This window comes from Sceloporus undulatus, chromosome 4, assembly GCF_019175285.1.
Source record: "Sceloporus undulatus isolate JIND9_A2432 ecotype Alabama chromosome 4, SceUnd_v1.1, whole genome shotgun sequence".
Lineage (NCBI taxonomy): Eukaryota > Metazoa > Chordata > Lepidosauria > Squamata > Phrynosomatidae > Sceloporus > Sceloporus undulatus.
The window spans coordinates 12800956-12873044 of NC_056525.1; the positions used below are offsets into that span (position 1 = coordinate 12800956).

General features: G+C 41.8%; 2 protein-coding genes across 3 annotated transcripts in view; both read left to right on the forward strand.

Moving 5' to 3' along the window:
* The first annotated feature begins 6326 nt into the window (after nucleotides 1-6326).
* Nucleotides 6327-42373, forward strand: RBBP8NL (RBBP8 N-terminal like). Its single transcript, XM_042461430.1, has 13 exons — nucleotides 6327-6393; nucleotides 8011-8053; nucleotides 11631-11726; nucleotides 12191-12303; nucleotides 14555-14627; nucleotides 18303-18439; nucleotides 20849-20931; nucleotides 23613-23776; nucleotides 24895-25678; nucleotides 28783-28894; nucleotides 35546-35604; nucleotides 36791-36917; nucleotides 42243-42373. Exons 1-13 carry the CDS (start codon nucleotides 6327-6329, stop codon nucleotides 42371-42373), a joined length of 1989 nt encoding a protein of 662 aa, XP_042317364.1.
* Nucleotides 42374-61179: 18806 nt separating this feature from the next.
* CABLES2 (Cdk5 and Abl enzyme substrate 2) overlaps nucleotides 61180-72089 on the forward strand; it is a 59376-nt gene continuing 48466 nt past the window's right edge. For both annotated transcript variants that reach the window (XM_042463984.1, XM_042463985.1), the window contains exon 1: nucleotides 61180-61777. In XM_042463984.1, the coding sequence (XP_042319918.1) occupies nucleotides 61275-61777 (503 nt within the window). In that variant the 5' untranslated portion in view covers nucleotides 61180-61274. The remainder of the gene's footprint in view (nucleotides 61778-72089) is intronic.

Sequence of the window (72089 nt, forward strand, 5' to 3'; positions counted from 1 at the left end):
TTGGACCATAGTGTTGTGAGGCCCAGCATTCTCTGGTAAGGAAGGCTAAAGACCTTGTAAAACTACAAATCCCAAGGTGGCAAGGCAGAGAATTGCATTGCCCTCCAGAAGTTGTTGAACAGCAGCTCCTAGCATGCATCAGCATTGGCAATACTAGCTAGGACTTCTAGGAGTTGCAGTTTAACAAATTCTGGAGGGTTATAGAATGCCCACTCGTGCTCTTCAGAATACAACGGGTTATGATCAATCCAGCCCAGCATCCTCAGTCTACATGAAAATAGGAATGCAGTAGTGCCAACACCATATCCTCCAACTCTTCTGTTTCAACAGGGACAGTTCCAGTTAATCCTCTATAATTCCATATTTTCAGTTGCTTTTAGAACGTCCCAGTTTCTCCATCCTCTTTTCATTTTCCTCCTTTGTGCACCACTTACTTCCATTGCTGCAAACATTTCAAAAGTAGTTTGCACTCAGCTCAACAAAGAGGAGAAGAGAGTATGAAATCTTGCCTTTCCCAGTAGGTTCAGGCAAAAGCAAATAGCTGCAGCTTGTCTGTTCTTCCTCATTAATAACTTTTGCAATCTTGACCACCCTCTGATGTTGTGTAGCCACATCTATCAGAGTTTACATTTGTGAAATGCTGGAAGGAATGCAGCACCCTGCAACCATGATCTAGTTTACGAGTGACTCTGAGATATAGGCGCCACATGGAAGATTAGGAAGACTAACATCCGCCAGCATCATCTGAGCATTCTTGGGATATATCCCAGCCCAAAGCTGTCCTGGCCTGACCCTAACTGTGCATGTGAAAAATCAGACAAGAATCTGAGAGCACCGTGATAATAGGGGCACCATGCTGAAGCGTGAGAAACAGTTTTCTCATGTTTTGAAAAATGCACACCAGTTATGGACTCTGGGCTTTCAGTCTAGAGATGCTTCATAAATATTCCATTTGGATTTATTTATCTCATGCATTGTATGTAGACCTTACAGGAAAGGATGGGGGAGAGAGATGCACATCCCATAGAAGTGGCCAATGAATTTCACTAAAGCTCTTCTGTAATTGGAGCTGAAATGAGCTGACCTCATTACACTGACAAATGGAAACCAAGATCCTACAAACACATGGATCTCTGCACTCACAGTTCCACCTTCCCACAGCTCAGCAGCTATCAAGTCCTGGTTGCATACTGGTGTTGCATACTGGAAAGCAAGTGAAAAGGGGGTGATGTGATTCATAAAGAAGTATCTGATCACAGGTGGGAAGGGGGTTCTTTTCCTTCCCCCAGGAGCTTTGAGCAGTTAGATCTTCATGGTCTGAAACACTTCCCATCTCTTCCTTTTCCATCTGTTAAGAAGAAGAAGAAGCCACCCCTTTCAGAGCTTGAAAGCTGCCATCCCAGGGAGCTCTTTTGACAGACCACAAGGAGTGTTCAAATCCCATCTTGGCCACATAAACCCACTGAGTGACCTTGGGCAATGGCAAACTCCCTCTGAACAAATCTTGCCAAGAAAACTCTGTGATAGGGTTGCCTTAGAGTCGCCATAAATTGGAAATGACTTGAAAGCACACAACATCAACAACAATGAGGACAAGAGAACAGCATATTCTTCAACTATCCTGATTTGGCAGAGACAATCCCAATTTATTCCTTGCCATCTCACTTTTTCCAAAGGCTTGCTGGAAAAGAAAGGCCTTAACCTTCTACCAAAAGGAAACAAAGACCCTTCCTAACTTCCCTAGGCGGGAGTTCCAAAGTATGGCAGCAACCACAGAGAAGTCCTTCTCCAATGTTGCCACCAACCATGCCTGTGAATGAGTCTGGTGAGAGACAGAACTGCCTTCCATGCTGATCTTAAAGTTTGGGCAGGCTCCTATGAGAAGATAAATTCCTTCATATTCTCCAGTGTTAGCGGGCTCAGCTCCAAGCAAGATGAATGGGATGTGTGCAGATCTCCAGTTCAACTAAGAAAATACCAGCTTGCTACAATATGCAAGATGTGATTGATTTGTTGCTGAAACTTACAAAGAGTCTCCAGGGATTTCAGAAGTTATTCAGACAGTAAAAATAATCCAGGTAGAGTCTGGGTTGAATCTTTCTTGATCACATATATTTTGAATGCATTTGATTAAGTATTTGAGAGGGCTACCCTCCCCCCCCCCACTTAACTGGGATAATTGATGTCAGGTTTTTTTCCTGAGTTTTTCTAAAAGATTCATATTCTTGGCTGTGTGAATAACCAATGCAAATAGACCCAGGATAAAACTCTGCACACCTTGAACCTGTTTCATTCACATCATCATCTCTATCTTTATTTGAGTGCTGACAAGTGTGAGCAACCGAACTCACAGAGATGCACATAAATGCAGTTCCTTAGTGTGAGCAATGTGTGAGTAAGATTATTTGCATAGTCACACTAAAAACAACAACATGTGAATGACCCCTAACTGGTACTGATTACATATTACAAGATGGCTCAGGGCATCCACACTTCATAGTTATAACAGTTTAATAGCACTTTATATACCAAATCTCCATTCTTGGATTTGTAGTTTTGTAAGACAAGTCACATCCCCTCAGCCTCGGGGGAAGGCAATGGCAAACCTCTGAACAAATCTGGCCAAGAAAACCCCATGAAACCCCTAGGGTCACCATAAGTTGGAAACAACTTGAAGGCACAAAACAACAACAACAACAACAACAACAAAACACAAGAAAGATGTTGAAAACTTTCTATTGTATCCCTTGAGCAATAAAACTTTCTTGTAGGGAATTCTAAGAACCTTTATGGAACTACAAATTACAGGAATCCAAAAGATGGAGCTGTGACAGTTAAAGTGGTATCAAAGTGCTGTAACTATGCAATGTGGATACATACTCAAAATATATCACCCCACCTCTTCATCTCCATATGCTTATGTTGGGTTCTTTTTTCTTAATGTGACTCCAGTATAACAAAAGAGAGGGCTCGGGCTCTGTCACTTTAGGTTTTCACTTATTCTCTACAAAAACAGGAGTTGGCACAGGATTTCTTTTTAAAACAGTTTGCTTTTTAATAGTCTCCATTAGAGGGGAAGATCCATTTGAAGTTAGACAGTTAGCAAGACAAGAGCCTGGCTTTTTTTCCTGAAGTGTCATATTGCACCCTTCTGACACCCTCCTTCTAAATAATGCTTAAGACAAAGGCCAACTCAATTAAGAACCTTATTATTTGCCTCATGCCCAGAACTCATAAATTCTCTTTATTTGCATGATCATTCTATAAAGTGGAAGAGAGTTGACCCATTATCGCTCAGGAGAGGTTGAAAGTATGCACTGATCTCATCAGTGCAATTCATTTCCAGAGATAATTTGTTTCTCTTCCATCTTATGATCCTGTTATGCTGGTTTAGAGAAAAGGATATGCATCAGGGAAAATAGAAAGAATGAATAAAAGGAACTGCATTTGAGAATTTCTTGATATCATTAAAGAAAACACTTGCCTGTTTGTTTCCTTGGTGTTTTATAAAAACAGTGATCCCCTTTTTGTTCACAAGCTTACCAGATTTCCTTTTCAAATACTATCATTTTTCAGTTTGTGTGCATGTGCCTTCTAGTTGCCTGTCAACGTATGGCAACCCCATGAATTAGGCAAAGAATACTCAGAGATACTTTTGCCAGTTCCTTCCTCTGAAATGTCGTGTACGGCACCTGGTATTCATAGGCTGTCACCCATGCAAGTATTAACTAGGACTGACCCTGTTAACTTTTAAGATCAGCTAGGCCTTTAAGGTATTTAAGCTTTGTTGTTAACTCCACTTGAGTCAACCCTGACTCATGGTGACTCTGTGGATGAAATATCTCCAAGATAGATCACTTGTCCTCCACTGCTCTGCTCAGGTCTTGCAAATGCATGCCTGTGACCTCTCCAATTGACTTCTCCATACATCTAGCGTGCAGCCTTTCTTTCTTCTGCCCTCTACCATTCCTGCCATTATTGTCTTTTCTAATGAGTCATGTTTTTTCATGATGTGGCCAAAGTATGACAGCCTCAGTTTGGTCATCTTGGTTCCAGGGATCTGTTGATCTGTTCAAGGGCCCATTTGTTTGTCTTTTTGGCTGTCCATGGTATCCTCAGCACTTTTCTCCAGGACCACATCTCAAATGCATTGATTTTCTGATCTGCTTTCTTCACTGTCCAGCTCTCGCATCCATAAATGGTGATGGGGAATAAGTGGTTTGTATGATTCTAATTTTAGTGCTTAGTTGTATATCTTTACTCCTTACGATCTTTTCTGGTTCTTTCATAGCTGCCTTCCCCATTTCTAATCTTCAGATTTCTTCTTCTGCAGTCTCTGTTCTGATCAATATTTGATCCACGGTCAGAGCTCGGCAAAGTTTATTTTTGAACTACAATTCCCAGAACAATGGTTATACTGGCTAGAGGATTCTGGGAACTGTGTTCCAAAAAGTAACTATTGGAAGCTCTGACCAGGCCCAATGTTTGTTCTTTCAGTTTTTTGGCTTGAATATGTCCCAGATCATGAGAGTCATTGTATCTGTGTAGCAACCAGCTATCAAATTACTTCTCTGTCTAATGTTACACAGCAATTTAATTCAGAAGTGAAGAAGCTCAGGGAAATACCTGTCCAAAATATCACAAAGATGAGCCCTTTAGCAAGATCAATACATCTCTGAGTTTTGCAAAATTTTGAATAATTCTGAAGGGGGTGGGGATTAAGAAACATACTGGACCTAGTGATGCATGTCTCACCTTTAGAGAACCAGCAGTATTTTGAAGGAGGGGTTACAGCCACAGGTATTAATGCAATTTGAGCTTCCTGGAAAGCTATGTCCTCATAAAAACCTTTCCCATTGAACTCTGCCACTGGTTCTGAATAGAACTGGCAAAGCGTCCGATTAATGACACCTTTGGAAAATCACCAAGGAAATAAAACACCACTGAAGGGTCATGATTAAGGGCAGGTGTGTTTAAAGGGCATTTGTGCAAATGCAATAATGGCTTATGACAAGTGGGTGGCTTAAAACATAATCCTTCTTCCTCCACTAGCCCCGAACAATATATGTCAGGCTTGTAAAGATCCCTTTTCCTATTCATTTTTGGTGAACAAAAATCTTTCTTGAGGAAACCAGTCAATAAGTCTTTTTTTAGTAAAATCGATACCTGAATTTTGTCCATGGAAAAGATTTTATCCCCCTATCGATCACTCTTTGATTGTAAAGAATTTGGATGTGCATATGTTTGGATTGGATTAAGACCATACATTTTCTGATTTTAATTTTAGTCTGATTCTTTACTCGTTTGAATGGTTTTGTCAAAACAGGAACATGGGCTATCAATGATCCTATACATTAAAAAATTTTAAATACAGTGGTACCCCGGGATACGAATGCGCCGCCTTACGAAATTTCCGGGTTACGAAAAAAATCCATTTAAAAAAACTGTTCCGGGTTACGAAGGTTATTTCGGGTTACGAAAAAAAATTTGGTGCTTTTCGGCGCTATTTCACACGAAATCGCGGCTTTTCCCCATTAGCGCCTATGGGTTTTTCGGCTTGCGAAGTATTTCGGGTTACGAAAGCGGCGGCGGAACAAATTAATTTCGTAACCCGGGGTACCACTGTAGTCATAAAAGAAGGTCACTTAAAATATGCATTGTAAATTGTTTCTATAATGCTATGGATAGCAAGACCAAGGAACTGTACATTAGGATTATTAACTATGTAGGAAAAACAAAACAAAACAGCCCAGCTATTCTTTTGATCTTGAGACAACTGTAAAGTTGTTTTTAAAATTTAGGGCTTGCTGGCTGAAATTTTTTATTTCATTCCATTTTCATTTTGCAAAACAGAACTTTATTGGAGTTTAAGCAATATTATTGCCTGGATTATTCACTGGATAATGATGCTTTAATTGTGATGTGTGTGAAAATCTTAATCACAATCATGCAATTTTCACAGAATAATCACTGTTTAAACCTGCCGATTTCCCCCCAATTTCGTCCCCCCATGTGACAAAGTCCAAAGTTTATGTTCATTGAACCATCAGAAAGCAAAAGTGTCCCTATGTCTGCCACAAATGGGTTCCCATGACTGAGAGGATATTTGAACCCTGATCTACCAGAGTCGAACACTCAAACTACTAAATCATTCTGGCCCTCATGTATGAGGGTATCACAGTGTTAAAAACAGTACACACTTCCTAGACCAATATTACTCACTACACTTATCATTCCACTTTTATACTACAGACTGAACGGTGGAGGGAAAAACTGACCAAGGAGGTTTATCTCACACACACACCCCATGTGAAAACAGACCGAATATGGCTGCAGAAAATTTTGCAGAATTCTTGAACAAACTCAGGGAAATCCACGAGAAAGAAGTACATGGTAAGACCAAATCTGAAATCTGCAATGTTTAAATGCTGGCTTCCATTAACAGACTTTTCAAGAATAACAATTGACCATAAGAACTGAGCTCAGTACAGGAAATAGACATGCTCAAAGCTAACATGACAGCAGTATAGGATTCAGCCTTTCCCAATCTGGTGCCCTCCAGAACTATTAGGCCATGTCCACATAGGCCAAATGCCGCATCCTCCTCCCATCCTCATGCCAAGTTCTGGTGCGATATATCCAGATGATATATCGCACCAGTTCAGCAGTTCAGTTCAGCAGCAAACCCATCATATATCCCCCCACCACCACCACCTTACACTGATTTTTTAAAACTCATCTTTAACTTTGGTTCTTCCGGAGCCTTCCAAAGCACTGGCGGGCAGCTGTTTACAACATGTCCCACTTTGCCACTTGCCACCACCACCACCACCAAAGCAATCATGGCTGGGCATATTGCTTTTAGTCTCAGAAGGAACAACCCATGGTGGTGGTAGCAGGCAGCACAGTGGGATGTGTGTGTGAACAGCTACCCGCCATTGCTCTGGAGTGCCCAGATAACCCTAGGAATATTGGAGCATCTTAAGGGACAGAATATTCCAGGCTGCTCCCAGAATATTCTGGTCCATGGAGACACCACCTCTGTCTACAATTCCCATCAGGCTTATCTTTTATAACTGATAATCAGGGGAATTGTAAGCCAAAACATCTCAAGGGCACCAGATTGGGGAAGACTCTGCACTGAAACACCCCAGAGTCCATTGTCAGAAACAAGATATTTTAAATAAAGAAATATTAAATTATCACAATTTTGATCTCTCATCTCTCCAAATAGGTATAATGTACATCCCTTAACATTTTAGTATCATTACAGCCTTATAAAACAGATTTAGGCTGATTGGTACAAAGTTACCTATCAGGCTTTCTGCATTCTTGGTGCATAACTAATTCTTAGTGTCTTCATTATTCCACTTGATTCACAAAGATTGCAGAAATAGCCACTGTGTCTTCCCATTGCACAATAGGACAATAAGCAGACACAATGGTAGATACACATTTGGTTTCTCAATGCTGGTAATCAGCAGACAGGCAGTGTATCACCTGCACCATGTAGCTGTATGGCTGTAGAGTTACATTGCATAAGTGTAGCTCAGTTTGTATTAGTAAGTCATTTTGCAGTTATGATTTTCAACTGAAAATACCATTTGGCAACCTCAATTAAAGCTACTTTATCTTAAATTATGAGAAAAGAAAGCCAAAAAGGAGCCAGAGAGAAGCAGCTTTCTTCTTGCCTCTCCATGCGCTGTTGTAGCACTTCCGTTCTCCTTCCCAAGAGAGACAATCGTAAAAGCATGCCTTTTGTTAAACTGACTTTTCCAGCATAGCAAAAGGAATGCTTCTACAATGATCTCCTCTGAGAACAGAACTGAGGTGGTTCGATAGCATGTAGAGAGGCAAGGAAAAAGCCACTATTCTCCGGCTCTGATTCAGCTTTTTTTTCTAATGCGATAAGGCTCTTTGGAAGTATCACTTACCTGTTAGGGAATCAGGCAACATGGGGAAATGATCCACAATCTCTAAACTGAAACATTTTTAAAAAAATTCTTTCAGCTCTGCAAACCCAGCTGAATGAACTAACCAGTGAAAGATCTCGGTGAGTAAAGCAGATATTTTATCACATGCTGGTTGAACTTAGATTGTTTTAGAAAATGAGGGCTGGTCTATTCATTCATAAAGTGCCAGGACAATTGACATGGGAGGACAGAAGCTGCCCGAGGTTGACTGAAGACATTTTGCTACCTGAGGCTAGAGTTGCCATATCCCGCCCCCCCGGTGGGACAATCCCGCTTTTTTACCAGGTGGGGGCGCCCCGTGCCAGTTTCTTCCTGGACCCGGGATTGCCCCAGGTCCACTGCCTCCGCTGGTGGTGGCGGCAGCTGCGCTGGCCGTTGCACACGGCTGCTCCTGCGGCCTTTGTGCTGTTTTGTATGCAGCACTCCGCCGCTGCCGCCTGTTACCCTGCGCGCGCTTGCAGGGCCGCACGCAGGGCTAAATAGGAGGAGTTTCTCCTCCTGGGGCTGGCTGGCCAATGGCTGCTGGCAGGGGGCGGTCTGTTAGAGCTCCAGTCTGTCCCCATTGGCCAGCCAGCCTCAAGAGGAGGAGCTCCTCCTGTGGTCCCCACATGGGCCGGCCCAGGCCCAGTGAGGCAGCAGCGACCAGCGGGGGAGGAGGAGGAGGAAGAGGAGGAGGAGGAGGAGGAGGAAGAAGGAGGAGAAGGGAGGGAGGAGGAAGAGGAAGGAAGAGGAGGAGGAAGGAGGAGGAAAGAGTAGCAGGAGGAGGAAGAGGAGGAGAAAGAAGAAGAAGAGTAGCGGGAGGAGGAGGAAGAGGAGGAGGTAGCAGGAGGAGGAAGAGCGAGGAAGAGCGAGGAAGGAAGGAGGAGGAAGGAGGAGGAGAAGGAGGAGGGAAGAGGAGGAGGAGGAGGAGGAGGGAGCAGGAGGAGGAAGAGGAGGAGGAGGAGGAAGAAGAGGAGGAGGAGTAGCAGGAGGAGGAGGAGGATTTCCATTCCATTTGTACAGGTCTGCTTTGTTTTAACAATGATAGTGGTGATGATGATGATGATGATATCAGTCAATTTCTGAGGCATGCACTCACTTTTTCTGAAGGTGAGACAGTGTGACTTTCCAAAGTGCATTTCTGTGTATTTTCGGTGCTTTTAATGCTAAAAGATCTGCTTTAACAATGATGATGATGATAATGATGATGATGGTGATATTGATATCAGCCAGCTTCAGAGGTATGGCCAATGTAAGTTGCTGTGATTTTTACAAACTCATGCGCAGTGAAAGAAAACCAAAGTACCTTGACCAAGTACACACTTCTGAGAAGTATAGTTGCTGCAAGACCTGAAACCGAGGGCAAATCCACTTCTTGTTAAACCACCTTGACATGTTCAATATGCATAGCCATGTGAACCCATGTTCAGTGTGAAACTCAAAGAGTTTGGTTATGCAATAAGCCTCTGAAATATGCAAGAGGCAATGTTAAAATAAAGCCATGTTCAATGCCCAAATGTGCTGTTTGGAATGGGGGGAGAGGGGGTTGGCCAGAAAGGGAAGTACATTTCTGTCATCTGTGTAGGAATAAAGCCAAAATGTCCTCCATTTTGATCATGCCTAAGAAACATGCATTTATATTAACATTTTTTAAAAACCATCCAATTTTTTCGCATGTCCTCCATTTTTAAAAAATTTGTCCTACATTTGTCCTACATTTGTCCCGGTTTGGAGGTCCTGACTTATGGCAACCCTACCTGAGGCAAAGATGGTACCTTCTTTCAATTCTCTTTATAGAAGATGACCTGACTAGCAGCTGAAATTTACTTTCTCACAGGACTTGGCAGAGGGCTAGCCCAGGGGGCACAGGAGACAACACATGAACCAGAAATCTCTGTCATACAACTTTTGCAACCCACCCTCTGTGACATGTAGCATATGCCTCACTGATGTGGCTCATACTGAAACTGCCACCAAACCTACAATCCTGACTGGATCTAAATTAGCTCCTACTATTCCTATCACTGTAAGACACGCTTTTCCAGTGACTCTTTTCTAAGCATTTTTTTCCAGCCTAGATGTCCTGTCAACCTTTACTAGGCTGTCTGTTAAGAGTAACTATCTACACATGGTCAAAAAAGAGGACACCAGTTTATATAATATTTGCATGTATGTAAAAGTGTATGTGCTAACTTATATGCTTAGTAATTGTAACAATGCTCAGATAGAAATGTAATACATTTCACCATAATTAACGAGCATGACTGGGGCGCCAACTGTGCATGACCAACTTGAAAGTCCAATTCTTCCTCCTCATAGTCCTTTATCATAAAGCCAGACTTGTGCTTGGTAGCCCTTGAAACAGAGGACAGCTTCAGGGATGCTGGAACTGTTTTTAAGATGTAGGAAGGGGGCTGGAAATTGCCAGGAAAGTCATTGATTCATTTTACCTACTTCAGGGTACATTTAAAAAAAAAAAAACCAGGATGTGTGACATTAAAATAACAGCAATGAACTGAGGCAAAAAAACAAACAAAAAAGCAATGAGAAAATAAATGAAATATTTCAAAATGTAAATAAAAAACTGAAAAATCGGTTAGAGCCTGTTAAGAGGATGCAAAAGCGCCTATGCGGTCCCCTATCACATCCATCCTCCACTACACTATTTTAAAAGCAAAATCTTTGGAGATATATGTCCGATGATATAGAAACAACCACTTAATGTTCTCAAAGAAAATACAAAAACATGTATCTCCACTAAGCTTGAGGTGTAGAGAATCAGGTAAGGAGGTATCTTGCTTCAAACATCGGGAGAAGGGCAAATTACTTTTACCATTCATTTTCATTCTGTCATTGAAAGATTGTTCCAAGCACAATGTCTGCTTAGAAGTCCCTTTCAAATGTTCGTCATAACTTACTCCCAAGCAAATGTGCAAAGGATAGATGTATGTCACCTAGAAAGCTTCAACTACAATCAGTGCATTAATTTTGAGTGTGTGTGTGTGCGTGTGTGCACTTGATCATTTAGTTCTTATTACATGCCCTCCAACATATGGAAACCAGGACACATGTGGCCAAGCAATATCAGACTGTCCCAAGATGGCAAAAGTAATGAATAAAGAACAGCACAAAGGCTGGGAAGGACTGCAGCAGTTGGCTTTTGCCTGAACCTAGCAGGAAAGGGAAGCTTCCATCCCACCTCTCCTTTCCCCCCAGCTGACTTAGCTGGATGCAAACTACTATTGCACTTTGAACTCAATTTGCAACAACTGAAGTAAGCTAAAGACCAAGTGAGATAGTAGGAGGGGGAAAAACTGGGATGATAAGAGTATTAATTAGGACTGCTGCTAAATATGGACATTTGGAGAGTATTTTATCAGTTCCTAATGAGATTCAACAGCATTGCAATTTCCATGGTACAGTTTGCCTGATCATTTCAGAATGGGCTCAGCCCCCCACCACCCCCGTCTACAGGGAATTGACTCCCTCTTTGCTCTCCCTGTATTGGGGCCCATGAACATCTGCAAGTAAAGAATTGCCCTCTGTAAAGTAGAATTTAGCCTACTCTATTCTTTGCCTAAGTTAATAATAGTGTATATGAGAAGTAAGGTCTCTGGTTGGAGGTAGCAGTATTTGACCAGCCTTCTCATTCTGCCTCTTGTTCTCACTCTAAATTAGAGAGACCCAGAGAATTGAAGAGCTGTTTGCTAAAAACCACCAACTCCGAGAACAGCAGAAGGCCCTTAAAGAAAATGTGAAAGTGTTGGAAAACAGGTAAATGGATTTCTATGCTCTCCAGCTAGTCCTACTAAACCTTTTCTTCTTCCCATCAGGTCCACCATCACCTATTCCTGATCGCTATCAGGGATGCTGGAGAAATGAAAATCTTTGAGAATTCCAGTACAGACCAACCTGATCTGTACCTCCTGAAATGTAATGGGTGGATCGGAACTGAGATATATGTCAGTGTGCTGACTTTAACCCTTGACAATCTGACAAAATATGTCAAGCTGGCTTCTGAAACCTGTCACAGACCTTGGGTTTCTCCTGATTAATTGGGACTGTCATTGCCAAACTGAGGCGTTTGGGGAGTATAGCATGCATGTTGTTCTTTTGGCAACATAGGCAATAATACTCACAACCTAAACATCAGATATAGATGGAAGGACTCTGTGAGGGTGTTTCTGTATGGCCTTATTGGGCTAAACATATTCCGTTTGTCTTGATCTACTTTTAAGGTTGCGAGCTGGCCTCTGCGACAGGTGTCAAGTGACCCAAGAACTTGCCAAGAAAAAGCAACATGAGTTTGGAAAAGCCCATTTCCAAAGTCTTCAACACATCTTCATCCTCAGTGAGTACAACAGACTCTTTTCAAGCCTCTAGCAGCCAGACATTGATGCTCACAGTAGTCATTTAAAAAAAGTGAGAAATTTTATGCTTGAAAAAAAGCTTGAATTTAGCAAGAATTATGCAATGTTATGATACCAAACATTCAGTATTTGTTTTCCTTTCCTCTTGTCTCAAACTGGCATGTTCACGGAACATAGTAAACAGGAGACTAATAATAAGAAAGATAAAGGAAAGGAATGAAATGGATTAAAACATAGAGAAACTGGAGAGAGGAAGGTCTGAGGGAGAGAGCAGAGAGCTTGCAAATAATTGTTTCCTTGGACTTACTGGCCATGCTGGCTGGGAGATTCTGGGGGTTATGGTCTAAATAAAGGAAATTATCCAAACTCTGAGGAGGGGAATACAGAAGCATTCAAACCAGGTGATTTTCACCAAAATGGAAATCTACTGACTTTCACCATAGCCATGTGTCCCCTGCGTTATAAAAAAAAAAACAATTTTCCATTTTAAGGTCTGTCCAAATCCAGTTTAAAATTAACTGCAAGAAGAGAGAGCAGCGGGAAGCTTGACTTTCCTGTCCATCAGCATTTAATACTTAGACAGCAGACTGAGCAGATGAGTTTCATTGGTCACAGTCTTCCTCTCTTTAGGCAAATTTTCCATTCTGGCTGTGTATTCCTTTATCCAGAATTCCAAAATCTAAAATACTCCAAAGTTGTCCACATGGGTGTCTGAGACAGTAACACCTTTGCTTTCTGATGGTTCAGTGTACACAAACTTTATTTCATACACAAAATTATTTAAAAATATTGTGTATCAAATTATCTTCAGACAATGTGTATAAGGTGAATATGAAATATAGGCTATGTCTGCACTTCAGAACTAATGCAGTTTGACACTCCTCCTGGGATCTGTAGTGTGTTTTGGCACCAGAGCTCTCTGACAGAGAAGGCTAAACATCTCACAAAAATACAAATCCCAGAATTCCATAGCACTGAGCCATGACAGCTAAAGTGGTGTCAAACTGTATTACAGTGGGTCCTTGTTATCCACTGGGGTTTGGTTCCAGGACCCCCATGGATAACAAAATCCGTGGATGCTCAAGTCCCACTAAATACAATGACACAGCAAAATGGTTTCCCTTGTATAAAATGGAAAATCAAGGCTTTCTATTTGGAATGTATACCTTTTGTTTTGTTTTGTTTTGAATATTTTCAAGCTGTGGATGCTTGAATCTGTGGATAAAAAAAACCATGGGTAAGGAAGGCTGACTGTATTTCTGCAGAGCAGATAAGACCATTAATAAATGTTCATTTTCAACAAATGAAAAAAAAAAAGACGCGGGTCCCATCTCCAATATATCTCATCTGTTGTTTATTGTTAATTGGTCATGAGTCGTCCCCAGTTCATGTCTCATTATGCATATCCAAGTACTGTATTCCAAAATCTGAAATACCGTGGACCCTTTGTTATACACTGGGGTTTAGTTCCAAGATCCCCCGTGAATAACAAAATCCATGGATACTCAAGTCCCATTAAATATAATGACATAGCAAAATGGTGTCCCTTATAAAAAAAAATGGAAAATCAAGGTTTGATATTTGAAATTTATACTTTTTTTGAAAATCTTCAAACTGTGGATGCTTGAATCCGTGTATAAAAAATCCGTGTATAAGAAGGGCTGGCTGTAATCTAAAATACTTCTGGTCCCAACCATTTCAGATAAGGAGACTTAACATGTAGAAGACAGTCATTACCAAGGGTAGACAATGATGGTGTTCCTGATGTTTTGCCTTACCAATCTCAGCAGCCCAAACAGGATAACCAGCATAACCAGGAGTGAGAGTTTATGGGAGCTGTAGCCCAGAATCATTGGCAGGCCATAATTGCCTACCACAGGTATAGTCCAAGGAAACACAGGAGCCTTACAATACAGGTTTGGTCAGTTTCTGGCAGAAGATATGCCCATCTAAGGAATAAAAGCTCCTTATATACAAGATTGTCCTCTGAAGTAGACTTTTCCTCTGATCATACTACACAATCATTGCACCTTTGGTAACTTAGATCTCACTTGGGATTAAAACAGTGTATAAACTAAAAAAATAAAAGAAATAACCTGAAATTCTTTTGAGCTGGCTTTAATGAGGGTCAGCCTGGTATTTAGTCTATGGTGTATGAAACACACATTTTCATCACCACCTATACTGTATCTGTCATTTAACTAAGCATGTGCTTTCTTCTCTTTGTCACAGCTAATGAAATGAATAAGCTGAGAGAGGAGAACAAGAGCCTGAAGGAAGAACTGAAGATGCTCGGTGGAACTGAGTATGTTCTTCTAATTTTTATTTATTACTTGGTGTTTCCAATTTTTCCTAGTCAAATCCAATATTGCAGACCTTTTGAAAACAGCATATCCCCCAACTGTCCCAATTTAGCAGGGTCAAATTAATTCAAATTAATCTTCTATCATCCCACTTTTCCAGCTGCTTTTAAAATGTCCCAGTTTCTCTCCATTTCTCCCACTTTCCTCCTTTATCCTCAGCTTATTTCAGTTGCTGCAAACTGGGTTCAAACTGCAAAAATAGAGAGGAAATGGTAGACTCTTGTCCTTCCTTGTAGACTCAGGCAAAAGCAAACTGCTGCAGCTTCTCTTAGCTTGTGTGTTTTTCCCCATTTATATCTTTTGACATCTTCACCACACTCTGATGTTGCTTAGTCACAAGTGTACCACATTTCATCTGTGAAATGTTGGAGGGTAGGAAATATCAGATGGGCCACCACCAAATTCCTTTTCTTGATGGATTTGGTACTTTGGCACTTGGTAGACAAAAGGGAAAGGCATTACCTCATCCCCTCAGCTTTGTTCCAGGAAACTACGGCCCCATAGAGACAGGCCAAAATAAAGCTGCTTCGGGTCACTTTGGAGGTATGCTGTTTAAATGATGCATGCATACTAAGAGTCCAGATGCTGGGCCAAAGCCACGATCCAGTACTAAGAACTGGAGTGCAGCTTTGGTGCAACCTCTGGCCTCTTAGGATGCATGCATCATTTAAACAGCATACCTCCAAAGTGACCCGAAGCAGCTTTATTTTGGCCTGTCTCTATGGAGCCTACATCTTCAGATAAAAGCCCTCAAAAAAGAGTTGCAGTCCTGCCAGTTCAAGCTAAGATCAGTTCAAGAAAGCCAGAGAACTGCTAAATTTCTTCACAATTAATTTCAAGAGAAGTGAGACCTGCGTCTCACTGGACAACACCAGATATCTCAGCTGCACCATTTCAGAATACATGCCTGAGCTCATGTAGCTGAGGTCTCTTTCATAATTACATACATTCATTTTCCAAGATAGATTACAACCTGATGAAAAAAAAGTTAAAGCATTTTATTTATTTATTTATTTATTTATTTATTTATGGGACCCAGGGAAGGCTAGCATTACAAGTTAAAACCATGTGCAGTAAAAGCAATAGATAATACAAAAGTTCAAAAGCAATTTAAATAAACAATCATATTAAAAACATTAACACAGTTTTAAAATCAGTTAAAACATAACAGTGAGAAGCAATATAGCAATTAAAAGATCTTTTGCAACCATATTAAAAGCACAAACATAGATTAAAAGGCAGTTAAAACATAACAACAATAAATACTGCACACCCCAATTGAAAGATCTTCTGCAATGTACAGTTCACAGTCAAAGGCCTGGGTAAATAAGGTCTTTACCTACCTGCAGAAAGAGAGGAGAGAGAGGCCAGCCTTCAGTGGGAGGCAACATATTATTATTATTATTATTATTATTATTATTATTATTATTATTATTATTATTATTATTATTACCCATCTGTCCCCATGGATCAAGGCGGGGAACAACAATTAAAAAGTGATATCAATTAAAACACACATCAAATAAGGACAAATAAGATATGCACTTGTTAAAACTATCCACATTTAAAATTCATCATTTAAAACGCACAATTTAGAAATCCTCTAGATAGGCCTGCCAGAGGAGATTAGTCTTCAGTGCTGTTTTAAATTTGGACAGTGTATTCAGCTGCTGAATCTCTTCTAGCAGGTCATTCCATAGTCTTGGGGTGGCTGAAGAAAAAGTCCTCTGGCAGACTGTTGCCAACCTAGTCCTGTCTAATTGGAGTAAATGTTCGCCAGAGGACCTGATTGCATGGGGCAGATTATATGGGAGGAGGGAATCCTGAAGGCTGCCTCCCATGTCTTCCCCAACCAAACCTGTGGCAGTGATGGGACTTACAAGACTATCACACAGAGGAGGCAAGCATCAATAAAACACAATTAAAATGTGGTAATAGCATGGTTGGGAGCAAGATTATCACACCCTCGTGTGCTTCTCCCATTCACATCCTAGTGTAAACTGTAATAGACACATCACTGGTTAATAACAGAAATTCCCGTTATTACCCAATGATGCGTCCATTACAGTTTACACATGGGACACGAACAGAAGAAGTGCACAGTGGTGTGATAATCTTTCCCCCAATCATGCTATTACCACATTTTAATCATGTTTTAATGACGCTTGTTGCATCCCATGTGAAAATGTCCTTAGAGAAAACCATTCACTGAGGATCTTAAAACTGAGAGCCTCACACACAAAACAAGCTATCACTTTAAAACACCAGCAATTTAAAAAGTATAAAATCATTCAAAAATATAAAATATAAAAATACAGCAAGCCATGCCCTCCATAACAAGACCCTTATGCAAGCAATCAATAATCAAATGCTTGTTTAAATAAAAAGGGTCTTTACCTGCTAGTAAAGGGAGAATAGAGATGTAGCTATTTTTAATCTTATTTCATAGATTGCAAAAGAGTGCTGAGAATTATAAAAGACTTTGCCATTTTAAATTCAAGGGGAAAAGAAGAAGAAAGTGAGCAACATATAAAGCATCAAAACAAGCCCAGCAGCATGGGAAGGGAAAGCTCAGCCTGCCTATATAAAAGAGGGCAATCCAACAGGTTTAACTTGGCATGCAAGCTCTGCCTGCTTCATTTTCCTCTTCTAAACAACAATTAAAAAGGCAGGGGCCCTCCTTTGGTTTGCATCTGGCCTGAAGATCAACAGCTGCTCAGTTATAACACAGTAGAGAGCCAGTGTGGTGTAATGGTTTGAGTGTTGGACTAGGATGCTGGGAGACCAAGGTTCAAATCCACACTCGACCATGGAAACCCACTGGGTGACCTTGGACAAGTCACACTCTCACAGCCTCTTTGGATGGTAAGGGCAAATCCCCTCTGAACAAATTCTGCCAAGAAAACCCTATGATAGGGTTACCTTAGCGTTGCTATCAGTCAGAAAAGACATGAAGGCACACAACAACAGCAACAATAACAAAGGAAATATTTCAGATTCCTACATTTGCTGTTGTTATTTGTCATCAAGTCAATTTTGACTCAGGGTAGCCTTATGAATGAGAGACTTCCCAGTCACCCTGGTATCTACAGCCTTGCTCAGGTCTTGTAAACTCAGGCCCATAGTATCCCTGTTTGAGTTTATCCACCTGTAGTACTCTCCTCTTCTTTTGCTACTATCTGTTACTTTACCAAGCATCATGGTCTTTTCAAGTGAGTGATGTCTTCTCATGATATGTCCAAAATACACAAGTCTCAGTTAAGCCATTGTGATTTCAGGCTTAATTAGCTCTTGGACCCACTGATTTGTCTTTTTAGCAGGCTATGGTTTCTGGAGCATCACGTTACATATTGTCCCCCTGTTAGCTTTCTTCACTACATTATTATCCTACATTACTCTCTTAATCCCAATTAAAAATTAATCAGCCAGCATTTTTACTGTATTTATTTTTAGGAGTCTTTATTTAGGATTTATATTATGTTTTACTGTTTATTCTTTGGGGCTATTGTTACTGCAATGGAAAGGTGCTGTTACTTTTTAATGATCAACTTTTGCTACTTACTCCTCCACTTCTCATTTCTTCTTTCTATTTATTCTTTTCCTTTGTGTTGCAACAGGGACAGACCAAAAGCTCTCAAAGGGCTACTCAGAGAGGGAAACTCCACCCCAGAATCACCTCTTCCTTTGCTGTCCATGCGGACCAGAAAATCCAGCACTGAGAAAACACCGAACCAAGAAGCAGAAGACAAGTATGGTGAGCCACTCAGCTGTCCACTGAGAGGAGCCTTGTTCTGACACTAGATCCAGTTTGATCTATAGATCTATAGTTTTCCCATCAGAATCTCCAGGACAACAGGAAAACGCTCTCTGATTGGGACCTGACCAGAATTCCATAGCTTCCAAACTCCCTGATTTGGCAGGAGCAGTCTACTCCTGATTGATCCTCTGTGTCCCTTTTCTCAAACTGCTTCCAAAATGTCCTAGTTTCTATTTCCTCCCTCCCACTTTCCCCTTTTGTTTATTTCATTTGCTGCAAACTGAGCTCAAAGTGTAAAAGTAACAGAAATCATGCAGTTGAGCAGCATCAAACTGCATGATTTCTGCAGAGCATATTCACCCTGAGTGCAAACTAGTAGTAATAGTAGTACAGTCTGCCCTTGCCTTACGCAGGGGATCCATTCCCCACTTAAGGCAAAAAGTGTGTATGCTCAAGCCCCATTAGGTATAATGGGGCTCGTGCACGCCATGCAGTGCCATTCTCCTGATCCCCCAGCGGCTTCTGCGTAAGCTGGAAGCTGCCTATAATGAGCCCGCGTATGGTGCAGGCTCACTGTACCAGTAGTCTGAAGATGCCAGCCACAGATGCAGGCGAAACAGCAGGAATAAATTCTTCCAGAACACAGCCACATAGCCTGAAAAACCCACAAAAAACTAGTTGAAGTTTTGTGAGATATTTAGCCTTCTCCGTCAGAGAATTCTGGTGTGCCAACAAACTACAAATTGCATTGAGCTGCTATGGAATCTTGCAATTTGTAGTTTGTTGGAGCACCTGAGCTCTCTGACAGAGAAGGCTAAATATTTCACAGAACTACAAATCCTAGAATTCCATAGCACTGAGCCATGGCAGTTAAAATGTTGTCAAACTAAATTAATTCTGCAGTCCAACCTGATGGACACACAAGTCACTTGGGACCATTTTGGACTACACAGTTGTAGAGCTAGTATTCCACTTTAACTGCCATGGCTACATCCTGTGAAATTCTGGGATGTGCAGTTTGGGTGCCACCCTGTCACATGTCTTACCACCCTGAGAGGCTAGCTTGGCAGCAATATGAGACAGGACCTTCTCTGTAGCAGCATCTTAGTTGTCAAACTCACTCCTAAGGAGAGTTAAGTCTGTCTCCATCCTTACTGAGCTTTGGTCAGGTGGCCAAGACTATTGTTCCACAAGGCCTTTGGTTCTGCAAATCACAGTTTTAGGGTGGTGGTCCTTGTTTTTAATCAGTTCCCCAAGATTGTTTGGCTTTTTTAAAAAAAAAATTGATCTCTTTCACACTACACAATTATAATGACTACATTTGAACTGCCATGGCTATGAAATCCTGGGTTTTGTAGTTTTGGTGAGGCATTAGAATTGCTCTGTGGCTGAGAATTTGGATGTCATTATGGCAATTAGAGTGGAACCATAGTGTTATCATTACATGGTGTGAAGGGCTCCTTGATACAGTTTTCCCTATTATTTCAAGATGCATCACATTTCTGTTTCAGTCCCAATAATATTTCTCACTTTTAATCTATTAACATACATTTATGCAAATGTCTAAACTCACATATGTAAATCTACATCCTCTCTTGGTAACACATGTCTGGCCACAGCAGACCCAACCTATAATTTAAAAGTCCTCCAGAGAAACTATGGACATCTCTCATGTTTATACAGAAAAATGCCACTTGGTGTGGGTGGGAAAGAGGTCTGCTTCTCATAGGTGAGGGTTGGCAAGTGGGGGGGTTGGACTACAAGTCCCATGGGTTTCTCAGATCTACAGTCCAGCATAGTAATTTGGCTAGGGCTCATACTTCAACTATTCCAAAAGATATGTCAGGACACTGTTAGAATTAGACTTTTGGACTCATCCTACAAAGATCCTCTGATGTTATTATTCCAAAACAGCATTCTTTGAGCTGGGTCACTGCAGGTGTCTTGGTCAACAACTCCCATCAATCCCAAATAACATTGGGGATTGGAAAAAATGAAAAGAAAGGTGAGAGTTGTAGTCAAAAGCCTCTGTTGTGGGAATTTCAGTTGAAAAGTGATGTAAGTAGAAAAAGATTATCATCCCATCTCACCTTCCAGAGTCATAATCTAATTCTCTATATTCTCCCTGTGGCTACTTTTATTTTATTTTTTAATGTGTCAGGTCATCTAAATGTGTACACAGATCTTCTGTGTCACTTATCAGTTATAGAGCTTTGAAAAGTTACTTTTTGGACTACAATTATCCAACATGTACACTTTTGTGGCTTGCAGGTGTTAAGACTGAAATCCTTGATTGTCTCAAATCCTTTATACCTAGGAAAAGGTTTAGATGAGCATGAAGTATAGAAATCTGAACATGCATTACTTTAAATATATGACAGTGGCACCTATCTTTCCTATTTCTAGATCAGTCCCTTGGACAGAGAAGTTCTCCAGGTATGAGGATCTCTCCTAACACGATTCTCCATGGAGATCATGTTTTTGAGATGGTAAGCTAACCCTATTTGGTTCATTCTTGGATTTATCTTAACTGTATGGTTAATAGCAGTATGCTACCACTTTAACTACCAAATCTCCATCCTACAGAATTTTACGATTTGTATGATATGCATAGAGTGATTACTCTGCTAGAGAGCACTACTGCCCTCCCCTGGATTAAAACAATATTGCCCTATAGGAAATGAGTCTAAAAATGTCACCAAACTGAAAATCCTAGCAGTCCGTAGAAAGGAGCCATGGGGCCCGTACAGACAGGCCAAAATAAAGCTGCTTCAGGTCACTTTGGAGGTGTGCTATTTAAATGATGTGTGCACCCTAAGATGCCAGAATCCATGCCAAAGCCATGCTCCAGTCTGGACCACACATTTGGAATAGCTTCTGGCCACTTAGGACACATGCGCCATTTAGACAGCATACCTCCAAAGTGATCTAAAGCAATTTCATTTTGGCCTGTCTGTACAGATCCATGAGCATTAAAATTGGATCACATTTCTGTATCTGTGTAGATGAGTTACATTTAATATCTGTCTTTCCTATCAAAATTTATTCTTGACCTTATGTTGAGAGCTTACCTGGATAAGAGGTAAATAGGTAGGTATCAGAAAGAAACATGCAAGAATAAAGACCCCAATTAATTGTACTATGGTCACACTTTCCAATATACTTTGGACAATTTCTCTAAATCAGGAGTGGGGAACCTTTGGCTTTCCCTACCTTTGGGTTTCAGCTCCCACATTCCCTTTGCATTGGCCAAGCTGGGTGGGGCTGAAAGGAATTGAAATCAAAGACATCTAGAAGGGCAATAAACAAGTAGAATCCCTGTTGTCAAATGGCTAGAGTTTAGGACTAGGTCTCAATCCATGATCTGTCATGGACACTAGCCTTTTAGAAACATGAACATACAATAATCAAATATGTGCAAATATTTCTACACTCGTCACTCCACATTTGCGGCTTTGCCTTTTGTGGCTTTGATTATTCACAGATTTTATTAACATGTTCTCTCTAGGAATATCTAGATCCTCCAACACAACTCTCTACCAAAAGTCACAATGAAGGACCTAGACATTCCTAGAGAGAACACTCCACAAGGCATTTGTAGCTCCTCCAGCACAATTCTATGGTCAATGTCTGGCAGATGTTGACTACAAAGTTGCACTGGAGAAGCTAGAGATTCCTAGAGAGTTGTTCTAGGTAAAAACGTAATGTTTTTGTTATTTGCGTTTTTTCCACATTCACAGTGGTCCTGTGCCCCTAACCCCAGCGAATGGGAAGAGACGAGTGTATTTCTGCTTTTTACATCACACAATCTTTTTTTTTTCTTTTAGTATTACTCTTCATCCTCTTTCACTCTACAGAATTATAGCACTTAGATACCACTTTAACTGTCATGGTGCATCCTAATGATTCCTGGGGTCTGTAGTTTTGTAAGGTGTGATATAATGATTTGAGCACTGGACTATTTTTCTGCAGACCAGGGTTTGAATCCCTGCTCAGCCATGGAAACTCACTGGGTGATCTTGGGCAAGTCACACTCCCTCATCTTCAGAGGAAGGCAAAGGCAAACCCCACTGAACAAATCTGGGCAAGAAAACACTGTGATAGGTTCACCTTAGGGTTGTCATAAGTCAGAAATGACTTGAAGGCATAAATAACAACAATGGGGCACTACAGCTCACTGGTTGAGAATTCTAAATAACTCACAAAACTGACATGATTTCATAGGATAAAGCCATGGCAGTTAAAATGGATTCAGATCACTATAAATATGTAGTGTGGAAGAGAATTAGGCGCGTTACAGACCGCCCAAAACGGGCAGTCTCGCACCGCTGCCAGTTGCTGCGTCCGGGAACCGCAGCAGCCAAACCATGCAGTTCCCAGGCGCAGCCAGAAAGAAGCACCAAAATGGTCTTCTTTCTGGGCCCCGGAAGTGGCACCGCGAGGCGCTAGTCACGCACTCGCATCACTTCTGCCGCGTGACGTCCGGACGCTATGCGTCTGTGACGTCAAAATGGCGCCCCCATGTGGACGGGTGCCTCCATTTTGTACGGACTCAGTCCGTACTAGGTTTGAGGGGCATCAGGAAGTGACGCCCCTTTTCAACCCTACCACCCCCCTTCCTAACCCTAGCATGCCCCTTTGGTGCATCTGTAATGCGCCTTAGTTGCACTAGACATCTAAGTGCTACAAAAAAATCTATAAATGTTCAGAGAGCTGGTTTAGGTGCCTTTGCAGGATCTTTTCCACTGATACTCAACTGAGAGGATTTTGAACTACTATTCCCATAATCTCCCCATTGGATAATAAGATGACTTGGTCAGATAAGAATTGCAGGCCAAACCCATTCACAAGGCTAAGGGTCTCCACCTCTGTGTAAGATTTCCATGTCAAATGTCTGTGAAATCTCTGATCAGATATGTGAGGAATCTCTAATCAGAGTCCAAAACATGCTAATAGTCCTGGCAGACTTGTTGGTATTATTTTCTGTCAAGTTGACTTCATCTTATGGGAATCCTAGGAATAGGAAACCTCCATGAGTCCTGGTCATCAACTGAGTTGCTCAGGTGCTTGCAAACTCAGGGTCATGGCTTGCTTGAATGAATGAATCCACCTGTAGCATGAAATAATGAAATGGAGCATTCTCTTCTTCCTATCTCTCCTCTTTTATTAGAGTTCTCAGAAGATAGCAAATCAGTTGCATGGAACAATTGCATTAGTGAAACCTGGCTCAAGATCCTGCCTGCAGGAAAGAGATGGACCAGGATATACCACCCCACCCCATGCGAATGAAACTCCACCATCCCCTCAGCCTGATCAAAGTCCCAGCTTTGAAGCGTGAGTGAGAACATCTCAGGAACAGCCTGGTTGTCTGACTGATTTCCTCAAAAGGCACATCTGGAAACAGAATCAGACAGTATTTGGGCATAACGGGAGATCAGCTAATGTAATCCCAAGAATAGATAGGCTGCAAGGGATTGCCACCTTCAGGAACAAGTGCTGTCTCTTCCTTGATTCATCAACTTTTGTTTAAAAGCAGGTATACAAAATTTTGAGACCCTTTGCTTTTGGCCCAGTTTGATAGGATCAATCCTCATTATCCCACTTTTCAAATGTTTATGAAATGTCCTAGTTCCCTCTCCCTGCAGCATTCATTATGTAATTTGAGGCCATGTTTCTATGTATCAAAGATGGCAGGAGGGTGGTTGCAATCTGTTTTGGGCACAACCAGTGCCTGCTTTTTCTGCTCTTAGTAGAACATAAAATACAGGATGTGGGGTTGTGACAGCCCAAAGACAAAGGTATATACAACATACCTGAGCCCTGGGCCCTCTTCTGGCCTCCAAACCATAGTAATTTGGACCACCTCCATCCTTTATTGGCTCTCAGAGCCAGTGTGATTTGAACATTGTACTAGGTCTCTAAAGACCAGGGTTAGAATCCACATTTGGCCACGTAAACCCACTGGTTGACCTTGGAGAAGTTACTCTCTCTCAGCCTCAGAGGAAGGCAAAGGCAAACCTCCTCTGACCAAATTTTGCCAAGAAAATCCCATTATAGGGCTGCCTTAGGATCACCGTAAGTCAGAAATGACTTGAAGGAACACAACAACAAACATATAGCTCTCTGACAGGTCTCCTAATAGACCTGCAGTAAGATTTCTTTTAGTGCCTGAGAAGAGGCGCAAAGTCTGGAGAAAATTTGGCCTGCAAGGGATAATGCATAGTTGCTTCACACTGTGCTACAAAATAAAACACAGAATCAAGATTGGAGGTTGTGGTGGAGCACTTAGGTAGTAGTATCACCACCTCTGCGTTTCTTGGCCTAAATAAGAAATGTTGACAAAGATGGGGAAAGGGTCCCCCAAATGGAATACATACTAAGCCATTTGATACTGTGACTTTTGATAGATATTTGAATGACGGAGATAATAGGGGTTTTTTTTTTCTTTTTAGTTATTTAAGAGCCAGCAAACCAGACTACCAGGAAATTGCTTCCTCTTATGAGACTCTGAAGTTTGCTAGCAGAAAAGAGCAACTCTGCCTCCTCAACCAACATTTTGCCCTGCGCCATCTTGGACTCCGGAATAATTCCACCAGCAAAGAGGGTGGTTTCCCACACCACTTACTAATGGCCAGGGATGTAGGAGGCAAAACAAGTTCTCAGGATGAATGGGAGGACCAGGCCACCATCTTGGAACTCCCTGGTGCTGTAGTGTACATGAAGGACCGTCATTTGGAGAACAGACTCCAGTTCCTTAATCATCAAGAGAAACTCCACTATTTATTGGCCCAACAGCAGCAGCAAGAATGTAAAGTTAAAATGGAGGACAGTTTAGAGAGCACCCAATGTCGATTATCTTCCCCATTGGCAAGAGTTGGCAAAGAATTAAAAAAGGAGAGACCCTATTTGGAAGATTCTACTAATGGGACACTTGGGAGATTCCTCTTGATCAATAGGGAAGAACTGGAGCATGCAGAAAAGGCAGAGGCCATGAGGGAATATCTCACTGAAGCACCTCTAGACCTATCCGATTCTAGGAGAGGAAGAGAGAACCTCAAGCTGACCAGTTTGCAACAGAAATTCACAGATCATGAGGCTGGAAGCAAAGGCCGGAATGAAGAGTCTTTTCTCCAGAAATCTTGTGTGTCCAGCTGGCTTCAGGAGGTTAAGCAGCTCCATGGAAGCAAAGAGTCAGAGCAATGCACCACGAAAGCCCAGGACATTGTGGCCTCTCCAGTAAGAAAATCTCTTTCTGTCTGTTTGTCTAGCTATCTGTCCCCAGAAGTTCTTGTGTTTCTTTTCCAGCACCTTCCTATACACACACACACACACACAGAGAGAGAGAGAGAGAGAGAGAGAGAGATTGAGATTGCTTTCTTATGTTTTTAAATGACACTTCAGTTATGTCTGCTAGTGTGTTGGCCTGCCTGACAACTCTATTCAGAATTAATTTAATGACTTTGCACCATTTACATGGCTGTTTGCCAGCAAACGTATCCTTACCAGGCAGTCTGGGCTCCTTTTTATTACACACTCTATCAATGGCCATATCTGTGCAAACAAGGTCCACTACAAGCCTTTGGTCCACTACAGTAATCCCCAAACTTTGGTCTCACATGTGTTTTGGACTTCAGTTCTCAGAAATCCCAGCCAGCTTGGCCAACAGTCAGAAATTCTGGGAGCTGAAGTCCAAAACATCTAGGGGACTGCACTAGACAGTATGGCCTACAAGTAGTAGCCCATTCAGCATGACAGATAATAAGGGATTGTATAAATTGCAGTCTAAAATATTAGGTGGTCTCAATATTCCCCACCTGTACATTAGCTACAAATGGCTTGTACAATTTTTTCCATTTGCTACCAATGAAGTAGTAGTAGAAGTAGTAGTAATATCCCACATTTATTCCAATTTTGGGACTCAAGGCAGCTTTTTCCCCTTCAAACAGTATTTCTAAAGAGTCGAGCCAACATATTCACCACTGGAGTCTGTGTTATATGAGGCTGTAATGGGAGAGGGAAATTGTCCAAAATCAGATGGAGGTAGAGCTTTTCAAAAGGAATTTTCACTGGGGGAATAACTTCAAAAGGGCACTTTAAAATAATATAGAAGGTCATTTTTAATCTTCATGTTAAATAATTAAACATGCATTTATTTAAATAGAGAAATATCATTAATCTTTTTTTCTTTCTCCCAGCAAGCCTAGGGACTCATTGAGGTAAAAGTTAATATCATCGTTTAATATGGTGAGCCCTATTTGAGAGTCAATAAAGTCACATCTTTCTCTTCATTACATCTCAGAGACAACATACAGAGGTCATGACTTCAGGCATAATATCTCCCCATCTTCTGCTCCCCCCCCCCCTTTTTTTTTTTTAACATTTTGCTTGATGAAGAGATAGAAAGAACTCAAACCTTGCACAGATTTTTTTTTATCTCTTTGGTTGGCCCAGCAAATACTGCCACAATATGTATTACCTTATATACTTGACTATAAGTCGACCTCATGTATAAATCAAGGGCAAGTTTTGGGGTCAAAATTTTGGATTTTGAGATGACCCATGGATTAGTCGAGGATAAAATCTAGGGGCATGTAACAAAGGAAAAGTGACTCCAGGACAGATTATATTTTTGCCTTACACCAGGGGATGGTTTCTTTTTAAGAATAAGTGTTAACGTACAGTACTTAGAGTACCTATATTGGCCTGTGCATAAGTCAACTCAGGTCTTTTGGGTCAATTATTTGACTAAAATTTCTAGACGTATACATGAATATATACAGTATGTCTTTTTAATAGTAAATGATGGTTGTACTGGCTGGGAAGGATAGAGTAAATACTGAGAGATTCAGCTCAACACATCTGGGGAGTTTGGGCTAGAATTTATTTTTAATTAATTAATCAATTAGTATCCCACTTTTCTCCTGGTGTGGGACCCAAGGTGATGCACAACACCTTGAAAGACATGATACAATTTTTAAAACTCTTGAAATACAAGTTAAAATATATTTAAACTAACTACAGTTGGCTCTTCTTATACAGAGATTTTTTTATACATGGATTCAAGCATACACAGTTTGAAAATGTTAAAAAAAAAGTATACATTTCAAATAACAAACCTTGATTTTCCATTTTTATAAAGGACACCATTTAGCTATGTCATTATATTTAATGGGACTTGAGTATACATGGATTTTGTTATATATGGGGGATCTTGGAACCAAATCCCAGCATATAACAAGGGTCCACTGTAATTTACAAACACAAAAGAGCAGAGAGAGGGCCAACCAGACCTTCTGTGGAAGGGAATTCCACAACTTGGGAGCAGCCAAGGCGAAGGCTCTCCCCCAAGTCTTCACTAACCACACCTGTGAAGGTAGTAGGAGTGCCTGGATACATTCCAGCTGCTCCTGAGTACCTGTGGAAAGAGAAGAAAGCATCTCACTCTTCTGAGGGGTGGTGTAAAAGCTGCTATATCTTCCACAGATGTGTAGTATAAGGACAAGCTCGGGCACAGCCCTGCAGCCAATAAGTGGCCAAGGATAGAACTTCCCCAGGAATGGATCTCTTGCTGCTCATGAGCAACCAGGGAAGAATAAGCAGCAGCCTTTTCCCTCTGAGTATCAAAATAAAATTATTGGTGGATGTTTATGTCCCACCACAGTCCAATGGAACTTTGGCCACACTCAGTGTCTAGTAGTGATATAACATTTAAGTAAAAAATGAACTCAGAACTTCTTATGCAAAAAATATATGCTCCATCACATCAATTACTGTCTCCCTCCATCTCTTCTGTAAAATAGGAATGGACTCACAGTGTGAGGTATTGCATGCCAGTTGAACATCACTGGGGTCAATCCTCCAGCTGTCCCAGTTTGGCAGGGACAGTCCAATTGATCCTCTGCTTTCTTGCTTTTTTTCAGCTGCTTTTAAAATGTCCTAGTTTCTATTTCCCCTTTTGTCCTTGACTGACTTCAACTGCTGCAAACTGAATTCAAAGTGCAAAAGCAGTTTTTACCAGTTAACACAGCAGGTTGGACAGAAGAGAAGGTGTTTGGAATCTTAGCCTTTCCAGCTCAAGCAAAAGTAAACTGCTGCAGCCTCTGCTAGCCTGTGTATTTTTCCTGATAATAACCTCTGCATCATGACCACGCTTCTGGTGTGGCTTGGGCACACGTATCCTGGTTTTCATCTGTGAAAAGTTAGAGGGTATGTCAGTAACAACCCTAAGATTCTGTTGCTTGGAGGCATGAGAGTAGCATCAAACTGATATAATTGTGTAGCGTAAATCCACTCCTTATACAAGCATTTCCATTCACATCATCAATTTGTAATTTTTGCAGAACTCTTTACCTCAAGAACTTCCTATTTGCAAGTCAGACTCGTGTGATGTCCAGGCCGATTCAGAGACAGAGATGCCTTTTGGAGCAGGGAACGAAGAAACAGACCAACCAGGTAAAATGGAATAAGAGCTAGAGCTGCCAGAAAAACAATGCTAGGTAAAGAGTGGCTTTGAACTTTGCAAACTATAGGACTGCTTTTGGATAGCAGTTCTGTGCTGGGTAGGTCAGATTAAGCATATATTAAGGCAGCCACTGTTGTGTAGAGATTAGAGTGTTGAACTATGACTTGGGAGCTGCAGCTTCAAATCATTGCAGATCCATAAAAATCATTATTTTCTCAGTCTAACCTACACACAGGATGACTGTTGTGAGGATGAAAGCACAGATGTTGCAAGCTGCTTTGAGTTCATTGGAAGAAATGTGAGATATAAAGGTATCAAGAAAATAACAAACCAGATGTAACACAAGAGGTATCCCAAACATAAACCTTCTGGTATCAGTTATTAACAACAGAAGGGGGAATGGCGTGTGGGGAAATGGAGTTTAATCCTTTAAGCCATTTTGTTTTTTCCAGTTGAATTATGGTTTCCCTCAAATCTTTTCTATAGGGAAAAAAGGAATCAAATGGATCCCTGTACTTTCCCCTGTATAACATTAAATAACAAAGCCAGAATCATGTAATCATCCATGCGACAGTATTTCCGATTTCCATGTGTGGTTGTGAAAGCTGGTCAGTAAAGGTAGTTGACAGGGGGGGGGGAGATAATCCACCCATTTGAAAGGTGATGCTGGAGGAGAGTTTGATGGATACCATGGACTAGCAAACATGCAGATAAATGGATCAGAGAACAAATCCAGCCTTAACTCTTCCTAGAGGCTATCAACATTTGGACACATCATGAAATAACATGGCTTATTGGAAAATAATGGTGAGAAAAGTGGGAGATAGTAGGAAAAGTAGGAGACTTCATTTCAAGTGGGTTGACTCAGTGAATTAAGCCACATACTGAGTTTGCGAAACTTGAGTAAGTCTATTGATGACTAGAGCTTATGTCATGGATAAGGTGACTGTAAGTTAGCTGACTTGATGGTAAATAACAGTAAATATCTCTTCTGCTAGGCCACTAACAGTTTTAGGATGAGGGAAGGAGGAAATGAATTTGGAAGAATTCATTGGTCCCAATTCAATTCTAGGCACTTCTCCAGTTAGGTATTAGACTGGCAAGTTTGCAAAAAGAACTCACAGCTCTTTAACTAAGAGGTTAGTGATTAACATATTCTCTGGATCAGTTTGTACCAACTTGAGACTTGTGTGGCAGTTTAAATACTAAAAGACTTTAACGGGATGCCTGCCCCTGAACATCTTACATCACAATAAATTTGTTAGTCCAAGATGTCATGGGGATAGGACTCTCTTTTATATTTGCTGCTGTAACAGACTGACCCAGCAAGAACAGTACACAGCACACAAATGTTGTGTGATAAACATCAGGCATTTCTTGGTTTTCTCTAGTTTAACTCTCATTTAAATCCTGTTTGCCCTCTAATGTGATAAAGCAGTAAGTTGAATAAACCTCTTTTAAACCAAATCACATTTCAGAATTTCAGTACATTTCCACACAATCCTGACTAATCCAAACAGCTGTAGTAGCTTCCCAGGAGAAGTCTCTGTTATCCAACTCTTTCAGCCCTCATACCAGGACAACTGTACGCCATAAATCCCTTGAAGTTTAAACAGACTTTAATTAGAGCAGACACGAGATCTTTTGTACTTAACAAACCCACCATAAATTATGCCACCATCACCCCAAAATGCAAAATAAATAAATAAATAAATAAAAACCTGAAAAAATAAACAGAATTAGATGTCCCCTTCCTGATGTTTCTTGAGTTTGGTGAGGGAGCTGGAGAATGGGTAACAGGACTGCAGTAAAGTAGAAAATCAGAGGTTTTGAGAAGAACAAGAAATTTGATTGGGGGCTTTGGGGAGGTCTGGCAGACTCAAAAAGTCCCGGGGAAGGTCTCCTGTGGCCCCAGAGCCACTTTGCCTATCTCTAGTACAAGCCATTCAGGTGGAAAACTATAAATTTCAACATTAGCCTGTGGCCATAGGTTGGAATCCTGTCAAACTCTCAGTCATGTGTAATTTCCCAAAGCATTTGGATATTTCTTTCTGGTGCTAAACATCTGCATTCAGCTCTTTGTTGAAGTTCTTTGTGAATTCAAGCATGAATGTTCATGCACAATTAATCATACGTTCAATTGCACACTTGAGCTGGCATCCTGTTAGCAACATATGTGTCCATAAGTTAACTCTACACTTGCATACAGTATGTTTGTTTTTGATCACTGCAGAGGTTGGTATTCACATCTTCACAGTAATGAAAGTACCCCCATACCTGTCATATTGCTGCTGAAGGCCCTGCACCCAGAATCATTCATTCCTGGAGAAGTATAGATGGAAGGGATCACAGAAGCATCTGGATATATCTCCATGGCCAGGTGTGAAATTATTAATTCAGCCTCTGAGACCTTTGAAAGATCCTGAGGACCTCAGCAATCACGTTGCATGTGGCTATGAGGACATAGCCAGTTGATTCTGCAAGTGACCATCATCACTCTGTTCTCCTCCAGGCACAAATGGCCAAGCAGGGGTCGGCAACCCTCCACCCGCGGGCCGTATGCGGCCCATGGAGGCGGCAGGACGGCCCCAGCCCGTCCTGGCACTGCCACCGCCGCCAGGCCTCTCCTCCTCCTCCTCCTCCTCCTCCCTCCTGGGCAGCGCGCAGGGCTAGGACGGAGGAGCTCGTCCCCTTTGGCCAGCCAGCCATTGGCCAGCTGGCCAAAGGGGATGGGCTCCTCTTGAGCGCACCACCCGGGAGGAGGAGGAGGAGGAGGATTTCCACGGGCTCCTTCTCGGCCCATAAGCCCCCAGGCCTCTCTCTCTTTGGAGGGAGGCCTGGGGCCGCATGGACCGAGAAGGAGCCTGTGGAAGTGGCCTGCCGCCTCCGCGGGCTCCCCCCACGGCCCTTGCGGCCCCAGGCCCCTCTCTCCAGAGGGAGGCCTGGGGCCGCATGGGCCGCGAAGGGGCCCGTGGAAGCGGCCTGCCACCTCCTGGGCTCCTCCACGACCCTTGGAGCCCTTTCAGCCGAAACGAAGAGCGAAAGGGAAGGGCCTGGGACGGGTGCCCAAGCCCTTCCCTTCGGCCTCCCTCCCCTTGTGCTGAAAGGGCCCCTTGGAACCCGTTCGGCCGATGGAAGGGACAGAGGAGGAGAGGGCGGGCACACGCCTCCTCCTCCCCGCGGGGCTTCAGTGGAAGCTCTGCTCCTGGCATGTGGCTCCGCCTCTGGAGGGTGGAAGCTCCACCCCCCCAGCTTCAGCCCCCAAGTTGTCTTGAGGGACAGCAACCCGGCCCCCAGCTCAAAAAGGTTGCCTACCCCTGGGCCAAGGGTAGGGGCTTCAGCAGCAATATGATAGGGGTTGGTCAATGGCTCAGCATAGCATAGTTCTGCATGTGGAACTACTAGGCTACACTGAGCTAAGCAGGACTGCAGCCTTTGTGACTTTATTCAATTGCACAGCATTGCCATTCAACATAAGCATTGCCTAGTACCATCAGTATAGAACGCCACTACACAATCCTAATGTAGTATCTTGTCATATACATCTACAGTGAGCCATAGATTATTTGCCCATCTAGACCAGTGCTATCTACTTTGACTGGCCATAGTTCTGAAGCATCTCAAGTTATCACTAAAGGTGCCACAGATTTAACTTGAGACTTTCTGCATCAGAAGCATATGCTGTATTACTCAGCTAAATATGTTTAATACAGAGTTGTACAGTGTGAATGATCCAGCTAGAAACCAAATACTTTTCTAACTTCTTTACTTTAAATTCCTGTTTTTCTTATAAGAACTAGAAACCTTTCTCCTACACACTTTTTGTTTTGAGCTCTTTAGCAAAATGGCTTTTTACACATATGGAGAAAAATATGTTTCCTCTATAAATAGAAAAGTCACTTCATTATACTAGTTTTACTGGCTAAGCTGGAAAGGAGAGCTAGTATTGCTGAGTTGATAATTGTATACATTAGAACATTTTGGGAACACCTAGTCTAGATCAAAGAATTAAGATTTTGCATTGCTGGGAGATGCATTTTTAAAAAGGTACTGTTCGTATTTTGATTTGCATATGAGGAGATTTAATCAAGCCAGAAGTATCTTTCCACTGGTTACTCTCTGGGTGTGTGTGGAGGGGGAACATGAAGATTTTATGTAGCTGTTTCCTTGTAATATTGACAAAGCTCAGAAAATAGCCTTGAATTTCCTGGTGCACTTTGGTCCATTAGGCACTTTCTGACTTCCAGATGGCTCCACACGTAAAAAATGGAAGGCCTCTTATGTAGACCAGATCCAGGTATACACAGACCCTATTCCAGTTCCTGAGTCTATATTATAATTGCATTCATGGCAACTTTCTTGTCCATGCTGGTTTCTGTAATATGCAGCACTTAGTTCCAAGTCCTATTCAAAGAATTCCTTCCTGGAACTTCTTTGCTGGATAAACTGGTCTCAGCCTTTGCCTCAGGCTGGAAAGGTCCCTCCCTAATGCTGAAAAGTGCCAGGATCTATGTCATCCCTCTTGCCAACTCTCCTTTCAAGCTGAAACTAGATATTTACATGGAATAAGTTTAGGATAAACCTGTTTTTCATACAACAAATGGGATTTACTCAGAGATGTGCTGCAGCCACCACACTTAAACCCAGGGTTCCTTTGCAATGACCAATCACATAACAAAGTACCGTATGCTAAATATAAAAAGAATAAACGAGGAAATGCATAAATGAGAAAACCCTTTGGGTCCCAGTCTTGGGAGGAAAGCGCAATTTGGGCGACAGCTCTTCTAAACAGATGCTAAAGGTATAGCCTTAGCTGGCCATTGGATAAGAATTATCTTCAGCTTTGCGCCTGCTTTCTATCTTGGCCAGAGATAATGAAAATTACTATGATTTTTCCCATTTTTTTAATCATCAATATCAATCTCAGCCTACCACTATCACTCTCACCTAAGCTAGGGGACAGCACATTACCAGTAGATATTTCTCTCTCACTCTCACACACCTCACTCAGTTTAATATCACTGTCATGATCTAACATTTGGGCCTATCTGCACTTAACACCAAAGCCCACTGAACATGTGAGTGCACTAACTTTTCTGATCCCCATGCCTAGTTGGTTCACATACAGACTGTATTCATACAGCTATAGCCCTTCTCAATGACAAGAAAGAAACTGTTCTGTCATTTTGCTTAGCACTGTAACTAGACCCAATGCCAGTAGTGCTCCCCAATACATTCTCATCAGATTTTTTTTATTTGGGATACCTGGTGCCATGAAAACTCCAGGACAGATGCCTCTACCTTCAGTCCATAACCAAAGAAAATAATTGGAAAGTTGTTCCAAAAACATTTAGGTTCAAAGCAGACTTCAGAAATAATCCAGTTTGAGACTGCTTTTAATTGCCCTGGCTCAATGCTAGGGAATCCTGGGAATTGTAGTTTATTATGGCACCAGAACTCTCTGCCAGAGAAGGCTAAATGTCTCACACAACTACAGTTCCCAGAATCCCCTAATATTGAGCCAGGGCAGTTAAAGCAGTCTCAAACTAGATTATTTCTGGAGTGTGTTTTTGACCTTGGTAACAGCTAAATTCACACCGTGATCAAAGTTATCATCAATAGACCAGGACTTAGTTAGGACTGTGACTCCCAGAATCCTCTAGCCAACCAAGTCAGTGGCCATTCTGACTGGATGATTCTGAGAGTTGTAACCCAAGATCCCAGCACTGGTGCTGGAGAAGAGTGCTGAGGATACCTTGGACAGTCAAAAAGACAAACAAATGGGTCCTTGAACAGATCAAGGCTGAACTCTCTCTGGAAGCCACCACAATCAAATTGAGGCTGCTGTACTTTGGTCACATCATCAGAAGGCACAACTCATTAGAAAAGACAATAATGCTAAGAAAGGCAGAAGGAGAGGAGGACCGCAGGCCAGATGGGCCATCAGTTAGGGAAGTCATTGGCCTTGAATCTACAAGAACTAAGCAGAGCAGTGGAAAACTGGGGGCTTGGAAATGTTTCACGCACAGGGTTTCCATGAGTTGAGATCAACAGGAGGGCAGCTAACAACAACAATGAAGTCTTTAAAAGTACCTTTTCCAGATTCTTCAACTGACTGATTTAAACAAGGAAGTTGACCCTGACTGCAAGTTGACAGAAAAGATCAGACCAAAGGGCTGGTCCAGCATTCTGTTCATACAGTGGTCAATGGAAAGTAGTCTATGGAAAGCTCCTCAGCAGAACACAAGAGGAACTTCACCCTCTTTATCTTGTTCCCCAGCAACTGATATATGAGAGCATATAATTTGCCACAGAATCAAAACCATCATGTGAGGTTGATGTTAGAGACATTCTGCTCAAAGCCGTTCAAGATCCTGTGGATCCTCTAATGCAGTGGTCCCCAACACTGGTCCTCCATTTGTTTGGGATTTCAGCTCCCAAATTTTGCCAACAGTCATGAATTATGGGAGCTGAAGCCCAAAACATCTGGAGAACCAAAGGTTAGGAACCACTGCATGGGTCCAGTGGGTCTGGCTTTGTTTTTTGCACAGTGGACTAGCTCCTGAATTCTCAGGGACAATTGTGGTGCAAGCTAATGTTCTGCATTCATCTTATGTATTGTCTGCCTTTGTTTTCTTTAGTTGATGGAGACTATGAGTCAGTGAAGGAGGAATCAGAGTCCGACATATCAGAAAGTGAGGTCTGTTTCCTTTTCTGAATAATTCCTTCCAGTGCCAAAACAAGGGGAAACCAAATACAGATCATCAGGGGTCTAGAAGTGGGCCTATGTTGCATGTGTTTTTATATTTCTTGACAATATCATTGTTTGCCTATTGGTTTTGATGTTCAGTGTATAAGTAGTGAATTTCAAAGATAATAGTAATGACATACAAAATGTGAAATTTGTTTGTTTTGTTTATTAAAATGTTTATATTCTGCCCTTTATCCAAACATGCCAATTCCTGCTGACCCAGTGTAGGCCATTTACCTCCAAGACAAGGGGTATATAATTCTGCTTTTCTCTGAAATTTCTCCCCAAATGGAAACAGGATGTGATGTTGCATCACTTCCCACTATCGTTTTGAGAGAAATTTGAGAGCCCTGGTGGCGCAGTGGTTAAATGCCTGTACTGCAGCCATTCACTCAAAACCACAAGGTTGTGAGTTCAAGACCAGCAAAAAGGCCCAAGCTCGACTCAGGCTTGCATCCTTCCGAGGTCGCTAAAATGAGTACCCAGACTGTTGGGGGCAAATTAGCATACTTGCTAATTAGCTTACTTGCTGTTCACCGCTATGATCTTTGGAATAGCGGTATATAAATAAATAAATAAATAAATAAACAAAAACAAAAACAAACTTAAGAGGGAAGTAGTAGTATTTTAGTGATCACATAGGGTTTTGGGATACCCTGTATTTTGGAGATCATACGGGGTTTTGGGATACTTTGGCCATGGTTATTTTGCTCATTTTCACAAATTTGGAGGGCTTTCTGCTTGGGGTTTTTTTTTGAGGGGGGGGGTTGTTAGCCCATGTATCTCACCATTTTTAAAAATTAAAAAGTGGGAGGCATTTAAGGGTTTTGAAGGATGGGTGTGGACTTCAGGAACCACAGAAGTGGAGTCCAGGAGCTGTATATGGCCCATCAGCAACGCTGATGCTACAACTGGCTCATGACAGCCTGAAAGTACCTCTTCTTTTTGCATGGAGAATACAGAAAGATGAAAATAACATTTTCTGAGCAGATGTGATTTGTCTAATAAAAGCTGATTTGAGTGTAGAAGGTGAGCACTGATTTTACTGAGGTTGGGATGTATGCAAACATTACAGGGCACTTATCTTGCCTATTTTCAGAATCCTGTCTGAATGAACTTTCCCTAATTTGCATAGATGACAGGTGTTTGTGAAGATGAAAGCCTCCAAGGAGCTTCCATTAAAGAAGAACACTGCTGCATAACTGAAGACAACCAGAGGTCACAAAGGAAGAGGAAAAGGGGACCAGAATCATGGACAAAAGGTATAAGCTCAAAGTTCAGAAGAGCAGACTTTTGTAACCAGAAAATATTTGAAATGAATTAGGAAGTACTGTGACTGCTTACTGAGCCTGGATGCCTGTAAATCCTAATAAAACCCAATGGAAGGTTGCAATTTTGTTTTGTTTTTAAAGATGTTGCTCCCCCAGTACTTATGGATTGAATTCCAGGCCCTAGTACAATGATGGCAAACCTTTTAGGGGCTGAGTGCCCAAACTAAAAGGTCATCTGGCTGAGGGAATGTGACTTTTCCTAGGTCACCCAGTGGATCTCCAAGGTCAAGCAGGGACTCAAATCCTGCTCTCCAGAGTTGTAGTCCAGTGCTCAGACCACTTTACCATGCTGGTTTATGCATAATCCCATAATCCTTAACAATAATCTCTTAACACATCTTTGAGTTAGGACTGTACTGTGAATCTCTACTCTGCTTTATCAGATGCAATTCTGCCTACAGATTGTTCCATTGACAGATATCTGAGCTGAGCAAGACACCAAGGGCATATATGTCTGTCCCTGGTTTACCACTCCACCAAATGCATCTGAGGAAGTAGACAAAAGCTCATGCTACCAATTTCTTTCTTTAGTTAATCTCAAAGATGTTACAGGATTTCTCTACATACCAATTCTACAGACTAACACAACTATATCATTGAATTCTATCATTAGAGGAAATCATTGTCTTACTGCGAGTGTTGGAATTGAAGTTTAGTAAATACTAGATTGAGTATCCCAGAGTTAATCCTGCAAACTCCTCTGGCTAGTTAATGAGTCCCCTGGGCCAGAGCACACTCCTTCCCCGAGGGCAAGACCACTTGATGATGATGTTATTCTGTAGTTCTGTTGGGAAGAATCAAACAAAGGAAATTGAACTGCACAGGTGTGACCCTTCTTTTGTCCTAATATATATTAGAATAGTACAGGTTTGAGCCTCTTCTATCCAGAATTCCAAAATCTGAAATATTCCAAAACCCAAACATTTATATGGGTATTAACACCTTTGCTCTTTGATGGCTCAACACACACAACTTTGTTTCATGCAAAAAAAAATATTTAAAAGATTATCTATAAAATTTCTTCCAGGCATATATAAAACTTAAATGAATGTTGTGTTTAGGCTTCAGTCCCATCTGCAAGACAACTCATTATGTACATATATGCAAATACAGGTACTGTATTCCAAAATATGTCTGGTCCCAAGCATTTTGGATAAGAGAGACTCAGCCTGTATAAGCCATTCGCTAAATGGGAAGTTAACTTCTCAGATCTGTTCCTAGCTGCAAGTATATCCTTGTATGGCCAGGCTAGATCATAAATTGTCTAGTAAGGCCTATCAAACACAAAATAAACTATCTTATGCCACTGGACAGCTGTTAACATTCGACATGATGCTGATAAAAATTCTAGTACCTATTTGCCTGGTGACGGGGGCCCCAACTATTAATATCGGTGAATGCAGATGATCTTCGCTGGCCATCAACTTGATTAGTAAAAATTGCTTTCCAAATATTTTCTGCTTAGCTTTTTTGATACTTTTTAAAAAGCTCTTATGGGATTTTATTAACCTTTCTTCCTGTCTGCCAAACTTTGACAAATTGACAAGGAGTTGGTTCATTTAAAAAAGAAACAATGAGTGGGATTAGGTCTATTTTACCTTGCACGATTCAGACATACTCGCTCCTGCGAACTCAATTCCACTGCGTAAATGTTTGTCCAGAGTGATATAGTTTGGACACGATAAGGCACGTACCTGCACCTTAGGTCAGGTTGGGCATTCTGCAAATGGTTAGCCAGAGCCAACCATTTGGGAAGAGGAGGGACTTCACAACACTTAAGGTGAGTAGGTGTAGTAGATACACAACTCCATGTTTGCTTAGCCTTGCCTAAGAAATGTTGACTGACAGAACAGTCCAAATACTCTCTGCTAGTGCTATTGACTTGCAGGGAAAGCATTTTCACACACGCAGTGTTTATTTTTTAAGTCAGGCCCTGTAGAGGTGGCAATCTCCTAACAATGGAATGAGTTGTACTGGTATTTCCTACAGGTGTGACTAAGCAGGAAATTGATAAGGTTGGGCATTAAAAGCACCCTTGCTTGTTAACAGTTTAAACACTTCTCTGTCTCCAAAGCACTATGCCTGGCTCTATTTGTGTAGCCAAAAAAATAAACGAGAGGCCATGTTGACCAACTGCAATACGTGTGTGATGGAAAATACTGTTGCTAATGCTTAAGAGGATGGCTTCTTTAACCAGCTTCTGTTCATGTCAACAGAGCTTGGAAAAGTTACTGTTGGGGACTTTTTTGACTCCTGATAAGAACAGTCATGCTAAATCAGACTAGAAGTCTATCTAATCCAGCATTCTGTTCGAACTATGGTCAATCAAGTGCCTATGGAAAGTCTACAAGCTGAGACATGGTTACAGCTACACTCTCTATGTCACATTTCCCAACAACAACAACAATAATAATAATATCCTGTCTCTCTAACAGGATCAAGGCAGCTTACAACAGTGATAAAATACATACAATATAAAATTAAATCCCATTATTCCCTCCCTCCTAAAACAACATCATATTGATTCTTACATAACAACATAAAACAAATAAAATGCCATTTAAATTGTTAAAAACAGTCAGAGACAGAGAGAGACGGGTGTCTTGGGTATTCTGTATGATGGTCTGTATCAGTGGGGGATTTAGTTGATTACTCAGAGAAGGCCTGAGCAATCTACTTAGTCCCCCACTGATACAAACCATCATGATATATAGTCATACTGCCTTTGATACCTGAGGTATCATATAGCCTTCTTCACTCCTAGCTATTGATGGGCCCATCATCCATGAATGTACACATGACGTTCAACCTTCTGTCTATGCCTTCAGTTACCTTTTACCTCTTCCTTATTAGGAGGCCCCTTGTCAATGACACCTGCCCAGCATCCACCCCTTATATACTTTCACTAAATGTATAAGAGCTAGGGTCCCAAGTGTCTTCCTCTTATAAATTTAATATTTTCTGTAGTATGTTTTTATGTACCTATATGGTTTAGAATTCACATAGGCAGAGGCTTCTGCTGTAACAAATAAGCATTGACTTTATTGAACAATATGTAGCAAGAATGTAACTTAGGTAGAACAGTTCCCAGTTAGTATGTTACAGAAATATTACAGTTGCAAGCCTTTCACAGTTTCCTCTTTACAATCTCCAATACTCTTTCTCTCCCACTCAGGAGCTTATCACACAGATTTAGGGAGCTGGGTATGTTTAGCCTGGAGAAGAGACAGTTAAAAGGTGATACAATAGCGCTGTTTAAGTATTTGAAGGGGTACCACATTCAAGATGGAACAAGCTTGTTTTCTGCTACCCCAGAGACTAGAACACAGAACAATGGGTGCAAACTCTAGGAAAAGAGATTCCAGCTCAACATTAGGAGGAACTCCCTGACAGTAAGAGCAGTAGAACACACCCTCAGATAGTAGTGGAATCTCCTTCTTTGGAAGTCTTTAAACAAAGGCTAGATGGCCATCTGTTGGGGAAGCTTTGATTGTAAGTTCCTGCATGTCAGAAGGGGTTGGACTGGATGGTCCTTGTGGTCTCTTCCAACTCTAGGATTCTATAATTTAACCCAACTGTACCCTGCCCTGGTGGCGCAGTGGTTAAATGCCTGTACTGCAGCCACTCATTCAAACCCACAAGGTTGCGAGTTCAAGACCAGCAAAAGGACTCAAGCTTGACTCAGGCTTGCATCCTTCCGAGGTGGCTAAAATGAGTACCCAGATTGTTGGGGGCAAATTAGCTTACAGTTGTAAACTGCTTAGACCCTGCTTAGGCAGTAAGAAGCAGTATATAAATGAAGCTTGTTTTTAATGGGATGCAGCCAGAACACAGGATGTAGGAGGGAATTATTGCACACAATTCACTGCCAGTTCTGCCAGCCGAGTGCACCCCAGTTCCCAGGCACACCTCAGAAGCTGCTGTTCAATGTCAGAAAGCTCCTGGCTTTGAAAAGCTGCTTCCAAAGTGCGCCTGGGAGCCAGGGTGCAACCGGGCTGTACTTGCCCAGCGGAATTGGTGGCAATAATTCCCGCCTTCATCCCACATCCTGGCTGCATCCCATTAGGATACAGGTGGGTTAAATGTACGAGTATCCTTCTCTCAACTCCATTCCCTTCACCTCCTTTCAACTCTTTTAAACTCTCTTAACCTTCCCCCTCAACTGACACTCTCCACTGCACTCAGCTTAACTGCACTGAACTCCCCTGAACAGACCTCCACTGGACTTAACTCAACTCAACTGACTTCCCAGTCTCTCATTCTGCCTTCACTGTCATCCAGAACCAGGATTGACTGTCAGGAACCCAAGTCTGCCCAGTGACTTCATCACAGGACACAATCCCCCTTTAAAGCCATCCAACTTGATTGAGAGCCATCCAGGGTGACCAGAGTCCACCTTTTCCAGAACATGTCCTATATTTCAACCTTTTGTCCCGGAGGAATTTCAAAATGTTCTCCATTTTGGGCATGACTAAGAAGCATGACTTTACATTTATATTAATGTTTTAGCTATTATTTGGTAATATCCTACATTTTTCCTGAATGTCATCACATTTTGCTGTGCCTTGTCCTCCTTTGCAATTAGGATCTGGTTACCCTGGAGCCATACAAATATATTGTGGCTGTGAGTTCCACAATTTAATGATGCAATGTGTGAGGCAGTTCTTTTTATCTGTCTTGAATCTCCTACCCTACTGCTTCTGTGGATGACCTCAGGTTTTAGTATTACACGTGTGAAAAGTTTCTTCCTACCTACTTTCTTGTGTATAACTTTAGATGTTTCTGTTGTATCTTCCCATACCCAACTTTTGTCTAACATTAACAAATAGCAACATCAGAGTGTGGTCAAGATGGCTAAAATTATTAATGAAGAAGAACACACAAGGTAGGAAAGGCTGCAGCAGCTTGGTTTTGCCTGAGCCTACAGGAAGGGCAAGACTCTGCTCCTCTACTCCTTGTTAAGTTTACTTAGTGCAAACTACTCTTGCATTCACCTTGCAGCAAGTGAAGCAAGCTGAGGACCAATTACTGGATGGAACACTCTATAGTTAATAGTTTTGTGGGGCCATTAGTGATCATGGCAATAGTGCTATGATCATAAACACATATATCAAAGAGTTGCAAAGGCATAATTCTAGTTTACATATTCATAGCTGCCCAACTGTATGCCAGTAAGTATCTGAGGTTCCAAGAATGGAGTGCCATGGCACTATTATCCCAGAATGCTAATGCCTGTGTTTATTTTTCCCTTCACAGCTCACAAGAAGTCAGTGGGAAGGAGACAAAATGGCAAAGCAACTGAGGTCCCAGCTGGTGTACACAAAGCCACAAAGGAAATGCCAAACCACAGCCCTGTTTTCCAACACAATGATAATGAAGAAACATAGCTTGTATCTGACCTCTACACCTGAAGCTGTTGTCAGATATTTCTGGCTTAGTGACAAAATGACTCCAGATTTTCTCACGCATAGTAACACAGATAAACAACCTTCTCTGTCTCACAGAATTACCCAGCAGCATTGTTTTAAACCCTGGCTCATGAATGAATTCATGTGGACTAGTAACTCACTGGTGCTCTGAAGAGCTTTAAGAAATTCTCAAGTTCTCTCAAAATATGGGCAATGAGACTTGAATGGTTCAGTGGCTTCCTCCACTCTACCATTCTCATTCTTCTTGCTCAGTTACAGATCCTGCCAGTTCACTGGCATTTTAATAGCAATTTTGGCAGAACAATTTATTGTGAACATACAAATTGATACGAAGAGCTAGGGGCACAGAACCTCATCATGATCTAAGTGGAAGATAATGCTCTCAATGGCTTCCAGTCATTAGGGTTATTACTGATGATGGAGGCTTTAGAGTACTGAGAACCAGTTACTGGGAAACATGAGTTGGAGTGTTCTTTTGTGTTCATATTTTCCCTATGGTCTTCCCAAAGGTGTCTGGTTGACCGCTGAGCCAACAGAATGCTAGCTGGCTAGGGCCCATCCTGGTGCATTGTATGTTCTTTTAATTGTTGCATTAAATGACCAAGCACACCTATTGAATGCAGAAAGCCCCAGGTTCAATCCCTGTCATCTGTCTATCCAAAAAGTACCATGTTGCAGGTGATCATGGCAAAGACTCTTTTCTGCCTGAGGACCTGGGAAACTGCAGCTAATCGAAGTAAATAATACTAGACTAGGTGGATAAAGAGACCTGAACTTCAGAAGCCTAAAGTGTTATGCAGAATTCTAAATTTATATATACAGGGCATATGGTGGCTGAGAGAGGGGGGTAATTCCATATAGTGAGGCAAGAGGAAAATGAAATGCATGCAGAGAATACTGCCAGTTACTGTATAATAATTATCTGATATAACTTCATGCATCTGAAGAAGCGGACTAGAGATTAACAGTGCAGTCCTGAATCAAATATGTGTCTGGGGTTATGCACAAATCTCAGTGACCTGAAAACAGAGCAATTTGCAGGCATAACTGCTCTGCTGGCTTAGCTCTGCATGCAGAAGAGTTAAATAAAATAAAAAAGCAACAGAAGAAGGGATGGGGCAAGGAAGTTGCTGTTACACTAGATTTCAAACTTCCTCCAGCATAGAATCACAGCCACAAGGGCAGCATAAAATTAGACCAAGAAAAGAGTGGTCCTACATAATTTCTAACTTCTCCAGGCTGGAAAAGGTTTGGATTCAGTGCAACATCATCTGGACTAAGGATAGTTTAGCTATCCCTTTAGCCCTTTTGTCATTTAGGATCGTGATCTAATACGGTTACCCCTCTGTGTGCAAATAATAAGCATAAAACCACAATAACATCCAAATTACAATAAAATAGCATCATTTAAAAGTACAATTCAGGACAATAAAAACATCATCTAACATGCAGTATTACAGCCAAAAGTAGGATTTTCTTTAGTTTCTTCATAGAAGATCGGGTGGGTAAGCCCACCGGAAGAGATCTGTCTTTAGTGCCTTCTTAAATAATTATGGGAAAGTTGTTTGAACATTATATAATTGGTGAAACCTACTAAAGGGGTAGAAATCAGTACTACCCAAGAACACCTGAACTAACTCACCCATGTCCACTTACCTTGAGGTCAATAAATAAAAATGCATTGTGGGCTAAAATAATACTCTGGGATTTGATATACTATGATGTAAAGAATGCGTAATACTGCCAAGTACCTAGTTGACGTCTGTGTGTCTGTCAGAGCCATAGCTCCAGAAGCATCAAAACCAGAGCTCTGAAGTTTGACATACGTTGTAAGGGGATCCTAGGGGTGGGCACCAGGAGGCTATGTGGTTTCTTAAACATGACCATGAACTTTAATTGTCTGTATGTTTCAAGCCTGATGTACCACATTAAGTCACTAGGTGGCAAACTTCTCTAATCAACTGATAGGTTTACATTTGATATAATCTCTTTCACAATACACTTTGATACTGAGATTTGTGGTTTCATGAATTAAAATTCTCTGTTAGGATGCTCTCATGCTTCATCAAACTACAAATCCCAGGATTTCCAGGGATGCAATCTTTGCAAGTAAATGTTGGTATCAAAATGCTATTGTGTAGTGTGGAAGAGACCATAACTGGAAGCTGTTGAGAGCACTCCAACAGACAGTGTTATAGAGCTGTCCCCTCTGTTGCTGTGAGCCTAATCCTCCCCTCAGTTTAAGGGTGGCCAACCCCCTCCCACACACAACTATAGGGACATACCATGATCAGAAGTGTAACTAGAGGTGTTATCATGCATGATTTTACTCATTTACTTAGACAGGGTAGGCGTGATGTTTTCAGCTCTAACAGCTGTGTAATTTTGCTTGAAGTCTTTGGTGTTTCAAACTGAATGTTATTTCAACCTGTGTTGTGCAGGGTACTTTCACTAATTGTATATAAATGTTACATTGATTGAATCTCCCAAATAGTTTTAAATCTGTCTCTTTAAAAAGTGGTGCTTTGGAAAGAAAAATAGGAGTGCTCTACCTATACCTTTCGTACAGAAATTAGTTCAAAGCCTGTATCTAAATTCTGATCTTTTCTAATAGTATACTCAGGATTGTCAATCTATAGCCCTGGACTGGGGAACCATAGCCAACCATACATTTGAACATCCACAGCACAACACTTACATGTGCAATTCTCAAAACTGTGAGTATCAATCAAGTATTTATGGTTACGATTTAGAACAAGGCTGAGGAAACTACAGCCAACAAGTCACTTTCTGCTTATTGTTGTTGTTGTGTGCCTTCAAATCATTTCCAACTTTTGGAAAACCTATCACAGGGTTTTCTTGGCAAGCATACCCTGCAACATTTCACAAATGAAAGCTGGGATACATGTCGCCAAACAACACTAGAGCATGGTAGAGATGGTAAACATCATTAATTAGGAAGAACATACAAGCTAAGAGAGACTGCAATAGTTTGCTTTTGCATGAGCCTATTGGGAATGGCAATATTCCACTGCTGCTTCTCCTATTCCCCCATTGCTGAGTGGAGTGCAAACTATTTTTGCACTTTGAACTCAGTTTGTACTAAATGAAGTCAGCTGCAGAAGAAAGGGAAAAGTGGAAGGAGAGAGAGATGGTGACATTTTAGATGCAGTTGATAAGTGGGACAACACATGGTTAATTGGGACTGCCCTGACAAATCACAACAGTTGCAGGGTATGTTCCTCTTGCAATGGCCTCTCTTAGGCCTACAATGATCCAGAGATGGTGAAAAGCATGGCAGAATTGCTCCCCATTCCCTATGGAGATGTTGTGGGGGTATTTGAGAGGGAAATTTCCAGGAGATGCAGCCTTCCATCGTCTCTTGTTGGGGCAGCTTGCCCTCTGACAGTTATCCATTCCTGATGTAGATGATGGAACAACTTGGTTTCTGCTGCTTCAGAGGGTAGGACTTGAACCAACAGATTCAATTGATAAGAAAGGAGGTTGGACTAAACATTAGGAAGAGCTTCCAGAAATAAAGACCTGTTTTACTTTCTAAGATGGAGTCTATTTGGCTGGAGACTTCTATGCAAAGCCTGGATGGTCTTCTATGTGGGATGCTTTGGCTGTGGATTTTCTGCACTGGCAAGGGGCTTGGTTAGATCAGGGATGGGGCCTATGAAAGCTTCCTTTGCAACCCCCAACACCTCCACATATACACAGGACCACATAATCCTGGAAATCTCAACTAGATAATTCAAAGATTCTATGATCTGAGCACCATTTCTTATGTATGTCTGGTAACGTATGACACATTACTTAATTGGTAAGGAGAGAGGACAGAGGCAAATGAGATGATAGACAAGGAAGCAGATGTTCTCTGGAAAACACCAATGAAGAAGTTGCCAAACTATTAACAATTATTCTTGGCAGCCATAAGAGGGCGGTTTATGTCCCGTCCTTCAACCAGGTCCCAGTGCGATCAATGCCTACATCTTATCTGTCTTTCAAGATGGAGTGGGTTGAATTCACTTTTTTTGGTCAACCATCACCACAAGGAAGAAAGTTCCCCTCTCTTGAGCCCTTCCTCCTTCCAGCATAAAAGGACAGAAATATCTGTGCCACATATTTTTCTAGTGTCTCATTTTTTGCTGCTTGAAACAAAGTCCAAAATGTCTCCTCCCCTCAGTTCCTCATACAGAAGCTGTCTGCAATGTCAGTTGAACCCTGATAACAAGATACAGTCTTCCACCAAAGATGAGTGGTTGGCCGTGGCTCTGATATCAGTGGCGTTGTGAATCCATTCCTGATTTTAAATGAAGCCTTTAAGTGAGCTATCTGAGATGCAGATCCTATTTAGGAACAGGGTTGCAGAACTCCTTTAAAGCCCAGATGAAAACCTGGTATGGATTCACTTCCCCATTGACATGGGAACCACCAGTATAGCAGGGCCAGCCTTACCATAAGGCAAAGTGAGATGGGCATCTCAAGCAGCAAACTTTGAATATTATAAAAGAGCAGCAAATTCTCTTATTTACTTTGAAGTTATTATTACTATATTTTACTGCCATATATAGCCACAAGGTTTTCAACCTCCTGCTGCTAAATAACTGGGTCTCTTTTGCGGACTTTGCAACTTAGCTTGGATGTATTTTGTTTCTTCTGCCTTGGGCAAAAAAGTGTCTAAGACTAGCTCTGAGCAGAGTTGGTTTAGGGGCTCAGGAGAGGCTGAGGAGCAGTCAGGAGGAATGGTTGGGGGCTGCCACTGCATCTCCTGCCCCAACATTGGCCACCTGAAGCAACTGCCTGCCTCTCTTTTTCCTAATGGAAGCGCTGACCCTAAAGCTAATAATAATAATAATAATAATAATAATAATAATAATAAATTGTTTATTTATGTTTCCCGCCTCCCCCAGTTGGATCAAAGTGGGATCACAGCCTAAAATACATCCAAAACAATTAATAAAACATAACAATAAAAAAATTTAGCTGGAAAACCAACTCTATCATTAATAGCAACAGTAATAAGATTACAAAACAATCATCGTCAGAGGAGTGGAGCAGTATCTCTTATATAAGGCCAGGTGAGTATGACTGCCGGAAGAGATCTGTCTTAATTGCCCTCTTGAAAGCATCCAACAAGGTCATAAGACAGATCTCCTCCAGGAGGCTATTCCACAATTTTGTAGCAGCAGCTGTAAAAGTTTTTTGGGAAGTTGTTACTAATCTAGTTGTTTGAGGTTCTAATAAATACTTCCCGGATGTTCTGAGTGTGCGGGGCAGATTATACAGGGAGAGGCATTCCCGCAAGTAACTCAGGCCCAAGCCATATAGGGCTTTAAAGGTAATAACCAACACACTGTACTTATGTCCACTCAGTATAAGTTGAGTCTCCCTTGTCCGAAATTCCAAATACTCCAGAATCCAAGAGTATGCACTTAGGTAGCTGAGATAGTGACACGTTTGCTTTCTGATTGTTCAGTGTACACAGACTTTGTTTCATCCATAAAATTATTTAAGATATCATGTATGACATTAATTTCAGGCTATGTTTATAAGATGTATACAAAGCATAAATGAATTTTGTGTTCAGACTTGGGTCTCATCTTCAAGATATCTCATTATGTATATGAAAATATTCAAAAATCCAAAAAAAAAAAATCCAAAGTCCAAAACATTTCTGGTCCCAAACATTTTGAATAAGAGAGGCTCAGATTGTAACTGGTGATTCCTCCTGCCCCATTTCTAAATATTTGATTCATAGATAATAGCCATGTTAGTCTGTAGAACTAGAGAGATTTTGTAGCCCCTTTGAGACATGAACTTTCATAGACTTCAGTCTACTTCCACAGATGCTTTTGGCCAAAAAGCTCATGCTGCCAACTTCTTTCTTTCAGTTAGTTTCAAGAGGGCTACAAAATCTCTCTACATACTATCTTATTCATACTTTCTGTTAATAAGTACAAACCATTCTCATCTATTCCACATTAAGTATTAGTCTAATAACAGCATTACAAAACCTGCTATTAGCAATAAATAAATAAATAAATAAATAAATAATAAAACTTGGTAGAAAAGCCTAAATACTTTCCCTTCTTCTGGTCTGTAGCTGCCACCTACTGGACACAGCACAAAACTTCTAAGCATTCTCTGAACATTTTGTATTATACAGACAGGGAGGTCTAGAGAGCAAGGCTTTTGATCACCACATGAAAGAGATCCAAAATCCACACTTACCATATCAGATTGCTAAACTCAGTAATTAAGTGGCCTGGTTCCTTCACATTCCTACTACTCTGCAATGATGGTCAAAATAAGGTGGTACACAGAGACTGTGGATGGATGGATGCTTGCCTTGACTATAATTTGCCTTCTCCGATTTTCTTTAAATTCATACTTTTAGGGGGAAAAGGGGGGGGTGAATGGGTTTCTAAGTGGGTTTGTACAGTGTAGTTCTGGAAAAGAGGTCCTGCAGCATCAATCTGGATGAGGGAGAACAAACTCAGTGTGAATCCAGGGAAAACGGAAGTACTGGTGATAGGTTCCCCGGTTCCAGGTGGTGAGATCTGTCACCCGGTCCTGAACGGGGTCATGCTCCCCTTGAAGGACTTGGTGCATAGCTTGAGAGTACTCCTTGACTCGTCGCTCCAGCTGACATCTCAGGTGGATGCAACGGTCAGGAGTGCTTGTCATCAGCTCCGGCTGATACGCCAGCTGCGTCCCTACCTGGACCGTAGGGACCTTGAAACTGTTGTACATGCTTTGGTAACCTCTCGATTGGATTTCTGCAATGCGCTCTACATGGGGCAACCCTTGTACCAAACCCGGAAGCTTCAATTGGTGCAGAACATGGCAGCAAGATTGGTTGCTGGTAGCTCCAGGTCGGACCATATAACACCTATCTTGAAAGACCTCCACTGGCTGCCTATTCGTGTTGGTATTGACCTATAAAGCCCTAAATGGCTTGGGCTCAGGGTACTTGGAGGACCACCTCTCCCCATACAATCCACCCCGCACACTCAGAACATCTGGAACGAAACTATTAGAGGTCCCTAAGTCACATTTTATGAGGACCTCACAGAGGGCTTTTGCCATCGTCGCCCCCTCCCTTTGGAACAGGCTCCCTGTAGAGCTCTGCTCTTCCGCATTGTTAGTTTCTTTTAAAAAGAATTTAAAAACGTATTTATTTCGGCTAGCTTTCCCACCTTAGATAATTATTCTTTTTCTCTGCCCCTTTGTTTATGACCTCAGACTATTGTAATTCGACCTTCCCATCTCCTGCCCCTGATATATGTAATTGTATTTATTCCTGTTCCTTTGTAGGGATGTTTTTAACTCTGTACTGTGATGTTTTTAATCTTTTGTAAGCCGCCTTGATCATATTTATGGAAAGGCGGGGTATAAATAAAAATTATTATTATTATTATTATTATTATTATTAATCAGATCAAAAACATCAGAACTGGCTAGCATTCAAAGTAGAATGCATTACGTTTTCTTCCTGTTTCTTTGTGGGTCCCTCTTGGAAACATGATGGGATCTGTCTATTTTTCTGCCAGATAGAGTGTCAGGGCAGTGCTTCTTAAACCATTTTATGCAGGAGACTGGCAGTTCTTCCCCACAAGATGCCAGAGACTGGTACCATTTTTATGCGCATTGACTGTTTCTTTACTCCTAGAAGCTCAGCAAAGACTGGCAGGAGATGTCTCAGGAACCAGCACCGGTTCATGAATCACCAATCTGAGTAGCACTGATTTAATGCATTTCCCATTGATAATTCCTGAAGCACAAGCCAAACAAGATGAAAGAACTGATCATCATGGGAGTGGTGGATCTAAGAATAAGCGGTCAGCTTAAAGACTTTATCCCACCAGCCTGCTGTCCCACCACAATCACACTAATTTTAGAATGGAAGCATACCAGCGGGGCCTCATTTCTTATCACACTTTTCCTTACAATAGTGCTTTGGAGATCTATGGTAATGTAATTTGTTTTATGCACCACCAAACTCCACCTTCCAGGAGGAAGGTTGGGAATGAGCAATTGCAGCTACCTACTGCCTCCCAAAGCTCACTGCTGAGCACACAACAACCACCTTTAAGAAAGTGTTGTCAGTCATGATTGCTGCAAGAGGAAAGAGGGAGATAGGAACAGAATCAGGCCCATTCATACCATGTGACTGCCTGAGGAAATGCAATGAAAGGGAACTATTGCATGAAGGCAGTAATGGAATAGCAGTGAGATTGAGAACCTTAACATGTTGTGTGTGTGCATATGTGCCTTTGTGTCTTCTGTCAACTTATGGCGACCCCATGAATTCCAGAGGGTGTCCTTAGGCAAGGAATACTCAGAGATATCTAGAAAAAGAACGGGACTGGGAATGGAGGAGTGGGGGAGGTAGTAAAGTTTCAGCTTCTGACAAGCCCCTAGTGGTCATTTGACAATAAATAAACAAATAAAAGAAAATGTCCACCCTCTTTCTCATCCTTCTGCCCTGATCATATTTCCCCCAGTCATAGCATGGCCACTCACCCTGACCACCCCCAAAATCACCATTACAATGAACCTTAACTTTTGCACTGCAATTCACAAAGAAGAGTTACATGAAAGGCAGCCATTAATAGATTTTTTAACACAAAAAGAAATATTTCCGCAAGTTTTGGACAGCAGAGTCCAGCGTCATTCAGCAAGGCAGAGGCACTAGTGGCACCAATGTACCACTAAGACATTATCATTATGGTGGGATAAGGACCTCAGTCTTTATACTCCACTCCTAATCATATTTATTTACTATTATAATAGATGTGTGGTGCTGGAGAAGAATGCTGAGGATACCGAGGACAGACAGAAAGACAAACAAATGGGTCATAGAAAAAATTAGGCCTGAGAGCTCCCTGGAAGCCAAGATGATTAAACTGAGACCGTCATACTTTGGCCACATCATGAGAAAACACGGATCATTAGAGAAGACCATAATGCTAGGAAAGATGGAAGGAAAGAGAAAGAGAGAAAGACCACACGCTAGGTGGAAGGACTCCATCAGGGAGGCCGTGAGCATGAATCTCAAGAATTGGGGTCAGTAGTGAAGCAAAGAGAGTACTGGAGATGTCTCATCCACAGGGCAGCCATGAGTCAAGATCAACCCAAGGGCAGTTAACAATAACAAAATAACAGAGAAATACAACCCATTTTTTACAAGTTTGTGTAATGTTACAGCATCCCTTTCTCATTCCAAGCTGGTTTGAATGCAAGTTGAATCTACTGAAATAGTACCAATGGGCAAGCTCCCTCTCTACAAGAAGATAAAATAGAAGGTCCTGAACAGACTGGCAGCACAGAGCTTTGTCCTTCAGCAGAAGAAAAATGCTAAACAGGAACAGCTGTGAAGCCACCACTGCTGCTCTAATACATCTGCTGCCTGAAGCAATTGCCTCATTCTACCTAATGCTAAGGCTAGCATTGGTGACTGCACCCTTTGTATCTGACCATATGACATCCATCCTGTCTTAGCTCCACAAGCTCCCACTTTGGATCTGGGCTGTTAAATTGCTGTGGGTTGTTGTTGTTTTTTTAACCTTGGATGTTCAAGTGGTTTAGGAAACAATTCACCATAACAAATCTATGTCAAACAGAAAAATAGACATTTTTATCATAGAGTGGGAAATATCCTCAGGGAAAAGAAATCCAGCAACAAATCACATTGTCTCCAAGGATTCAAAGTTTGAAACGTGTTTCAAAAGAAAATATCCTTAAGAAGAAATGTCCACTAAACATTCAAAGTGCCCCCAGGAGAGAGGTTTGAAGTTTATTTGACAGAGTAGCCAACTGTATTTCTTAAGAATCTTCATCAAAAAATCTTTCCAAAAAGTAGGTCATGAAGTTATAAAGCTAGCTAGCTCATATAAACTCTATTATTTCCCTCAAGTAGTAATCTAAGAAATTCAATTTTAGCTCTAGTCAGCAGACCATCTGTTCATCTGGCACAGAATTGTTACCTTCAATTGGCAATAGGGAAGGCCTTGGAAACTTTCCCTTCCCTACACCAGTATGGCCAGTGCCCATGCTGGATTGGGGATTCTGGAAGTTGCAGCCCTAAGAAGTAAACTAGAGACAGACCGAGACAGAAAAGGCCCTTTGAGAAGACGAGCTGTATCTTGTCTTGGGATGTTCTTGTTATGTTCTGATCTACTACCATCTGTGCAGTCTACACAATGATAGCATCTCCATGTAAGGTTGTTTCAAGTGTTAAAGTATAGAGTGTATGAAAATGTTCACATGTAACATAATGGAAATGGTTATTCACTTTGCAGAAGCCTGGAATTGGCTGCAGCTGGGACTCAAACCAGCAGGTGATGTCCAAGGTCACAGTGTGTGCCAGAAGCATGTAGCAAGTTGTAAATATACTGTGCCATCTTTGCAAGGAGGAAGATATTCCAAGATGCACAGGAACTTGTACAGGAAGAGGCTGGACAAGGTGGCCGCATAGCAAATGTGTATATAAGCCCAGATGTCCGTTTGTACAGTTTTTGGGGTTTGTAGTTGGTGGATGGTGTTGGTGATTGTTCTCGCATGTGTCTTGGCAACAAATAAACAAAGTGCCTCTTCGGAGATAAGCCAGGCGTCAGTGTGCCTTTTATCTGGCTACTGTTTTCCTGGCATGCTCCAGCAGTTTGCCACTTGATTATCTTCACACAAGGCTTCCAAGTTTATTCTGCATGCTCACGTTTGCATCAACAAGGTGGGCTCCTTTTTGCATTATGCAAAGGCCAGATTACAGGCACAACGTGTGGTTGCCATGGCACCGATCCAGCAAAATTTGAGGCGGGCGCAGGCCACCCCTTAGGAGCAGTCTGCATAGCCCCCGAGTCTTCTTTTTCTCTCTTTCCAAAGATGGAGACAATATTTGTCTTCCACTGGACTGCATATAAATGACCTGCACTTGTTGTCCATGTCCTGCAGTCAATGGGCAAATTCAGCCCTCCTGCTTTCTCTGCTTAGAGTTCTTTATCTTTGAACCAAATTGGGTGTTGTCCTATGTAAAAGCAGAAGCCCTGGCCACTGCGTCCTACATTTAAGCACACAAATTGCATTTCTGAATAATGTTTCCTGCGCTGATTCTGAAGATTTATTTTCTCAGACATGCTGTCACTTCTTATTCTCCTTCCCTCTTCTCCTCCACCCTCTTGCACAGTGCTTTTGTGGATGAGTCACATACAACCATTTTTTCAGCGTGAAATGTTTTTGATTCAAGGGCTGCATGCCTGTTTGGTATAAGAGGAAACAATACTTTTTTGAATCCAAAGATGCAGGACTAATAATCAATCAACTCAGCCTGTCTTAAATACTTAATGTCATCATAAAACAGCCATTGGCCATTGGCTGAGCTCACCCACTATTCTCTTCTTTGAATCAAGGCAGGATGAATCCTCTTATATTTTCCCTTGCTCTTTGTGCTCCTCAAGAGAGTTGACATTATCCAGTCAGTAGAAATGGGAGGAAGAGATGATGGAAGGCATTGCCATCAATGAGCCTTTCACTCTTAGAATCCAGGGGGAATATTATCTATCCTTCTGGCTGGCAGCTCAAAGCAATGTGTTACATATACTAGTGGAAAGGGACCTCTGGGCCATCTTCTCTGTGGCCCTTCTCAACCAACATTTGCAAGCCCTGCTCCAGAATGCTTTGTTCTTCCTCCTAAAATCATAGAGGCATCGGTTAGGGAAAATCCTATGGGTCATCTCATTCAAACCCCTGTCATACATGAACTCTCAGATCCACCAAGACATGGTCATTCAAGTTCTATCTGAAAACATTCACTGTAGGTGAATCGACTTTTTGAAGTAGTCTTCTCTCTGTCCCACCATCCTCACAGATACATCTGGTGGGAACATGGGAAAGGACCTTCTTAGGAACTGCTTCTGGGCTCTAGAACTCCTTCCCCGAGGTTAGACTATCACCCTCCATACTATCCTTCCGTAGGCAGAAAACCTTTCTGTTTTAATAGAACTTTGGAGGCTGACTGCTTGGAGACAAAAGAGATTTCATGTGCTGTGTTGTTTAAAATTTTTGTTCTTATTTTTCATGGTTAGCCTTTTAACTATTTTTAATTTGATTCCCAGCACCCTGAACCCTCAGGATCCTGATGCTTCTTCAAAAAATTAGAATGGATATGTACTTTCAAATTCCCACACTCTATAAAGTGTGTAAGGGCCAATTACATTACGCTGGTTAAATTGCAGGGCATCCCGAGAGGGCACCCACACATTATATTCAATGGGGAAATTGATTTAGCTCGATAGGAAGCAGCGCCAGGGCTTTGGTAACATAAAGCCGAGAAGTTACCCCTCTGTATATCAGACTCTGCAGTGAGTAATGCTTACCAATTCCAGAAGCCAGGCTCCACTCTGGGGAGTTTATCAGACAAGGGAAATTGGAAGTATAATCCAATGGCAATCCGAACGCAATCATGGGGTTTAACATTATTGCATGATAGACTACCACACGCAATTTCGGGCAATGGGAAGTCAGTCCGAGCACAATCATGGGTTTCACATTATTGAGTGAGAGGTGATCACACGCAATTTCGGGCAATGGCAAGTTATTTTTGGGCAATGGGAAGTCAGTTCTAATGCAATTCGAATTCCCGTAAATTCGCTGAACTAGTGAATTCACATAAATGCGTTCTGGCCCCACTTTCTTTTCATTCGAAATTAAGAGAAATTCCTCCCATGTGATAAACTCCTGGGAGAAAGCTGGGCATTGAATGTGACCCAGTATGCATGCTGTATGGTATAGACAGCAGTAGTGAATCTGACAGGGTTTCTGCCTGATTGCAACTGGACTAAATTGCTATTGTTTAGACACATGTATTTATAGCAAGAAATGGATCCTGGGGCAGTGTTTCAGGAATTAAAAGGCTTTTCCAAGAGTTAAATGACTTTTCCAGGGAAGAAGAACAGAGTGAGATATGCAAGAACAACCAACAGGACAATTGATGTGAATGTCCTCAAACAAAAAGTTTCCTTCCTAGACAGAAACTCCCTTTGCTTGTAGTATGCAAGCAATTTCCAGCTCCAGCTCTCCCCATCACACTCCTTAGTGGAAGGATTATGCTGATTTTGATCCTGAGTGATCTCAGCTTGGCTAAGTGCCTTGACTTCTTGCATGCTGGGTCATCTGAATTTCCTAATATGGTATGGTTGGTTTCTTGTGCTGGGGAGCCCCCTTTTTGCTACTTGTCTAAAACATCTCCTTTTGATATTGCTTTATCTGCTCTGGCTCACTGCTGGAAAATCCTGGGAAATGTAGTTTGATACAGAAAACTAAACGCCTCCCAAAACTACAATTCCCAGAATTCCTTAGCATTGAACCAGGGCAATTAAAGTGGTGTCAAACTGGATTATTGCTGAAGTGTGTTTTGGCCTTGAGTTTCAAGTGCAAAAGCAGTTGGCACTCAACAAAAAGACAGGGTGACCAGATGTCCTAACTGCTTCTTAGTTATGCTCAAAATGGAGGACATTTTGGAATTTCTCTGGGACAGAAGGCTGAAATGTAGGACATGTCCAGTAAAAGGAGGGTGCCTGTTCACTCTGAGAAAGGAAATGAGTGTATATTGTGTAACTGGTTTTTATCTATTTTTATGATGTGTTTGTAACTGGTTTTAATTCTGTGTAAACCGCTTTGATCTTTTGGAAAAACGGTATATAAATAAAATTTTTTATTATTATTATTATTATTATTATTATTATTATTTCCCAGTATGCTCAGGTAAAAGCAAAGTGCTGCAGCCTCTCTGTTCTTCCTCATTAATCACCATTTTTAATCATTTGCCATTTTTACCAGACTCTGAAATTGCTGGGAAACATATCTCCCAGTTTTCATTTGTGAAATACAGGAGGGTATGCAAGGAAGTCCTGGCCACACACTGGTAATCCGGGATGTCAATAGAAGAGAAAGGGTAGCACAGGGCCAAGGTCTCAACCAGTCTAGATTTACACAAACCAAAGCTAAAAAAGGTAAAAAAAATATAAAACAAGTCATTAAATGTAGCCAGGCCAGAAGTAACAAAAAGACAGGGTGACCAGATGTCCTAACTGTACCAAAAATACCAAGAGTGCTGCCAGTCAAAGAGACTGAATGGTTTTGAGCAAACAAAAAACTCCCAGGAGCTGCTGGGATATTTATAGGTAGGTGACTGGATGCCAGGTGTTTGATTAATCAGTGTTTTGTGTTTAACAAACATTGACTCCTACAAAGCTGCTCCTTATCTCTTCACAGGACTTTAAAGGATGGGGGTGTCTCTTGAGCCTCTATCAAATCCTGCTGAAGAGAAACCTCTGCTAACAAGCTGCTTCAGCCACCAGCCTCCCAGGTTGGTGCAGTGTTCTTTTGGAAGCTACAAGGCTCCTTGGCCACATTCACACTGCAGAAATAATGCAGTTTGACACCACTTTAACTGCCATGGCTCTGTGTTATTATAAGATTTGTAGTTTTGTGCAACATTTAGCCTTCACTGTCAGAGAGCTGTGGTGCCACAACAAACGACAAATCCCAGGATTCCATAGCATGGAGCCGTGGCAGTTAAAGTGGTGTCAAACTGCATTATTTCTGCAGTGTAGATGCAACCCCAGATTCAGGAAGTGAGCTAGGATCTGGAGCCAGAAGCTCCTAATCCAGCTCCTCTTCATGTGATCCTGCAGATTCCAGAAGTGACTTTGCCTCCCCACTTCTAGAGGACCCCGGGGGTCTTTTGGAGCAGAAATTGTGGGAGGTTACAGAGGTGTGGTCCTTGCCCACCCCATAACAGGCCACAGAATAAAGAAAAATATATAATTTCACTTGCTCCCTTAGCATCAGAATGGGTAGCTCCTGAAAGACTAGCACTGGGCTGGAGAAACCAGATGTTGTTAGAATCCCATAGTGGCAGAAAAACGGAATATGCTATATCCACTCATGTATAAGTCTAGAAATTTTAGTCAAAAATTGACCCCAAAAACCTGAGACAATTTATCCATGGGTCAGTATAAGAAGTGTACTGTACTTTAATTCTTATTTTTTTAAAAAGGAACCATCCCCTGGTGAAAGGCAAGAGTGTCATCTGTTCTGGAAGCACTCACACCCCCTTTATATTCGCTCAGCCATGAAGCCTTGAGTATGAGCACAAACAGTTATGCCTGCTGGAATTTTGTAAGTTTTCTGGCACTGTTTTCTTTTGCTTCATCCTTTGCATCCTTTATTACATACGCCTAAATTTTACTCTTGACTTATCCACAAGTCATATCTAAATCCATAATTTTGGCCCAACACCTGCCCTCGACTTATACCTGAGGTTGACTTATAGTCGAGTATATATAGTCAATCCTTGAAATAAATAAATATAAATAAATAAAAATTCAGTCCCCATCAGTCCCAGTTAGGCTGTGCAATGGTGAAACATGATGGGAGTTGTAGTTCCACACCACAAAGAAAGCCACAACCATTCCCTGCCCTTGGACTTACAAACGGATAATGGCATAAATTCCTGTGGATCAGAATCTACTTTGTTTCATGCAAAAATGATTACTCGCTTCACAATATGTTCAGGCTGTGGAAGGAACACAAATGTAACTGTGAGTTTGTGGCCGTTCTCTGCAGAGCCAAAATATTTTCATGGTGAGAACCAGTAAACCATTTACAACACTAGGATCTATGATAGCATCATCCATTTAGCTATTTAATGCTAATATAGCACTCTTAATGTGAAAGAAAGCTAGAATTCAGTCCATGGTTTGCTATTCAGTGTGGGCCCAATTAAGTTATTAATACTGTAAGGAAGTTAACAGGCTGAAAACCAAAGATAACAGGAAGACAAAAATGTCACTTTGTTCAGTGGAGCACTAAATGCATAAAATGAATACACTGCTCCCTCGGGTTACGAAATTAATTCGTTCCGCGCCCGCTTTCGTAACCCAAAAAGCCTTCGTAAGCTGAATTGCCATAGGCGCTAATGGGGAAAAGCCGCGTTTCGTGCGAAAAAGCGCCGAAAAGCACCAAAAAATTTTTTTGTAACCCGAAAAACATTCGTAACCCGGAACAATTATTTCCAATGGGGATTTTTCGTATCCCGGAAATTTCGTAACCTGGGTATTTCGTATCCCGAGGTACCACTGTATAAATACTCAGCCAAATGCAAGAGAACTTGCCATTTGCAATGGAAGGAGAACCATCCCCAATCTACATTCAAGCTACAAAGATTTAAATGTTTGTTATTGCTGTTGCTGCATCTGTTACTGCACTGTTGTTGTTATCTGCCTTCAAGGCAATTTTGACTTATAGCAACCCTGTCTTAGGGTTTTCTGGATTTATTCAGAGGAGGCTTGCCATTGCTTGCCTCTATAGTTGAGAGAGTGTGACTTGGCCAAGTTCACTCACTGCGGATTTGAACCCTGGTCTCTCAGAGTCATAGGCTGCATCTGCACAGCAGAAATAATGCAGTTTGAAATCACTTTAAATGCTGCAACTCCCTCCTGTGGAATCCCGGGATTTGTATTTTTACAAGGTTTTTAATCCTTCTCTGTCAGAGAGCTCTGGTGCCACAACACACTACAAATCCCAGGATTCCATAGCAATGAGCTGTGGCAGCTAAAGTAATGTCAAACTGCATTATTTCTACAGCTCAGATGCAGCCTTGGGTCCAATCATGGTGCAGTGGTTTGAATGTTAGACTATGGAGTTTATCACACAGGAGGAATTTCTCTTAATTTCGAATGAAGAGAAAGTGGGGCCAGAACGCATTCACGTGAATTCGCTAGTTCAGCGAATTTACGTGAATTCGAATTGCATTGAACTGACTTCCCATTGCCCAAAAATAGCTTGCTTTTGTCCGAAATTGCGTGTGGTAGTCTATCACGCAATAATGTTAAACCCCTTGATTGCATTCGAACTGGCTCTTCATTGCCTGAAATAGCTTGCCATTGCCCGAAATTGCAATAACGCGAAACCCCATGATTGCGTTCGGATTGCCATTGGATTATACTTCCAATTTCCCTTGTCTGAGAAACTCCTATGACTCTGGAGACCAGGGTTTGGATCCTGGCTCAGTCATATAAACCCACTGGGTGACCCTGGGCACATCACACTTTCTCAGCTTTAGAGGATGGCAATGGCAAAACTCCTCTGAAGAAACTTGCCAAGAGAGTCATAGAATCATACAATCAGAGACCACAAGGGCCATCCAGTCCAAGCCCCTGCCATGCAGGAAATCTAAATCAAAGCATCATGATAGCGTTACCACAAGTCAGAAATGACTTGAAGGCACACAACAACATCTCCCTGTATGGGAAAGACCGGCCTCTGAGATCTTCAGGAGAGGCCCTTCTCTTCAAAAGCACAGTTGGTGGGGACACAAGAGAGGGCCTTCTTGGTGGCTGCCTCTACACCAGGGGTTTCCAAACCTTGGTCCTCCAGATGTTTTGGCCCTTGGCTCCCAGAACTCCTGACTGTTGGCCAAGCTAGCTGGGGCTAATGGGAGATGAAGTCCAAAACACTTGGAGACCCAAACTTTGGGAATCACTACTCTAGACCTGAAGACACACACACAAAAAAACAACAACAAATAATAATAATAATAAATATTGTCCTAATAATAAACATAATAATAATATTATAAATGTATAAATATTATAATAAATATTATTATTATAAATATATAAGTAGAAATGCATATACAAATATTATTATAAATGTATAGATATAAAGAAATATATAATTACATATATACATATCATATAAACATTATTATAAATATATTGATATAAATAAATACATAAATATTATGACTATTATAAATAGAAATAAATACTATATATAAATACTGTATATAAAACATTTTAAGTGTTTTATTGGAAAATAGCTCTAGAAGTGTATATTTGTGAGCTGCGTTGGGTCCCCTCCAGGAAGAAAGATGAGATATAAATCAAATAAATAAATATTACTATTATAAATATAAATATATAAATATAACTAAATATATTATTATTATTACATTTTTATTAATGTTATAACAACAATAAATATAATAGATAAATAAATAAATAATATTAGTATTATGAATATAAATATATAAATACAAATAAATATATTGTTATTATTTCATTGTTAGTGATGTTATAATAACAATAAATATAACAATAATAGATAATAGATAAATAAATAATATTTTTTTTATAAATATAAATATATAAATAACTAAATATATTATTATTACATTGTTAGTAATGTTATAATAACAATAAATTTATTAATAATAGATAATAGATAAATAAATCAATAATATTAAATATTAATGTTAGAATAATGATAAATATAATAATAATAGATAGATAAATAAATAATATTAATATTATAAATATAAATATATAAATATAACTAAACATATTATTTTTGTTACATTCTTATTAATGTATTATTAATAATAGTAATAATAATAGGCGTTTTCCTCCCTTTCTTTGTGTTTTCATTCCCTTTGTGTTCACCAGGGTGGTCTAATATGGCAGCCATTAGGACCCAGCGGGCACCTTGCAGAGGGGGAGAGCAAAGAGGAAGAAAGGGAAGAAAAGGGCCCGAATAAAAACCTTGAGGAGGAGGAGGAGGCGGGGTTTAACACCCAAGCCTTGACAATAGCCTGGTCCGGCAAGCCAATGAGCGTCGCCGCCGGGCGTTCCATCATTTACATACCGCCGCGACGCAACCAATGGCTCGCCGCCGCTTTCCCGGGAGGACATCCTCTCGCTGAGCAGCAGAGCGGGACAGAGAGGAGAGGAGGAAGAAGGAGGAGGAGCAGGAGGAGTCCCTGCGGGCGGCGGGTGCTGCCCAGCCGAGGATGGCTGCAGCTGCGGCGGCCAAGGAGCCCCAGTCGGAGCCTCCTCCGTCGGAGCCGGCGCTGGCTCCTCCGAGGAAGCGGGGCGGGGACCCTCGGCGGAGGCAGGCGGCCCTCTTCTTCCTCAACAACATCTCCCTCGACGGGCGGCCGCCCCAGCAGCAGCCTCCAGCCTCCGGAGAGGAGGAAGCGCCCCGGAGGGTCAACGCCGAGGAGCCCGGGCACCCCTCCGCCGCCGCCGCCGCCCTCCTGCCTCAGCTACTCCTGGGGACTAGCCCCCTCTGCCCGGCCCCCGCCGCCGTCGCCGCCTCCGCTCCCCCGGCGCCCCTGGGAGCCCCCTCGGCCCTGGCAGGGATGATGCTCCTGGGAGCCACCGCCGCCACCGGCCTGGCAGCCCCCGCCACCGCAGCCCTGCTCAGCCCCGGCCCCAGCAGCGCAGCCCCGGCCCCCGGAGCAGCGGCAGCAGCGGCAGCAGGGATCCCCTGCTTGGAGGGACAGAGGCACAGGTCAGCAAGGGGGCCTCCGGGGAGAGCGATTGCTTGATGATGATGATGATGATGATGATTTGGTTTTCTTACCCGCCTCTCCCCTTGGATCAAGGCGGAGCACAATAAGACACTTTAAGCAGGCACCAAACATGGATCAAGGCCCCTGAATTCAGACACAGTTTGAAAGGACAAATAGACACGTTTATTATTATTATTATTATTGTTATTTAGCTTCTCCAATGGATTGAGATGGGGAACAATAAATAGATTGAGATGAGGGACATCAACAAGGTAAAGACATTAATTAAAGCACCTGAACTGAGACACGCCACGATTTGAAAGGACTAATAGACACTATTATTATTATTATTATCATTATTACTATTTTCTTACCCATTTCTTTCCTTGGATCAAGGAGGGGAACAATAACAGATCAACAAGGCATAAACAATGATCAAAGCACCTGAATTTTGAAAAGACAGATAGACACATTTACTATTACTATTATTGTTATTGTTATGTACCTATTCTTACCTGCCTCTCCTTATGGATCGAGGTGGGAAACACCAGAACATCAAGACACAACACCAACAAGGCACATTAAAAATGTACAATATCGATTAAAGCACATGACATGCTTCAGACATGCAACAATTTTAAAAGGACAAACAAGAGAGGCCTCTCCTCTTGGATTAAGGCAGGAAAGAATCAGCATGGCACGACGTCAGTTCATTGAAGCGCATGAATTTGGGCATAAAATAGTTTGAAAGCACAAATAAGACGTACACATTGTGTTGTTGTTTCTTACCTGTCCCTCCCACAGATCGAGGCAGGCATCAACAATGGGCAACATCACTTTAAAAAAGCACATGAATTCAGACATGCAACATTTTTAAAAGCATCAATAAGACAGACACATTTTATTGTTATTTCTTGCCCAGTTCTGCTCATGGATCAAGGCGGGAAATGACAACACCCCAACAATGCTCACCAACAATAACAATGCACACCATCATTTAAAGCACATTAATTCAGACATGCAACAGTTGGAAAGGACAAATAAGACAGACACATGTTGTTATCACTTTCTTCCCCTTCCCTTGGATCAAGGCGGGGAAGAATCAGCAAGGCACAACATCAATAAAAGCTCAGGAATTCAGACATACAACAGTTTTAAAAGGAAGACAGACACATTTTAAAACAACCTACCTTTAAATACTGTCTCAAGGAGCAAGAAGAAGTTGCTTTCTTACTTCCAGCATTCTTTGTTTTGTAGCCAATTGATTCCCTTTCTTCCTCCTCTTGAGTAGCTCTTCTGGGCCGCCTTCTCACACCCACCACCTGAGATTATTATTATTATTATTATTATTATTATTATTATTATTATATTGTTGGGCTAACAACTCATTCCTACCTTGCTTACCTCAAAATCCTCTTTCTATGTGTGTCTGGTTTATATATCAATACGTATTAAATGTTTGTTCTGCTTTATAGACCCAGGCGTTCAAAGTGGCTGTGGCAGATGGGGGGGGGGGGAGAGTACCCTAAAGTTGTTGTGTCTTTCTGCATGGCGGAGGCTTGACTGGATGATCCTTGGGATCTCTTCCAACTCTAGGTTTCTGTTCTGTGAAGTTTATTTTGGAGAAATGAAAGTTGTGCAAAACCTCACCCATTTCAGGTTGGCTGATCTGGAAGGAATGAGCCACTGGATCTAGTGGGGTAGATTTCTAAGTAAACACTCCCAGGGTTGCATTGCAAAGGGATCTTGTAGCACCTTTGAGTCTAACAGGAAGAGAAAAGTTGGTTGCATGAGCTTTTGTAGACTTGCGCCCACTTCCTCAGATGCATGTGGCCTCTTAAGATGTGTGTTTTTCTCTTCCACTTAGGGCCTGAACAGACAGGCCAAAATAAAGCTGCTTCAGGTCACTTTGGAGGTATGCTGTTTAAATGGCGCACACATCTTAAGAGGCCAGAAGCTACACCAAAGCAGTAGGACTGGAGTGTGGCTTTGGCGCGCCTTCTGGCCTCTTAGGAGGCATGCATCATTTAAACAGCATACTTCCAAAGTGACCCGAAGCAGCTTTATTTTGGCCTGTTTGTTCAGGCCCATAGTCTCAAAATTGCTGCAAGATCCCTTTATATACTGACTTTCCAGACTAGCATGCGTATGTCTTTGAATTGCAAAGGATGTTTGCTCTCAGTAAGTGTGCCTAGGATGACCTCTTTAAGAAAGCAGTTAGAAAGCACCTGAAATAAGAAAGTATCTGGAATACTGTGTCCTGGGCAGCATGATTCAAAGGGGATGTTGAGAAGGTGGAGCATGTCCAAAGGAGAGTGACTAAAATGGTGAAGGGCCTGGAAACCATGCCCTATGAGGAATGACTTAGGGAACTGGGGATGTTTAGCCTGGAGAAGAGATGATTAAGAGGTGATATGATAGCCCTGTTTAAATATTTGAAGGGATGTCATATTGAGGAGAGAGCTAACTTGTTTTCTGGAGCTCCAGAGACTAGGACCCAGAGCAATGGATGCAAGCTCCAGGAAGAGATTCCACGTCAACATTAGGAGGAACGTCCTGACAGTAAGGGCTGTTCAACAGTGGAACACACTCCCTCAGAGTGTGGTGGAGTCTCCTCCTTTGGAGGTCTTTAAGCAGAGGCTGGATGGCCATCTGTCAGGGATGCTTTGATTTAGATTTCCTGCATGGCAGGGGGTTGGACTGGATGATCCTTGTGGTCTCTTCCAACTCTATAATTCTGTAATTCCATAATGATTGTTGGTGGGCCCTCAACTTAGAAGAAATGTGATGGAGGAGAATATCTCCTCCTTCCGCTGGGATCTCTATTGTAGATCCCTGCTCCCATCAGAAAAGTGGGCAGCTCCTGCTCATGGTGCCACAAAAGCCTTCTGAACTTACACTGTTCTTGTTGCTGTGTGCGTTCAAGTCATTTTTGACTTACAGCAACCATAAGGCTAACCTATCACATGGTTTTCTTAGCAAGTTTCTTCAGAGAGGGGTTGCCGTTGTCATCCTTTAAGGCTGAGAGAGTGTGACTTACTCAAAGTCAGCCAGTGAGTTTTTATGCTAAAGCTGGGGATCAAATCCTGATCTCCAGAGTCGTCAACCAGTGCTCAAACCACGGTCGCTCTAGGAACTTAAACTGTGTCCCCTCTGGACATTCCTGTTACAAAATTGCAGGAGTTAAAAGTTTGAAGAAATGTAACTTAACTGCAGTGTACTGTATCACTCTTAGCTTTGCTTCTTTTAATTCTGGAAAGAGGGCAGATTGTTTCATTCTTCTTCCCTTTTCCTATGGGGTTTTCTGTGCTCTCTATAGAAGATAAGTGTTGAGCTGCAGGCTGAATTCACACCCTCCTTTCTTGCATTATTCCTCTCAAATATTATGGGGAAATCTTGATGATGCCTATTTATTTTGGAAAATTCTTACTTAGCCATGCTCTTCAAGTTGCAACTGAAGTCAATGGTAGAAATTCTGTTGTTATACTTGCAGTGCTTCACAGAAGTCAGGATGATGGGCCGTGTCATTTAGTCTAGATGAACTCATGTACTGTTATTGTTGTTTGTATTCAAGTCATTTCCATCTTATGGTGACTCTAAGGCAAACCTTAGTTTTCTTGACAAGGTTTGTTCAGAAGAGGTTTGCCATTGCCTTTCCCTGAAGCTGAGAGAGTGTGGCATGGCCAAGCTGGGAATCGAACTCTAGAGTTGTAGCCCAACACTCAAACTACTACCCCACTGTAGCTCTGGGGTTTTTTTTGTCTTTTTCTTTTAAAAAAACTTAGCTGTTAGGAGAAAAGCAGAGTTCCTCAAAAGGCAATTTGTGTCATATCTGACTGCAAAAAACATTGTGCATTTGTGAACTAAAAGTGCTTTTTTGTGTATAGAAACCTGCCAAGTTGTTGGAGTTGTGTCTGTTTTCTGGATGCTGTGTTAATAACAAGCTTGCACTCATGTTCATGGCAGGCTGAGACCCTTTGGGGAGGTTTGGATGGACTCCTTTCCAGAAGTCCAGGTGTCCCTTCACACTCCACAATTATAGTGCTGTTGAGCATCCTATAGGATCTTGGGATTTCCAGTTTATGAAGGGATATTTACAATTCTCAGCCAGAGAGCTCTAGTGCCTCCTCTAACTACAAATCCCAGGATTCCATAGGATGTTGCCATGGTAGTTAATGTGGAATCATGGCACTATAATTGTGGAGTGTGAAAATAGAGCAGGCTTCCTTTGTGGTCCATTCTTACTTCAGATTTTCTCTTGTGTGTTTTCTAGGCCCCAAAATACCATACTAATCAACTGATTGTTTGTTCATAGCTACCTGTGGGATTCTCAGAAGTGTTCAGACACCAAGCTGGCAGCCACATTGTAGTTGGGAGGAGCAGATGAAGAGGGTAAAAGAAGGTAGCCCGGAGCATGAGAACTGGAGTATTTATTCACAGGAGAAAGCTTTTATTTGTAAAATAAAATGCAAAAATCCACCTTAGCTTAGTACTGGATTCTAAGTGTGGTTTTGACCTACAGAGCCCTGAATTGTTGGGCCAGGATAGCAGAATGGTTGTCTTCTCTTCAGTGGAAATTTGAACTCGTCAGTGGAGGTTCTTGTTGTGTTTCTGAACACTTGGAAAAGCTAGGTTCATGAGTGCCCAAGCCAGGTTTTTTTGTGTTGTGGGTAGAATTCCCTCTCAAGGTAAGTGTGGTAGACTCCATCCTTCCTCAGCAGTCAATGGGACAACCAAGACTGTGGCGGTATCCAGACCGGTGCAAAGCGCCGGCCTGGATACTTGCTAGGGTTGCCTCGGGGCATCCTTTACAGACGCCCCGCAACCCTAGCACTTACCTGGGGCATTGTAATGGTGGCGCACTGTCTACATGGGTGCTGCTATTATGATGTCATGGCCATGCCACCTCCAGCTTTGGTCCTTTATACCGGCTTTCGTCCTTTATACCAGTTATTACATGTTTGGAGCTCCTTTCCCCATTTGTGTCGCTGGCACAGCCTTTACACAGCTGCGCCAGTGACACAAAAGAGAAAGGGGCCGAGTGGCTCCTTTCTCTGCCTCCCCGCCACTGTTGGGGTGTCTTTGGGGCATGAAGCCCCAAGGATACCCCTTTCCAGGCTGCGGGGAAGCGGCATTTTGCTGCTTCCCTGAGGCCAGGAAAAGCAGCGGATTGGAGTCTCTGGGGCTGCCGCTGTGGCTCAGGCCCCAATCCATCGGGAAAAGGGGCAGGTGCACCTGTATTGCTTCATGCACGCTTTGGTCCTTTATACTGGCTTTGGTCCTTTATACCAGTTGTTACATGTCATGCAGGCTTCACCAGATGAAATTCCCTCTTCTACAAAACCAGAACTAGCATGGTAAAGTGGTTTGTGCATTGGACTGTGAATCTAGAGACCAGAGTTCAAATGCCAGCTCTGCCATGTAAGCCCATTGAGTGACCTTGGGCAAATCACACTGTCTCAGCCTCAGAGGATGGCAAGGGCAAACCCCTTCTAAACATATCTTGCCAAGAAAGCCTCATGAGAGCATCACCTTAGGGTCGCCATATGTCCAAAACAACTTGAAGGCCCACAACAACAACAACAACAACAACAACAAACGCAACCATTATTTCCCCATCAACCCTCCCATGAGGGCATGATGCTCCATAAAGCTGGATTAAGTCCATTCTCTAAAATCTTTTAGAATATCATTTCTGTGGTAGTTCTCATGGTTCTCTCATTCCTTCTGGTTTATGAGTTCTTGCTAGAAATAATTAACTGGTCAGATGACGAGTTTTTTGTTGTTGTTGGGTTACTCTGTCAAATGCCAACCCTGGGAGAGTAGATAACTTCTTTATTTGGGCATAAAACATTGGCAGTAAATATGTGCTTGGTAGCACTGTAATTTAACCTGTCCAGGCAAAATTTATATCTCTTGTGTGTTTGTTTTTACTTTACTTGCTTTGTTCTGTTTGTTTGCCCTGGTTACTCAAGAATCCCTAGGAGCAATAGGCACCTTGCATGTTATGATAGGACTTAAAATGTAAATGTCTAGTACCTTTTTCAGGGAAGAGATAAGACAGAGTGGGGCTTTTAAAAATAGTTTTATGGTTTTCAAACCTTTGGAAATGGTTTCAGTTTGCCCTGCTTGTGCATAATTTTGAATCTGTTTCTGTATGGAAGTTTAGACTTTGGATGCATGTCCATAGAACTTAAAGTGCTAATGGCATAGTGGTTGAAGATAATGGTTTGGTTCTGTGTGATGTAGTAATTCACTGGTAGTACTATTGATGCAGTAGAACAAGGGTACATCCTTTACATGCCATGGACATTTTGCCATGCATTCTCAGTGCCCTTGCCATGTCATTTCAGTCCTGGCATCAATGGGGTTATAGTTCCACTCTTCCTGGACTGACCCTGTTTTAGGTTTTCTCTAAGTGTGATTGAGTGCAAAATCTCTGAGAGCCACCATTGGCTTGTCAAACTTGATTATCCTTTTTCGCAGGTCTAAAACAGTGTTGCCCTCAAGGCGACAGGTTGTGACACATCCAAGCTGTGCTTGTGTCACACCATCTCACTTTCTTCTTGTGCCAAGATTCATTCAAAAGAAGCTGTCACAGTGTAGTTGTGACACAGTGTCCTCCTTGTGACCTCTTGAGTATGCAAGCTTCCTTCCTTTGACAGGTCTCTTTCTTCTTCGTCAGACCCAGTTAACCGGTATACCCTTAAAGCTGAGAGCTTGTTGTAATATACTGTTGTTGTTTGCCATCAAGTTTCAGTTTTGATTTATGGCAACCCTATGAATGAGAGATCTCCAAGATCATCAGGTCATCACCTACCCTGACTTGCAAACTCAGGGCCCTGGCTTTCCTGAATGAATGCATCCACTACTTTACAAAGTATTATTGGCCAGAATCTTTTCAGACCCCTGGTGGCGCAGTGGTTAAATGCCTGTACTGCAGCCATTCACTCAAAACCACAAGGTTGCGAGTTCAAGACCAGCAAAAGGGCCCAAGCTCAACTCAGGCTTGCATCCTTCCGAGGTCACTAAAATGAGTACCCAGATTGTTGGGGGCAAATTAGCTTACTTGCTGTTCACCGCTATGATCTTTGGAATAGCGGTATATAAATAAAACAAATTATTATTATTAATATCTTTTTCAATTGATTTATGTCTTAGGAATTAGAATTGGGCGGTTCCATAATGTCCATATCCAGTAAAGGGCTGCTGTTATGTTACTATGTAGGGGATTCAGAAAAATGACTGATGCACATTGGGATTGATGCTCATTGGGACTGATACAAATCAGGACTGCATTATGACACTCTTACTGGTTCCCCATTACACATTTTTGCAATTCACTAACAGGCTTTCTTATTCTGAAAGTCCTGCTACATGGCTAAGTATACATAAAACTATGTGATTTGGCCTTAGTATTTTCTAGGGAGTCATGCTGTCCCATGATATGTGCAAAGTACAACAGGGTCAGTTTAGTAATCCTGGCTTCTAGTGAGAGTGCAGACTTGATTTGCCCTAGGACTCATTTATTAGTCTTTTTAGCAGTTCATAATATCCATAGAACTCTTCTCCAGCACTGCATTTCAAATGAGTTGATTTTCTTCCTGTCAGCTTTCTTAACTATCCAGTTTTTGCAACCATATATAGAAATCAGAAACGCTATGACCTGGATTATCCTGTCTTTGGTATCGGTCTTGAAACTTACCAGATCTTAGGGGCTATTCAGACCATCACTTTGGGGCAGCCTGGGTTGGGGTCAGGGCGTAGTGTCTCCAAGATGCCGTGCACCACCTCACACGGCATGCAGCATCATGGCACTCCTTCAGCTCTGCGTCCACATGATGCACTGCTGAAGGAGCACCGTATAGCTGTGGTGCAATGGCTACCATGCCCTTTCCAGGGACCAAAAAGGAGTCACTTTTTGCAACTCCTTTTCACACCCTGGAAAGGACAGATCAGGGCTGCAGCATGCAATTGCTACAGCACTAATCCAACGAAAATGGAGGTGCCTGGAGGCCGCCCCTTAGGGGTGGTCTGTAGAGCCCCTTAATTGTCTTCTGAGTTCTTGACTACATTTTGAAACTGAGCCAAGGTATAGTTAATTTTTAACTTTTTCAACTTCTTCGTTACTCACATTGCAACTGTGTAAATCATCTGAGATCATTACAACTGTTGTAATGCTGGCAAGTACCACCTGTGTATGTTCCGCTACATGGTTCTGTGACCTTGCTCAAATTTATTTAGTTATGTGATGTCGCAATAAGACTGGCCAATTATAATTCTCCCTTCACTGAGTGTTCTTGCTTTTCTAAAGACTAGGCTCCTTCCATTTGGGGGATACATTTTTCTGTGGAGTATATTCCTTTATATGGGTCGTGTTTTTCCAAACCAGAGGTATGCAAAGTGTTGGGCTCCAGGTAATATTGGAGTGCATCTCCTAGCATTCCTCACCACTGTCTGGGGTTGATGTGTGAGGTGTAGCTCATTTTTGTTTCTAGTATATTTGGTACCTACATGGTTTTCCCATAGTTTGTTAGGCGTAGTTCTCTTTTTGAGACCCTCCTGTGTTTCTTAGTGTGTAGCTCAACAACATCTGGTCAACTGACCAACTGGTCATCCATAGTCTACTGCCAATGTCCCCACCCCCATCACCTGCCCTCTTCCATACTTTCTATGCCCGGCGGCTGACACAAGAAGGAACAGCTGTCACTGTGCCATAATCTTCAACATATATGCTTACCCTCAATGTTGGCCTGTTCTATGAGGAGAGCAAAGAGGAAAAATAGATTGTGGGTGCATCTACACTGTAGAAATAATGCAGTTTGATACAACTTTAACTTCCTTGTCTCCATCCTACAGAATGCTGGGATTTGTGGTTTTGTGAGGCACCAGCATTTTTTGGCAGAGAAGGCTAAAGACCTTGTAAAACTATGAATCTCAGGATTCCAGAGGATGGAGCTACAACACTTCAAGTGGTGTCAAACTCTGTTTTGTTCTACAGCATAGATGCACCCTGTCACTGATATGGTTTGTTGTCTCCTATGTCATGGGAGAGAACACTGGTAAGCAATCCATAGTTAAACTTCAATGAATTTTTTTCTTATTTCCCAAAGCTTTTGGAATTTTCCTTGGCCACTGTGTGGTCCAAGGATCCCGTCAGCTTTTCAACTTCTGTCAACTGGGTGGTGGTGGAGACAAATCCTTCTCGGATCAGTGGTTTGACCTATATGGGGTACAGTGATGAGTGTGTATAGTGGTCAGAGCACTCGATGAGGATTTGAAAGATCCAGGTCCTAGTCCCCACTGAGTGACCCTGAGCCAAGTTACTCATTTTCCCCCTCCACCTGACCTACCTCACAGGGTAGGGGGAAATCGGGGAGATGAAGAGCCACATACTCTGACTTCAGCACATCGGAGGAAAGGGGGGATATTAATGTAACTAGTAAGTAATTGCTAGTAAACCATCCCATGTGTTTTCCTGACCTCAATAATGAGAAGAGCGGAAGGAGAGACTATAAAAAAGTTTCTCTCCTACACAGTCTAAATATCACCGGATGAAACATGGAAATGGGAACAACATGAGAAATGTGGAGGTAGAGGGAATTGTCTGCCAGCCCCTGTTTGTGATTCATTGCTGGAAGCCTAGCTTCTGACTTATTTTCCTATATGGTATCGCATAAGAAAATTGTCCCACCGCATTCAGTCTCAGTAATTGAAGTGTTTCAGATACCTGGCAGGCTTCAATGAGATAGACGAGAGGGGTTAATTTGTACCTCATCCATGAGATGCTGTTAGCAAGGATATTGGAGGTGATTTAATCCCAACCAGCTAAGCGTGCAAAGATGTAACTTTGCCCCTTTGGGCTTAATATAGATTGTAGGTTCTTTGGGGCAGGGGAAATTCTACAAGGTTGTTGCTGACTTTGTGATGCCAATGACGAATCTCTAGAATTGCAGAGCAGAAGCAAAGTGTGGCATGGGGAGCAACTTCAAAAAGAGTACATCATTCATATCTGAGTTCCTTTGGGAGAGATGAGCGCTTAGTAGTTATCTTTGCTCAGCATCAAATAAAGAAAAGCACGTTGAAATCTTGTCCCCACAGGGTTTAGAATTAATGACTTGCAAGGTTGACACGATACTGACTCAGGATGCTCTTGCATAAGAGGTCAGAGTAGATTTATTTAATGTGCAATGTTCTGAGTTTTTCTTTTCTCTTGAGAACAAACAGTCAGGCCTCCAACAGAATGTTGATATTTCCAAATGAATCAATTAGACAATTTCAAAAAGGTTATGGCTAAGCAGTAACTAGGAA

Excerpts from the sequence above, each read along its gene's own strand:
- RBBP8NL (XM_042461430.1), top strand. The coding sequence starts at position 6,327 with ATGGCTGCAGAAAATTTTGCAGAATTCTTGAACAAACTCAGGGAAATC. Across the intron at positions 23,777-24,894 it reads CAAAGTCCCAGCTTTGAAGC|TTATTTAAGAGCCAGCAAAC; the intron begins GTGAGTGAGAAC and ends TTTTCTTTTTAG. Across the intron at positions 25,679-28,782 it reads AGGACATTGTGGCCTCTCCA|AACTCTTTACCTCAAGAACT; the intron begins GTAAGAAAATCT and ends TAATTTTTGCAG.